Source organism: Macaca mulatta, chromosome 1, assembly GCF_049350105.2.
Source record: "Macaca mulatta isolate MMU2019108-1 chromosome 1, T2T-MMU8v2.0, whole genome shotgun sequence".
Lineage (NCBI taxonomy): Eukaryota > Metazoa > Chordata > Mammalia > Primates > Cercopithecidae > Macaca > Macaca mulatta.
Window position 1 is genome coordinate 1,460,613 of NC_133406.1, and position 72,089 is coordinate 1,532,701.

At 40.0% G+C, this 72,089-nt stretch overlaps 2 protein-coding genes across 2 annotated transcripts; one reads left to right on the plus strand and one right to left on the minus strand.

Annotated features, from left to right (window-relative positions):
- Positions 1-6,203: 6,203 nt before the first annotated feature.
- On the minus strand, positions 6,204-34,101 carry GCSAML (germinal center associated signaling and motility like). The gene is made up of 5 exons (XM_015128103.3): positions 33,718-34,101; positions 26,459-26,518; positions 19,264-19,313; positions 16,935-16,963; positions 6,204-7,532 (listed from the first exon to the last, which is right to left on the minus strand). Exons 1-5 carry the CDS (start codon positions 33,744-33,746, stop codon positions 7,293-7,295), a joined length of 408 nt encoding a protein of 135 aa, XP_014983589.2. The 5' UTR covers positions 33,747-34,101; the 3' UTR covers positions 6,204-7,292.
- Positions 34,102-43,032: 8,931 nt separating this feature from the next.
- OR2C3 (olfactory receptor family 2 subfamily C member 3) lies at positions 43,033-46,856 on the plus strand. The gene has a single exon (XM_015128097.3). It carries the CDS (start codon positions 44,559-44,561, stop codon positions 45,579-45,581), a length of 1,023 nt encoding a protein of 340 aa, XP_014983583.3. The 5' UTR covers positions 43,033-44,558; the 3' UTR covers positions 45,582-46,856.
- Positions 46,857-72,089: the final 25,233 nt, after the last annotated feature.

The following is a 72,089-nucleotide window of genomic DNA, read 5'->3' on the forward strand; positions in this document are numbered from 1 at the left end:
GTGGCTGCTGTGGAGGGTGGGGGTGTGGTTCCCAGTCCAATAGTGTTATATTCCCAGGGGCATTATGGCTGCCTCTGTCGAGTGGTACATGTCACCAGGGAAGATGGGGAAAGCCAGCAGTCACAGGCCTCACCATTCTCCTACACAGCCCACAGTCCTAAAAAGGGTGGTCTCATTTTCACCATGCTCTCCCCCAATAGTACCAAGTCTACTTCTGGCAGCTGGTGACCAAGGCTGAGAACTTGCCCCAGACCACAAACCTCCCTGTTGAGAAAGCAAGCAAACTCACACTTTTGTAGCATCTCAGGAAGCCTGCAGTAGTGTTCCAGTCCTGTCAAAGGGTCTGTGTATTCTCTCAGCTTTCCTGTTGTGTTTCTGTAGTTGTTCTTGGAGCAAAGGTTCACAATACAAATCTTCATATACTGCCTTGCCCATCTGAGTGGAAGCTAAAAGCCAGTCCTGCCTCCTATTCATCATCTTAATCCAGAAGTGATGGGTCTTCTCAATAATTTCAGGGTAGGATTTGTTATCAGAGAAACCAAGCACATGATGAGAGGGTTTGAATTTTAGCTTGACACCTAACCTCTGACCTTTGGGGAGAAGAGAGTTGCTGGAGATTGAGTTCAATCACCAATGGTCAATAATTTAATCAACCATACCTACATAATGAGGGTTCCATAAAAACTCTTGAACAACCATGTTCAGATATTCAGAAAGCTTCCAGGTTAGGACACATGTGGGCTCTGGGAAGGTGATGTTCCCTGAGACAGCATGCAAACCTTGAATTTTAATAATCCTAGAACATATAAAACAATCTTTTTAAAAAATGTGTTCAAAGACTTACACTACCTGACTTATTAAGGTTTACCATAAAACTACTGTAATTAAGACAGTGTGGTATTGATATGAACATTGTGCAATCAATTTTTAATGTAAGAATCAAGGAAAAATTTTCCTTTTACTCTCTGAAGGTTCACGGAAAAATCAACTCAAAAAGACAGATTAATTGGAGAATATCCTTAATTTATTAACTCTTGCATGGGGCAGAATCACGCAGTGATTACCCCACCACACAATGGACTACAGAAAGTACCCTTCTTCTTAGGGGAAAGGGAGATGGAGAAGTATGAATGAATTTAGTGGGGGTAGTAAAGGGGGTAGTAAAGAGGAATTCCATGGGCTCGAAGAACATAAAATAGCCTGGGACAAAGTCTGTGGGGCCGACAGAGAAGACAAAAATCTGTCCAAGTGCACCAACAGACTTTTGTCTCTCTTCCTGCAATACGAGTTCAGTGAATGAAACCTCAGCAAAGGGGCCAGAGGTCATTGTTTTCTTCTCTAGTGGGTCCAGACTTTAGGCACATAAGGTAACTTCAGAGAACAATTGCACCCAGTGCTTTGGGAAAGACAGAGGACTGAAGGATGGTGGGAGGAGGAGTCACAGAGACCTTGAGACTTCTTCTTCATTCAGCATGTCAGCGTGGCTTATTTTGGGTGCTGGTTTCTGAGTCCCAACACCAACAAAGTTATAAAAGCAGTCTAATCTGGAGAGGAAAGTCTCCTCAGCAAATTGCTACTTTTCAAAATGAAAAGTCAAGCATGACACTACTTTCACTATGAACAAAATTAACTGGAGATCTACCATAATTCTAATTGAAAAAGCTAAACCATGAAATTTTTAATAAAACACCTTAGATCAATATGTTCACAACAGGAGAGTATATGATGTTTAGTCAAATAGGACACAGAAAGCAAAACACTAATAAAAATGCTTACAATTATAACTTCATCAACATTATAAATATCTGCTCATCAAAAGATTCATTAACAATATGAGTAGGTAAATCACAGACTGAGAGAAAATACTAGCAAAATTTACATGTGACAAGGATGTACCAGAGATATATAAAGAAACCCTGCGATACAATAGCAAAATAGGCAACTAATAAAAAAGATAGATATACATGTACATGAAAAGTAGCCAGTATGACTAGACATCAGGAAAATACAAATGAAAAATACAACATGATACCACCACACGCCCCCCACAAAGAAAAAACTTAAACAAAGCTACCACAAATATTGGCAAGGGTGTTGAGCAATCAAATGTCTCATAATTGTATGCGGGAGGGAAAAAAATGATATAATCACTCTTGCAAAAGGTCTGGGAGTTTCTTATAAAACTAAATATATACCTACTCTCTGACCTAGATAATTCACTACTAGAAATTTACTGAAAAGGAATGACAAATGTGTACATAACAGCACATGTAAGAAAATATTCATAGTAGGTAGCTTAAGTATCTATAAATAATTGACTAGAAAACTGGCATATTTGTGGAATAAAATAATGTTTTTAAAGAATTAATTCTGATATAGGCAACAAAATGAATATGCATCTCAATAAAAGAAGTTCATGCAAAATAGACTGATTTCATTTATATGTAGTTCTGAAATAAGTCAAATTAATTTATGGTGGATAAATCCAAAGTGTGATTGCCTCTGGGAAGAATCATGAAAAGGAGAATCTATTGGAATTGGTATAATAGAACATTTGGGGTGATTTCAGGTTACAAAGATACATGCATTTGTTAAAACTCAATGAATGTGCTGTAAGATATTTTTAAATTTTATTGAATTTAAATTTCACATCAAAAACACAATTATGAGAACTATAGTTATGGTATGCATAGTGAAGTAGTTAAGACAGGAGCATCCTGATGTCTGTAATTTAATCTGAAACACTTCAAATAACTAAGATGGATTAATGGATGGTTAGTTGACGTATTAGTCAGGGTTCTCCAAAGAACCATTATCTGTTGTCTGTTATCTATCTATCAACTGTCTATTGAGAAATTAAGAAATTGACTCACACAGTTGTAGGGGCTGGTAAGTCTGAATTCCCCAAGGTGGGTCTTCGGTCTAGAAATTCAGACTCCTTGAGTAAAGCAGATTTAAATGTTAATTGCATCTAAAATATACAGATTTAAATGTTAATCACATCTAAAATATACTTGCACAGCAACATCTAGGCTGGTGTTTGACCTAGCTGGGTACTATAGCCTAGAAAAGTTGACACATAAAACTAACTCTTATAGTTCAACCTTGACACTCATACACAACTCCTCAAACCATACTGAATCTTCAAATAAGGAAACTAACAAGCGTTATTTTCTCTTTGATATCCCATAACTTACATACTGTGATGTAAAAGTAATACATCTTATCTTACATCATAAGAGGATAAGAGAGGGAAGACATCAAAGATATTTGCTTAATATGTGTATACATATGCATATATGTATATGTAATACATAAAATACATATGTAATATACATATAAATGTTTATATGTCTGTACATATATGCATTCATACAAACATATTCACAACAAAATAAAGAAGAAATATAACAATACAGTCCTCATTTCTGTAACTAGTCACTTGATTGTAGCTGGTATTTATAACTGCCTTCTTTTAGATTCTATGTACTTTTTGCCTTTGCAAGCATCTTGGTTGTAGTTCTTCACCTGGTGAGGCAACCCAGACCTTTATTCCTGAAGGATCTGAGCCATTAATAGTCCTGTCCCAATCAGGTTGTTGTAGTTTTCCCCTGACTTTAATCACAGAGCATGATAGTACTGTGTAGAGTGTTGGAGTAGCAGTCCAATTTGTCCGTTTTAGTCAGTATCAATTACCCCAACCACTATAGTAATTCTCCTTTTTACCTTTTGATCCAGAGGAACAGAGAGCTCAAAGTGGCCAGGTGGCAGTCTTAATTTCCAGTTTAAAAGAAATGTTGTTTTGTCTCCTAGCCTAAGCATTATTCCCTCTGGAACCAAGACCTCTAGGCAAGCAGAGCTTAAAATCATGAGGACAAAAATTGTTTGTCAGTGGATCACTAAGAATAATAATGAATGATGCAAATTCCATTTCCATCCTTTGGTTCCTGGACCCATGAATCCTCACCATATATTGGACATTGATTCAAAGTCTATATAGCATCATAGAGAACCTGTCTCACAACCCTTCAAGGTTTTACCACCAAACTGATACTGATACTGAGTCTTCCAAAGGCTATTCCACTATTCTTACAAGCCAACTGCTTCAGGATCATGGGGAACATGGTAAGGCCAGTGAATTCATAATTCATGAGCATGAACTCATTGGCACACTCTGTTTGCTGTGAAGTGAATTCCTTAATCAGAAGCAAAGCTGTGTAAAGTAACATCATGGTGGATAAGGCACGCTGTAAGTCTGCAGATGTTACTTTTGGCAGAACCATAACGTGCGGAGAAGGCAAATCCACATCCAGAGTTAAGTGTGTATTTCAGTAAGAACTACCTTCCATGACAGAAGTGTTCCAGTGTAATCAACCTGCCCCCCGGTAGCTGTCTCATCACCCTGTGGAATGCTGCCATATCACGGGCCCAATGTTTGTCTCTGCTGCTGGCAGATTGGGCAATCAGCAGTGACCGCAGTCAGCCTTGAAGAATGGAAATTATGCAAAATCTTCATCCCTGCCACCATGGCCATCCGTTTGGGAGCCCACTGTGTGATGACCGGGTGACTGGGGAAAGAGGCTGACTGGTATCCACACACTGTTGACTATTAAAGTTTCTCTGCTGACGTCACTCTTTGGTGAGCACTCACATAACACAGTATCTTCAGGTTTTTAGCCTGTCAAGACAGGTCCATCCACATAATTCTTTCGCAGACCTCCTTGTCACCAATTGTCCAATCATATTCATTCCAAGTCTCTCACCATCCACCAAACCACTGGCCACAGCCCATGAATTGATAAAAAATCACCCATTTGGCCATTTCTGTTTGAGAAATTCTCTGAGTACAGGTGTGTGCCACCACGCCTGGCTACTTTTTTAATTATTTGTAGAAACAAGGTCTCCCTGTGTTGTGCAGGCTGGCCTCAAACTCCCAGACTCAAGAGATCCACCAGTCTCGGCTTCCCAAAGTACTCGGATTACCAGCATGAACTGCATCACCAGCCTAACATCTGAAACTTTTTGAGCACTGACTTGAAATAGTGACACTTTTGCTTTCTGATGGTCCAATGTACACAAACTCTGTTTCAGGCATAAAATTATTTAAAATATTATATAAAATTACCTTCAGGCTATTTAGATAAGGTGTATATCAAACATAAGTTGTTTATTATTATTATTATTATTATACTTTAAGTTCTAGGGTACATGTGCACAACGTGCAGGTTTGTTACATATGTATACATGTGCCATGTTGGTGTGCTGCACCCATTAATTCGTCATTTATATTAGGTATATCTCCTAATGCTATCCCTCCCCCTAACCCCTCCCCACAATAGGACCCAGTGTGTGATGTTCCCCTTCCTGTGTCCAAGTGATCTCATTGTTCAATTCCCACCTATGAGTGAGAACATGCAGTATTTGGTTTTCTGTTCTTGCAATAGTTTGCTGAGAATGATGGTTTCCAGCTGCATCCATGTCCCTACAAAGGACATGAACTCATCCTTTTTTATGGCTGCATAGTATTCCATGGTGTATATGTGCCACATTTTCTTAATCCAGTCTGTCAGTGAATTTTATGACTAGACTTGAATCCCATCTTCCAACTCCCACATTATGTGTATGGAAATATTCCAAAATCCAAAAATAAATCTTAAATCCAAAACACTTCTGCTCTCAAGCATCTATCTAAGGGATATTCAACTTGTATACTGTAACTATACAAAAAATATATATCATAAACGCATTGTCAATTAAGGCTTTTGTCTCCAAATTAGGAAGCTGGCATATCATTTAAAAATTTCTTGGGAAAGAAAGTATAATTAGATGGATTATTTTCCAGTTTGCTTGAATTTTAAAACCAGAAACTATACATCCACCTTCAGTAGAGATAACTAGTCACAGGTTAAATTAACTAGTGTGTTGCACACAAAGTATAAGCACAAGTTTATTTTCCATTTTTACTAATCTTTAAACAGAATCCTTCAATTCTCTATTGGCTAGAAAAATGAAAAAATGGACAATTATATATGATTCATTTCATCTTTTTTTTTATTTTGTGACACTTTCAATTTTCTTCTCAGAAAAGCCAATGTCAAAAACTATTAATTTTTGAACTATTACTGTAAGTTTATAAGCAAAAATCTCCAGTACATAGAAAAAGAAAAATTGAAGTAAATATCAGGTTAGCAAAGGGTCTGGTCACTGGTCTTATACAGTTTATTGAGTGGATTACACCTCAAAAATGAAATAGGTAATTGGATGGGGAGATGTTGGCATTTAAACTTTGGTGAGCAGGGTTGGAATTGAAGATTCTTGGACATTTATTTGTGGAGATTTATTGGTAACCAAAAGCCAAATTCTGTAAAATATTTAAAGAGGTTGATTCTGAGCCAATATGAGTCACCATGGCCTGGGGTACACTCTCAGGAGGTCCTGAGAAAGTGTGCCTGAGGTGGTCAGGTCACCGTTTAGTTTTATACATCTTAGGGAGACAGGAGTTACAAGCAAAGACATAAATCAATATATGGAAAGTGCACATTGGTTCAGCTTAAAGAGGCAAGATCTTGAAGCAGGAGAGAGCTTACAGGTCATAGGTAGATTCAAATATTTTCTGATTGGCAATTGGTTGAAAGAGTTAAGCTTTGTCTAAAGACTTAAGAAGTCAGTAGAAAAGAATGCTTTAGCTAAAATAAAGGGGTTGTGGAAACCAAGGTCTTTGTTATATAGACAAAGTCTCATAGATGGAATCACTCAGACAGCGAGTGATCCACACCAGAGTCAGGTTGGAATTGGGACTCTTATTGCCACAATCAGTCTGTTTCATCAGTCTTATGAGTCATCCTGGTCACTTGTGCCTAAACTCCAAAAGGGAAGGGGTATAACAAGATGTGTCTCACCTCCCTTCCTATCATGGCCAGAATTCAGTCTTTCAAGATCATCTGAGGTCTCCTTGGCCCAGAAGGGGGTCCATTCAGTTAGTCAGGGGGATTAGGAATTTATTTTCATTTTACATTATTGTCCTAAGAAAGTTTTTTTTATCACCTCCATGTCCTCAAACTTTACAAGCAAAAACACATAGAATATTTTAGATCGTTTCAATTTCTATGATTCCACCTAAACCACAGAGATGCCACATTTCAGAGTTGCCTAAGGATATATAATAAGATAATATTTGTAAACTTTAGCCAGAAAGGAATGTTTCATGCACTGCTCAGGGTGAAGAACTTCTCCAGAGTCTGCTGTTCTGCATCATCTTCATTGCTGCAAGGTGATAAAGCGGCTTGAGGGTTTTAGTGTGGAAGCACAACTTCGTAATCATGCTCATGAGTGCAAGAATAAGGCCTACTAACAGAAGTCCTAAGAAGGGCATATTCTGTCTCTGACCTTTCTCTAAATTCTCTCACTTTCCTTGTGAGGGAGTCAATGTTCTCATAGCCATCATCATTGGAGCTCAGGGAAGACCTCCGATGGGGGATGTGATTAATGACAGTGTAGCACACTTCTTCAGAACCACTGCCATTCTCGTTTTCCTGCCAAGCACAAAGAGAAAAGAAATCAAGGACCCAGGGTCATTCATAAAATGAACTCAGTGTACTACCTTCCCTTCTTCTTTATATACCCAGTGGTGCTCTTACACCTAAGGTATCCAAAACCCAAGCATTCCTATACACCAATAATAGACAAGCAGAGAGCCTAATCATGAGTGAACTCCCATTTACAATTGCTACAAAGAGAATAAAATAGCTAGGAATGCAACTTACAAGGGAAGTGAAAGACCTCTTCAAGGAGAACTAAAAACCACTGCTCAAGGAAATAACAGAGGAAACAAACAAGTGGAAAAATATTCCATGTTCAATATCATAAAAATGGAAATACTGCCCAAAGTAATTTACAGATTCAATGCTATTTCCATCAAGCTCCCATTGACTTTCTTCACAGAACTAGAAAAAAACTACTTTAAATTCCATATGGAACCAAAAAAGAGCCTGTTTAGCCAAGACAATCCTAAGCAAAAAGAACAAAGCTGTATAGGAATAGCTCCGGTCTGCAGCTCCCAGCAAGACCAATACAGAAGGTGGGTGATTTCTGCATTTCCAACTGAGGTACCCAGTTCATCTCAGTGGGACTGTTTAGACAGTGGGTATAGCCCACAGAGGGTGAGTAGAAGCAGGGTGGGGCGTCACCTCACACAGGAAGTGCAAGGGATCAGGGAACTCCCTCCTCTAGCCAAGAGAAGTCATGAGGAACCATACTTTGAGGGACAGTGCTATCCAGCCCAGATACTACGCTTTTCCCATGGTCTTCACAACCCACAGACCAGGAGATTCCTTTGGGTGCCTACACGACATGGGCCCTGAGTTTCAAGCATAAAACTGGGTTTCAAGCACAAAACTGACTGGCCATTCAAGCAGACACTGAGCTAGCTGCAGGAGATTTTTTCGTACCCCAGTGGTGCCTGGAACACCAGTGAGAAAGAACGGTTTACTCCCCTGGAAAAGGGGCTGAAGCCAGGGAGCCAAGTGGTCTTGCTCAGTGGGTCCCACCCCCATGGAGCCCAGCAAGCTAAGATCCACTGGCTTGAAATTCTTGCTGCCAGCACAGCAGTCCAAAGTCGACCTGGGACATTTGAGCTTGGTGCGGGGAGGGGCGTCCGCCATTACTGAGGCTTGAGTAGGCAGTTTTCCCCTCACAGTGTAAACAAAGCCACAGGGGAATTCGGGCTGGACAGAGCCCACCCCAACACTGCAAAGCCACTGTAGCCAGACTGCCTCTCTATATTTCTCCTCTCTGTGCAGGACATCTGTGAAAGAAAGGCAGCAGCCCCAGTCAGGGGCTTACAGAAGGGAAGGCTATGAGCGCAGCTTCAGCAGACTTAAATATTCCTTCCTGTCAGCTCTGAAGAGAGCAGCAGATCTCCCAGCACAGTGCTCAAGCACTGCTAAGGGACAGACTGCCTCCTCAAGGGGGTCCCTGACCCCCATGCCCCCTGACAAGGAAACACCTCCCAACAGGGATCGACAGGCACCTCATACAGGAGAGCTCCAGCTGGCATCTGGAAGGTGCCCCACTGGGACAAAGCTTCCAGAGGAAGGAGCAGGCAGCAATCTTTGCTGTTCTGCAGTCTCCACTGGTGATACACAGGCAAAAAGAATCTAGAGTGGACCCCCAGCAAACTCCAGCAGACCTGCAGAATAGGGACCTTTCTGTTAACAAACAGAAAGCAATAGCATCAACATCAACAAAAAGGACTACCATGCAAAAATTCCATACAAAGGTCACCAAGAGCAAAGACCAAAGGTAGATAAATCCACAAAGATGAAGAAAAAGCAACTCAAAAAGGCTGAAAATTCCAAATACCAGAGTGACTCTTCTCCTCCGAAGGATCACAACTCCTTGCCAACAAGGGAACAAAACTGGATGGAAAATGAGTTTGTCAGATTGACAGAGGTAGGCTTCAGAAGGTGGGTAATAAACTCCTCTGATCTAAAGGAGCATGTTCTAACCCAATGCAAGGAAGCAAAAACCTTGAAAAAAGGTTACAGGAATTGCTAACTAGAATAACCAGATTAGAGAAGAACATAAATGACCTGATGGAGCTGAAAAACACAGCACGAGAAGTTCGTGAAGCATACACAAGTATCAATAGCCAAGTTGATCAGGCAGAAAAAAAGATATCAGACATAGAAGATCAACTTAATAAAATAAAGCATGAAGACAAGGTTAGAGAAAAAAGAATGAAAAGGAACAAACAAAGCCTCCAAGAAATATGGGACTATGTGAACAAAGACCAAACCTACATTTGATTGGTGTACCTGAAAGTGACGGGGAGAATGGAACCAAGTTGGAAAACACACTTCAGGATATTATCCAGGAGAATTTCTCCAACCTAGCAAGACAGGCCAACATCCTAATTCAGGAAATACAGAGAACATCACAAAGATACTCCTTGAGAAGAGCAACCCCAAGACACATAATCGTCAGATTCACCAAGGTTGAAATGAAGGAAAAAATGTTAAGGACAACCAGAGAGAAAGGTTGGGTTACCCTCAAAGGGAAGCCCATCAGACTAATGGCAGATCTTTCTGCAGAAACCCTACAGCCAGAAGAGAGTGGGGGCCAATATTCAACATTCTTAAAGACAAGAATTTTCAACCGAGAATTTCATATCTAGCTAAACTAAGCTTCATAAGTGAAGGAGAAATAAAATTCTTTACAGAGAACGAAATACTGAGGGATTTTGTCACCACGAGGCCTGCCTTACAAGACGTCCTGAAGGAAGCACTACATATACAAAGGAAAAACCAATACCACCCACTGCAAAAACAAACCAAAATGTAAAGTCCATCAACACTATGAAGAAACCACTCAACCAATGAGCAAAATGACCAGTTAGCATCATAATGACAGGATCAAATTCACACATAACAATATTTGTTAAATTTACATTTAATTTGTAATAAATGTAAATGTATTAATGTAAATTAATATAAATAATATAAATTATAATTTATTAATGTAATTTAATATAAATAACATAAATTAAATATAAATTTAATTTTTAATAAAAGTAAATTTATTAAATTTACATTTAACAAATATTAACCTTAAATGTAAATGGGCTAAATGCCCCATTTAAAAGACACAGACTGGCAAATTAGATAAAGAGTCAAGATCCATTGGTGTGCTGTATTCAGGAGACCCATCTCACATGCAGAGACACACATACACTCAAAATAAAGGGATGGAGGAAGATGTACCAAGCAAATGGGAAGCAAAAAAGAGCAGGGGTTGCAATCTGATAAAACAGACTTTAAACCAACAAAGATCAAAAGAGACAAAGAAGGCCATTACATAATGGTAAACAAAATGAAGGCAGAAATAAAGATGTTCTTTGAAACCAATGAGAACAAAGACATAGCATACCAGAATCTCTGCGACACAGCTAAAGCAGTGTTTAGAGGGAAATTTATAGCACTAAATGCAAACAGGAGAAAGTGGGACAAATCTAAAATCAACACCCTAACATCACAATTAAAACAACTAGAGAAGCAACAGCAAACAAATTCAAAAGCTAGCAGAAGACAAGAAATAACTAAGATCAGAACAGAATTGAAGGAGATAGAGATGTGAAAAACCCTTCAAAACATCAATGAATCCAGGAGCTGATTTTTTGAAAAGATTAACAAAATAGATAGTCCACTAGCCAGAATAATAATGAAGAAAGACAGAATAATCAAATAGACACTCTAAAAAAATAATAGAGGGGAGGTTACCACTGATCCCACAGAAATACAAACCACCATTAGAGAATACTATAAACACTTTTACACAAACAAACTAGAAAATCTAGAAGAAATGGATAAATTTCTGGACACATACACCTTCCAAGACTAAACCAGGAAGAAGTTGAATCCCTGAATGGACCAATAACAAGTTCTGAAATTGAAGCAGTAATTAATTAGCCTTCCAACCAAAAAAGCCCAGAACTAGATAGATTCACAGCTGAATTCTACCAGAGGTACAAAGAGGAGCTGGTACTATTCCTTCCCAAACTATTCCAAACAATAGAAAAATAGGGACTCCTCCCTAACTCACTTTATGAGGCCAGCATCATCCTGATATGAAAACTTGCCAGAGACAAAACAAACATAGAAAATTTCAGGCCAATATCCCTGAAGAACATCAATGCAAACATCCTCAATAAAATACTGGAAAACCAAACCCAGCAGCACATTAAAAAGCTTATCCACCACGATCAAGTCGGCTCCATCCCTAGGATGCAAGCCTGGTTCAACATACACAAATCAACAAATGTAATCCACTACATAAAAAGAATCAATGACAAAAACCATATGAATATCTCAATAGATGCAGAAAAGACCTTCGATAAAATTTAACATCCCTTGATACTAAGAGCACTCAGTAAACTAGGTACTGATCAAACCTATCTCAAAATAATAAGAGCTATTTATGGCACACCCACAGTCAACATCATACTGAATGGGCAAAAGTTGGAAGCATTCCCTTGGAAAACCAGCACAAGAAAAGTATGCCCTCTCTCTCTACTCCTATTCAACATAGTATTGGGAGTTCTGACCAGGGCAAACAGGCAAGAGAAAGAAATAAAGCATATTCAAATAGGAAGAGAAAAAGTCAAATTGTCTCTGTTTGCAGATGACATGATTGTATATTTAGAAAATGCCATAGTCTCAGTCCAAAAACTCCTTAAGCTGATAAGCAACTTCAGCAAAGTCTCAGAATACAAAATCAATGTGCAAAATTCACAAGCATTCCTCTACACCAATAATAGACAAACAGAGAGCCAAATCAGGAGTGGACTCTCATTCCCAATTGCTACAAAAAGAATAAAATACCTAGGAATACAACTTACAAGGGACGTGAAGGATCTCTTCAAGGAGAACTAAAAACCACTGCTCAAGGAAATAAGAGAGGACACTAACAAATGGAAAAACACTCCATGCTCATGGATAGGAAGAATCAATATTGTGAAAATGGCCATACTGCCCAAAGTAATTTATAGATTCAATGCTATTCCCATCAAGCTACCATTGACTTTCTTCACATAATTAGAAAAAAGCTTCTTTAAATTTCATAAGGAACCAAAAAAGTGCACATATAACCAAGACAATCCTAAGCAAAAAGAACAAAGCTGGAAGCATCATGCTACCTCACTTCAAACTATACTACAAGGCTACAGTAACCAAAACAGCACGGTACTGCTACCAAAACAGATATATAGACCAATGGAACAGAACAGAGGCCTCAGAAATAACACCACACAGCTACAACCATCTGATCTTTGACAAACCTGACAAAAACAAGCAATGGGAAAATGATTCACTATTTAATAAATAGTGTTAGGAAAACTGGCTAGCCATAGGCAGAAAACTGAAACTGGACCCCTTCCTTACACCTTATACAAAAATTAACTCAAGTTTGATTAAAGATTTAAACATAAGACCTAAAACTATAAAAATCCTAGAAGAAAACGTGGGCAATACCATTCAGGACATAGGCATGGGCAAAGACTTCATGACTAAAACACCAAAAGCAATTGCAACAAAAGCCAAAATTGACAAATAGGATCAAATTAAACTAAAGGGCTTCTGCATGGCAAAATAAACTATCATCAGAGTGAACAGGCAATCTACAGAATGGCAGAAAATTTTTGCAATCTATCTGTCTAACAAAGTGCTAATATCCAGAATCTACAAAGAACTTAAACAAATTCACAAGAAAAAAACAACACTATCAAAAAGTAGGTGAAGGATATGAACAGACACTTCTCAAAAGAAGACATTTATGCAGCCAAAGAAACATATGAAAAAAAGCTAATTATCACTGGTCATTAGAGAAATGCAAATCAAAACCACAATGAGATACCATCTCATGCCAGTTAGAATGGTGATCATTAAAAATCAGGAAACAACAGATGCTGGAGAGGATGTGGAGAAATAGGAATGTTTTAACACTGTTGGTGGGAGTGTAAATTGTAGAAGACAGTGTGGCAATTCCTTAAGGATCTAGAACTACAAATACCACTTGACCTAGCAATCCCATTACTGGGTACATACCCAAAGGATTATAAATTGTTCTACTATAAAGACATATGCACATGTATTTTTATTGCAGCCCTATTCACAATAGCAAAGACTTGGAACCAACACAAATGCCCATCAATGTTAGACTGGATAAAGAAAATGTACCATAAACACACCATGGAATACTATGCAGCCATAAAAAGAATAAGTTTATGGTCTTTGGAGGGACATGGATGAAGCTGGAAACCATCATTCTCAGCAAATTAACACAGGAACAGAAAACCAAACACTGCATGTTCCCACTCATAAGTGGGAGTTGAACAATGAGAACATATGGGCACAGGGAGTGGAACATCACACATCAGGGCCTGTTGTGGGGTAGGGGTAAAGGGGAAGGATAGCATTAGGAGAAATACCTAATGGAGATGACGGGTTAATGGGTGCAGCAAACCACCACAGCATATGTATACCTATGTAACAAACCTGCATGTTCTGCACATGTATCCCTGAACTTAAAGTATAATAATAATAAAAAAGAAATATAACAAAACCCAGCAAAATAATAATAATAATAATAATAAAAGAACAAAGCTGGAGACTTCCTGCTACCTGACTTCAAACTATAATACAAAGCTACAGTAACCAAAACAGCATGGTATTAGTAGCAAAACAGATATATATGCCAATATAGACCAATGGAACAGAACAGAGGCCTCACAAAAAACACCACACATCTACACCCCTCTGATCTTTGACAAACCCGACAAAAACAAGCAATAGGGAGAGAATTCCATATTTGAAAAATGGTGCTGGAGAAACTGGCTAGGCATATGCAGAAAACAGAAACTGGACCCCTTTCTTACACCTTATACAAAAATTAACTCAAGATGGATTAAAGACTTAAATATAAAACTTAAAACCATAAAAACCCTAGAAGAAATCCTACACAATACCATTCAGGACATAGGCAGGGGCAAAGATTTTACGACTAAAATGCCAAAAGCAATTGCAACAAAAGTCAAAACTGACAAGTGGGATCTAATTAAACTAAAGAACTTCTGCTCAGAAAAAAAAAAAAGAAAAAAAAAAAACTATCATCAGAGTCAACAGGCAACCTACAGAATGGGAGAAAAATTTTGCAATCTATTCATCTGACAAAGGTCTAATATCTAGAATCTATAAGGACCATAAACAAATTTACAAGAAAAAGACAAACAAATCCATCAAAAAGTGGGTGAAGGATATGAACAGATACTTCTCAAAAGAAGACATTTATGCAGCCAACAAACATGAAAAAAAGCTCATCATCACTGGTCATTAGAGAAATGCAAATCAAAACCACAATGAGATACCATCTCATGCCAGTTAGAATGTCAATCATTAAAAAGTCTGGAAACAACAAATGCTGGCAAGGATGCAGAGAAATAGGAACTCTTTTACACTGTTGGTGAGAGTGTAAATTAGTTCAACCATTGTGGAAGACAACGTGGCAATTCCTCAAGGATCTAGAACCAGAAATACCATATGACCCAGCAATCCCATTACTGGGTATATACTCAAAGGATTATAAATCATTCTACACAAAGGACTATAAATCATCCTGCTATAAAGTCACATCCAAACGTATGTTTATTGCAGCACTATTTACAATAGCAAAGACTTGGAACCAACCCAAATACCCATCAATGATAGACTGGATAAAGGAAATGTGGCACATATACACCATGGAATACTATGCAGCCATAAAAAAGACTGAGTTCATGTGTTTTATAGGGACATGGGGTATAACTAAAGGGCTTCTGCACAGAGTTTATGTCCTTTGCAGGGACATGGTTGAAACTGGAAACCATCATTCTCAGCAAACTAACATAGGAACAGAAAAACCAAACATGGCATGTTCTTACTCATAAGTGGGAGCTGAACAATGAGAACGCATGGACACAGGGAGGGGAACATCACACACTGGGGCCTGTTGGGGTGTGGGGGGCAAGGGGAGGGAAAGCAGCAGAACAAATACCTAATGGGTGCGGAGTTTAAAACCTAGATGACAGGCTGATAGGTGCAGTAAAGCACCATGGCACATGTATTCCTATGTAACAGACCTGCACGTTCAGCACATATATCCCAAAACTTAAAGTAAAAATAAATAAATAAATAAAATATATATAATGTAAGAAATATTTCTAGAAAAAAAAAAAAGCCCTTGCTCCAAGCCCTGGTGTCTTAGAGACCTCATTATAGCAGCATAAACTGCACTCCAAGCTTCTACTAATTATGCTTTAATTTTACCTTGAATAATAAAAAAGGAAAGAAGGATGCTATTAGGCTTCTAAATATCTAGGGAAAAAGCAATTCTATACTTTAGGTCACACATACTGAGATGCAATGTATGCAACAATCAGATCTCAGTAAGTAATGAATAAGTCATTATTCACTATAATTTTTATAAGATAAAATACTAAGAAAAAATGAGTTTATGCACATTTTCAATTGCATAGACAGTGAAGGAAAGAAAAAATAAAAACATTAATATGTACTAATTAAATCAACAAAAATTTTATGGTGTAGTATCAAAAGGAATAAACTTTTTTCCATGTTATAGTTTCCACCATACTTGTCAATGTAAATGCTAATTCCTGGATATAAGGTTTGAAAGGGAATGTGGAAAGCTAAAAATAATTAATCTTTTATGGTGGTCAGTTTATAAGTATAAATTTACTTAATTTCATTTGTTTTTGTCATAATAGCTTTGAAAATTAAAATAATAGGCTGGACACAGTGACTCATGCCTGTTACCCCTGCACTTTGTGGGGCAGAGGCTAGTGGATTCACTTGAGGCCAGGAGTTCGAGATTAGCCTGGCCAACACAGCAAAACCCTGTCTTTACTAAAAATAAAAAATTAGCCAGGTGTGGTGGTGCACACCTGTAAAGCCAGCTACCTGGGAGACTGAGGCACCAGAATCACTTGAACCCAGGAGGCGGAGGTTGAAGTGGGCCAAGATTGTGCCATTGCACTCCAGCCTGGATGACAAAGTGTGACTCTGTCTCAATAAATAAATAAAATAAATAAATAAATAAAATTAGACTTCAGCAGAATTGAGGCCAAAACAATAAGAACTTGCTACTCATCTAGATCAGTTAAAATACTTTTTGATTTTTTATTTCCTTTCATTTCTGCATTACAATGGCCATATAAATTATTTAAAATATGAACGATCTCTAAAAGTACATTTAGAAATTACAAATGAAGGAAGACAGATGCTACTCTTGAATAAATCATCTGTATTTTGACATTTATCAGACAAACATAATAAAAGTTTGTAAAAGTTTGTGTTTTTCTTTTGTCTTGCTTTTTGTTTTCTACTTACCTGATTAGAAATGGATGAAACTTCTTTGCCTGGAGTATTAACAAAAGAAAGAAAGAAAGGAAAGCATTGTGAGACTTTTGCACCATCACAGATTGAAGGAAAAGGTGAAAAAAACAGAGTGTAGAAATAATAAAACTGCAGAGGCCTATTATCGAAACATCTGACATTACCCCATCTTATAATTGAAGTTCTCAAGACTGAGTGACAAAATCAAGAAAGAACATGTGTTCTGAGATACCATCAATAGTATGTTCTTTCTGCAAATAAAGCACATTAATGTACTGAATAAAATGGATTTCAAAATTTGGTAATAAAACGTTCATAAACGTGCTGTCAATGCAATATAATAAGCATAAAGAAAGAATGATTATAGCTGCAAATTTAAGATACAAATTTTATGTAAATATTACAGGAAAATTATACAATTCTTTAAAATGAACACTCACTATAGAGGTAGGTACAGAAATAACACGAGTAACTATTTCAAGTTACATACAAATATGCAGATTCATGTTGATTCCATCTGTGAATGGTGAAGCAATTTACATATGTGTGAATCTGAAATCCACTACTAATTTTTTTTTTTTTTTTTTGAGACAGAGTCTAACTGTGTCACCCAGACTGGAGTGCAATGATGCTATCTCGGCTCACCGCAACCTCCGCCTCCTGGGTTCAAGCGATTTTCCTGCCTCAGCCTCCCAAGTAGCTAGGACTACAGGCACAAGCCACCACGCTCAGCTAATTTTTGCATTTTCAGTACAGAGGGGGTTTCACCATGTTAGCCAGGATGGTCTCAATCTCCTGACCTCATGATCTGCCCACCTCAGCCTCCCAAAGTGCTGGGATTACAGGCATGAGTGACTGTGACCAGTTGTCTGTTCACTCTTGTTAGTTATTTTTGCTGTGCAGAAATATTTTAGTTTAATTAGATCCCATTTGTCCATTTCTGCTTTTCTTACAATTGTTTTTGATGTTTTCATCATGAAATATTTGCTCATTCCTATGTTCTGAATGGTATTGCCTAGGTTGTTTTACAGGGTTTTTATAGTTTTGGGTTTTACATTTGGGTCTTTAATCCATCTTGAGTTAATTTTTGTATATGGTGTAAGGAAGGGGTCCAGTTTGTATCCTCTCCATATGGCTAGCCAGTTAACCCAGCACCATGGATTGAATAGGAAATCCTTTCCCCATTGTTTGTTAGTTAGCAACATAGTATTCTTTATTTGAAATTTGGTTAAGGGAATAGATCTCAAGTGCCCTTATGTCCCCACATTCATACAGGATGGTAGCTATGTATAGTGATGGATATATTAATTTGGTGTCGTAATCATTACACAGTGTATACATATATCAAATCATCACATTGCACACCTTGAATATAGGCAATTTTTATTTGTCAGTTATACCTCAATAAAGTTGGGGGTAAAAATAAACAGAGTTTCCTTTAGATATACTTGTCCACAGGGGCTGAGCCCTGTTATTCATAACTGTCAATTTTGAGTAATTACATGATTACTATACCTAGATACTATGGCAAACAGAGCAAATTCTTTTTTCTTTTTTTTTTTTTTAAAGACAGGCTCTTGCTACATTGCTCAGGCTGAACTCTAATTTCTGGCCTCAAGGAATCCTTCTACTTTAGCCTTCCAAGTAGCTGGGACTACAGGAGTGCACCACCAACTTCTTTCAACTTCTTGAGAACAAAATAATACACTTTTTAGGGGCCAGGAGTGGTGACTCATGCCTGTAATCCCAGCACTTTGGGAGGCCAAGGTAAGTGGATCATGAGGTCAGGAGTTTGAGACCAGCCTGGCCAACATGCTGAAACCCCATCTCTACTAAAATATAAAGATTAGCCGGGTGTGGTGGTGTCTGCCTGTAATTCCAGCTACTTGGGAGGCTGAGGCTGGAGAATCGCTTGAACCCGGAAGGCGGGGGCTTACAGTGAGCCAAGATCACGACACTGCACTCCAGCCTGGGTGACAGGGTGTGACTCCATCTAAAAAAAAAAAAAAAAAAAAAAAAAAAACACACTTTTTATCACCTGCTAATATTCAGAGGCCCTATTTTAGAACACCAATATACAAATTAAAATCAGTAGAATTTTGGTTAACTTCTTTCCACAGGCGTTTCTTAAATGTCTCTCAAAAAATAATATACAAATATTACTTTAATACCAAGAATGATGTGATCAATTTTATGAAAGAGTAAGAACTCCAAGCAGCCTCTTCTGCAATCTGTTATTACAATAGGCTCAAGAGTGTCTGCTAATTGGATGCTTAAATTTGCACTTCCCTACTATGAAAAATATTATACAACCATGACTTACTTTTCTTATCTTGATCTTGAAGTTTTCTTTCAAATGTAGTCATTTCCTGCCTACAAGGAAAGAGATCATTAACATGAGATACTCCAGGTTCTCCCAAGCTGAAATGCCTTTCAAAGCATTTGGTTGCCCTTAACCTAAGGCCATTGTTAGATTTTCCATGCAAATATTAAATACAATTAAAAGGCTGCTTACTCCAGCCTTTTTTGAAAAACCACAAAAATCTAGATAAACAATGAAAAGTGGAAAACAAAGCTCCAAACAAAGCTAAGTGAATTATTAGCTTATCAGATATACTATCGCATGCATGGAAAACATACGTATAATATAATGAAATTTAGGACAATTCAAGAGAGAAAATTGAAAGTTTTGAAATTTACTTTTCTGCTATTCTTGATGAGGGTGTATAAATCCTTAAAGGTAAATGAGAGGGTCTTACAAATTCTAACTAAAACTTTACGGTAATAGACATTAATAAGTGTGGTGGCCAGGTGCAATGGCTCATGCCTATGATCCCAGCACTTCGGGAGGCCGAGGCAGGCAGATTATGAGGTCAGGAAATCGAGACCATCCTGGCCAACACGGTGAGACCCCGTCTCTACTAAAATACGAAAAAAAAAAAAAAAATTAGCCGGGCACAGTGGCATGTGCCTGTAGTCCCAACTACTCGGGAGGCTGAGGCAGGGGAATTGCTTGAACCAGGGAGATGGAGGTTGCAGTGAGCCAAGATCGTGCCACTGCACTCCAGCCTGGTGACAGAGCAAGACTCCATCTCCAAATAAAATAAAATAAAATAAAAATAATAAGTGCGGGCCAGTGATGAAAGAAATAGAGATTATTTTTAAAGGGACACAATTTACACAATAAAGAGGATTCAAAGGCGGTAGTGAGGAGATGGGGTTGCCAGCATATCACCTTTTATTTGTCTCTCGATCAGACTCCTAAATTTAAGGGGAAATATGAAAAAAGGATATAACTCGTAATGAGCTGCCCACCTCAAGGACAGCCAGTTACACAGTATAGAGATGTGCCTGGGCTGAGGGAAGAATATTTTGTGAGGAAGTATTCTAAAACGACATGCCACAATCACCGCCTGGATTTTGCAACAGAGCAGAGACCCCTCTTGGAAGTCTGTTGGGCACCCACAAGCAAGGAAATAAAGAAAACTCGTGAGTTTCTTCAAGGGAAATTCCAGCGCCTGGCCAGCCCTGAGAAGTAAATGAGCAGCCTGATCAGCAGGAGGAAACCTGGACCTCCACCACATGCATCCTCTGGCACACAGACCTCAGGCGCGGGGGCGCTGAGGACTGAACTCTCACTGCCAGGCTTTGTCTACATTTCTTCCTGAGGAGCCGGAGAAAGTCATGACCAGGAGCCAGACCTTAGCATTCCTTTCTCTTGACTCCACATTTTTAGACAAAGTTTGCTTCCTTAAACAATAGCAAATCAAAGAATCTTTCATTCCACCTATGACCCATAAGGCACCCTTCCCCCTCAGCTTCAAGGTATCTCAACTTTTTAGGCCAAACCAACTATAATCTCCATGTATTGATTTACAATTTTGCCTGTAAATTCCATTTTCTGGAAATTTACCCCCGCCTTTTAAAACCCTTGATTGTCAGCCATTGAAGAGGACAGGTCTTAAGCCTGAGGGACCGATTCTCCTTGCTTGGTGACCTGCAAATAGATGTATCCTTGGTCCTGCTGCAACCCTCAGTGTGGATGTTTTTGGCTTTTCAGCACCGGGTGAGCTGCCCTCAGTTTGGTTCAGTCACAGCCATAGCTTGTTTCTCTTCTGCACCCTCCTTAAACACACACGCATACACACAATTTTATCTCACAAATTATCTACTTTCATTCAGAATACTAAGCACAAAGTTACAAAGATGAACTGCATAACAAAAGCAAAACAAAAAAAGCAGAAACAATATTTAGAAGCAGAAAAATAATATCTGTTTATTACTGTTAATAGTTATTAACAATAATAAATGGAGAAGGAACAATTATTGGAATAATTACTAATAATTATTGTGAATAATAATTAACAATAATAAATGGAGAACGAAAATGGACTGGCCTAAACCAGGAAAACAATTGTAGAGAATAACATTTTTATGTTAAATTAAAACAACATTAATGGGAGAGGAGAGAATCAAGAGAAGTTAGCTAATGGGTACAAAAATATAGTTAGCTAGAACAAATAAGTCCTAGTATCTGATAGCATGGTGAGGAAAATTATAGTTAACAATAATTTATTGTACATTTCAAAATAGCTAGTAGAATTGTAATGTTCCCAAGACAAAGAAAAGATTGGTGTTTGAGTAGATGGATATCACAAGTACTCTGATTTAATCATTACACATTGTATACATTTATCAAAATATCACATGTACCACCCAAATATGTACAAGTATGCTAGCTATATCACTTTTAAAAATAGGCCAGGTATGGTGGCTCATGCCTGTATTCCCAGCACTTTGGGAGGCCAAGGCAGGTGGATCACTTGAGCCCAGAAGTTTGAGACCAGACTGGGCAACATGGCAAAACCCTGTCTGTACAAAAAAGGTGTATACTATCCAGGCATGATGGTGTGCACCTGTAGTCTCAGGTACTTGGGAGGCTGAGGCGGGAGAAGTGCTGGAACCCAGGAGGCAGAGGTTGCAGTGAGCCGAGATTGCGCCATTGCACTCCAGCCCCGGGGAAAACAGCGAGACTCGGTCTCAAAAAAAAAAAAAAGATCTAAACAAATGAAACAAAAGTATAACAAGAGAAAAGTCATAAAATAAATACTTAAATCTGAAAACTGACTTCACAGGGGGAAAAACAAATGGCACGGAACACTGAGATATGGTGACTATAGCCAGTGACAACATGTGCTTGAAATTCGCTAAGAGAGTGGATCTCAAGCATTCTCATCACACACAAAAACAATAGTAACTGTGTGAGATAATAAATATATTAAGTAGTTAATGTACTTTATAGTAGTAATCACTTCACCATATATACACATCAAAACATCATATTGTATACCTTCAATATGTACAATTTTTGTTTTTCAATCAGCTCAAGAAAGATGAGAAAAAAATTTAAAATAAAGACATGTATAAACGAAAATAATACATTATTAGGGGGTGGGAGTAGGGAACAAATAATGAGTTTTTGAATTTTCATGGGGAAAACGTATGTAAAACCAAGTCATCAGGAAAGCCGCTTAAGGTGGCCCAGCTCCACAGCCACAGAGTGGAATTACACTCACTAAGTTGTGAGGAGAAAGATACGATCCAAGAACTGTATTACTCTCCAAGGAAAGAAAACGTATTGTCAAATGTCTTAGTACTGAGATAATCTAAAACCTATGAGGTCTTTAGGAAAGAAATAAAGCAAACATTACTGCACAACCACATTTGAACTTTGTAAAATGCGAAGTTATGTAACAAAGCAGTTGGTGAATGAAGAATTCGGCCACTCGGTTATCTGTCATTCTGAGGCTCTAGCCACAAAATCCAAACCTGTCTAAGTCCAGGCTGTGGATTATCAGCACCTACTGGTTGTCCACTCTGTCTTAAATACAGTGGAACAATTCTGCATGCTGTGGCCACTGGGAACTTCCAGACAGTGGCAGGAATTCCTGGATTTCTAGGAATCCTCTTAGATTTTCTTGACATCTCTCATGAACTAAATTGTGTCCCCTTAAAATCCACATGTTGAAGTCCTAATCCCCAGAACCTCAAAATGTGATTGTATTTGGAGATAGGATCTTAACAGAGGTAATTACATTAAAACGAGGTCATAAGATTGGGCCCTGTTTCAGTATGACTGGTGTCTTTGTCAGAACAGAAAATTTAAACACAGTCATAACACAGAGGGAAGACCATTCGAAGACTCGGGGAAAAGACAGTCATTGACAAGCCAAAGACAGACTTCACAAAACAGCCCACCTCTGCCAACACGTTGATCTCAGACTTCCAGTCTCTGTAATTGTGAGAAAGAAAATTTTGGTTCTTTAAGCCACCCAGTCTATGGTACTTTGCTTGAGAGCCTTAGTAAATGAATACAGACTGATATGTGGGAACTGGACTAGGCCATACTAATGAAACAGGACGTCCCTCTATCCTCCCTATCCGAGAGGAAGCTGCCTGCAATGTCCCCTGGTGTCTCTGATCTCTTGTCACAAGGATCTTCTCACACTCCGGAAGATGAAGACTTTAGCAAGACTGTCATTTCAGAAAACGAGCTGGACAGGAGATGGCATGATAGAGATTAAAACCAACAAACACCTAATACCGTCATGAATTGCTACACACGAAACTATTTAGAATCCATACGAAAGAAAGAAAAAGAAAACATGAAAGGTAACTTAAACCAGTAGATTAATTTCTCTCAGCTGATAACAAGTAGGAAAAATAATGACAATGAATATCTGAAATACACAATAATGTTTCTCTAGCAGACAAATTTCAAAATTATGATCTTTGAACAAAAGATTACATAATAGATTTTCAAAGTTTAGGCACATCATGATGTGCAGAGATACCAGCTAGTATGTATTGAGTGTTGGTGTCAGACAGCCATCATGCTGATGAAATAGGCCGTGATTTCTTTTTCCATAAACACAAGCTAAAATTGTAGTATTTTAAGGCTATTTTGCATATGAAGAACCCAAAATTTACAGAATGTAAGTAATTTGTCTCAAAGTTAACATATAGGACAAAGAAAACCTTAATAAAATCCATAAAGCAGAAATAACACAGGCCACACAGATACTGGTAACAATGAAATAAAATTTAAATTATATTTAAGACTATAAAACAATATTTGAAATTGAAAAACTACTCAGGTCCAAGAATAAATTAAAAGTTACAAAATATTAGATAATAATAGTATTTCCTTTAATTACACATAGGATACAGGTAAAATATTATTTAGAGGGAAAGTTTATATTCATATATGCTTCCATCCCTAAACAAGAAAAATTGAGAACAAAATTTTTAAGTTTTGAATTCAAAACAATTAGAATAGCAATAATTTAAAAAACTAAGGAAAGCAAAAATAAGAATGCAATAAAGATAAAAGCAATGATACTATGACATCCTGGAAAAAAATGCAAAACAGAAATCAGATCAGTGGTTGCCAGGGGTTGAAGGGAAAGGGAGGGGTGGTAGGAATATTCTGTATCTTGATTGTGGTGATTACATGACTGTGTATGTTTTTCCTAAACTTATCAAACTGTATATATATATAAGGGTGAATTTTACTGTGCTATACCACTATAAGCCTACATTTTAAAAGTTAAGTGACTTGAAAGAGCTCATACTGTCCTTTCTGTAAATATGTTTTAATGAATAATATTCTGGTAAGAATCTAATAATCAAAATTGACTCAGGAAGATATAGAAGATCCAACTTTATTCAATAGACATCATCCTGTGAAATTAGCCAAAAAGGAAACTGACTTCTCAGCCCGCATGAAACACATATTTGACTGCAATTGACTAGAATGGTAAAATGGTTCAGATCTTCCTCACCATGCTGACTAGTGAAAATTCCATGAGTCGTGCTCCTAAAATTTTCTTGCATGAGAAAACCCTAACGACATTTAATTTATCTACATTTAGTTCTTGTCTGCTTGTAATAAAGACTTGCTGGTATTTGAAAATGTTAACACTTCAGTTCCTTTAACAGAAAAATATTAGAGAATGACATCTAGTGCAGATCTCACCTTAGACATGATGAAACAAAAGCCTAGTTTAAATGACTAGTTTATGCCTAAATTAAACATCTAATGTAAATGCCTAAATTGAAAGTCTACTTTAAAAGACGCTATACAGAACTGATTCACAGCAGCTGATAAAAGAACCTTGGTTCAATAACATCACCAAATCATTGCTATCTGCTCTCCAGCTACAAACCATAAGGGGAGTGGGGGGAGTGGGGAGAGCATGAGACAGGGTCACAAGATAGGCATAGCCAACTCCACTGTCCCTGAGGGCTGACTCATGAAGCCAACTCTCCCCTTTGGCAGGAAAGTGTTATTCAAACATTTAGGAGGGGGCTGATGCCTGCAAACATCATTTCACATCACCAACAGATACCTGGCTCATCTCCTCAATCCTCTGCCCCTTCATACCATGGAAGAGAAGAAGAAGCCATCTCAGAGACAGAAACCAAGACATTGAGATGAAATGATTAAAAAAGAGCTTAGTGCAAAAATATGAAAAACCTATGGTTAACCAACAAGGCAGGGTGTTTCTGTTCATCTAAGCTGAGGCAAGATATCAACATCTAGATATCTACCATTTTTCCACTCCCTTTTTTATCTTTTTTCCATTGAGTGTCTTGTGAGGGTTGAGCAACAGATATACACTAGCAAGTGAAACAGATGTGACTTTAAAGTGCGTATGGTCTATGAAGGAAGTGGACTATAAACAGCTCAAACAACATATAGAGCTACAAGTTGAGATAAAGGCCACAACAAATATAGGCAGTTTCTACTGCCATAAAATCATGGGGTGCCGAAGCAAAGTTCCTCCATAATCTTTCAGAGAAGGGCATGAGGGCCAGCATCTCCAGGAGGAGATATTATCAATCAGTCCAAGTGCTAATATGGAAATTTGTTTTAATTGTGAGGTAAAAGACCAGCTTGTAGAAACGCCCTAAAGTGAGGCTGAGTTTGGTGGCTTGAAGAACATCAAATAAAAGGAGAAAGCATATAAGATAGTGAGTGAAGGTAGAGGGTGAGGAACCACATGGGAGAGATGCAGAATCCAATCCTGATAGAATTGTAGGCCCTGGTGAAGAGTTTGCATTTTATTCTGAATGCAGTGAAGAACCACTGAATGGTCTCAGGCAAGGAAAAGGCATAATGAGACATGTTTTCCAAAGATTATTCTGGCTACTTGTGAGGAAAAGGTGGGAAATACGGCCACTGCATATAACCAACCAAAACCAGACATCCTTTATTCTATCTTTATGTTTCTACACTCACATTATATAATCAATAGAAACAAAACACGTGGCTAACACCCTGTCTTTCTTATTTAGACAGAGTCAGTGTCTAAACTGCTGCCAGGTCATACGGGTAATCACCAAAGAACTCTGTTACAGTGGCCCTGAGAGGTGTTAGTTCAAGTGGGGCACAGACTCTGGAAGTAATCTCAGAGAAAACAAAAAAAAAAGACTCTGATATGCTCTGTTCTTACCGTTTTCTTTCCTCATCTGGGTTTCCTTTCCTGGGCTTCTTTTGATTCTCTCCCAGGCAACTATATGGAAACACATAAGAAAAAAGAGAGATTGTTTACTGCCCTCCACATTTTTCACCTTCTTCTCTGTCTGTACCATTAAAACCAAACCTGCCTTTTCTTTTTGACAAACTTCCCTTTCCTTCAAAATCAATAAGCAGTCCCAGATAGAATGCATTTCAGAACTTAACCACAGAAACCAGGCCTCTGATGGGACAAAATGCCCATAGTCTGACTTTTGATTCTCTCAGTCTTTGGATTTATTGTGACCCGACATGCAAACTTCCTGAATCTCCAGAAGAGGTGAGAGCTCCCAAGAAGCTAGAAAGACCTTAACAACAGGGAGGCGCCACTTCTGCAACAACCTGAGGCAAGCTGAGCTGCTTGTACACACCTTTGTAGACTATGAGGACTGGCAGTCTTGCCCGCTGAACCACAACAGGCTTCTTGGGGTCCTGCTGCATGTGGCCATTCATGTGCAGATAAGACATTGGGATCTTTACATACATTCAGGAAAGCTGATTTTTTCATATTACTCTTGGTGTTTTGCCATCAGTTATCATCATCTTTATGATAATCAGGCAAACACTAAATGATGAAGTTAGAGAAATCAGGTGATTTGCATGGTTAACACAATAGTTAGCTGCTTGTGTTTGTGACTTGTTTAATCAAACTTTCTACTCCACCAGTTGTCCAAACATAGCATTTCTTTCACGGTTTTCTTTTCCTCTGTTATCACCTCTGGAGCGCTGGTCTATCCTTCTGCTTCTAGGTAGCTTTGCATGTAAGAGCCTCACCTCTGCTTACCAGCAGGATTCAGGGAAGGGATTTCGAACCAACGCTGAGAAAGTGCCTTCCCTGAATAGAGCTCATATGTATACGTTCAAGAAACATTGCTAGATATCAACACACAAGGCCACTAAGCAAAGAATATATTTGTTAAACATAAAGGAATATCAATTTACAGAGGAGGGGGCTTTTTATAGAATCAGTTGCTGATGTAGAGATTTTGTATAATAGTCTCAATCACAGTCAAATCTGGATGTAATGTTTATTTAATAGTGCAGATTGTAAATCAGGTAAAAAGTAATTTAAGTGTCTCCTTTCTATCCCTTTTCCTGGAGTTCAGTTTTCTCATGATTCCATCTTCCTAAACTGGTCAATAAAGAAAGAATTTGGTAAAATAGTTGTCCTTGGGGTTATTAGTGATTCATTGACTTATACATCTAAAGGATGTTTGTATTTTAAAGTTGAAAACAAGACAGGAAAGTACTTAGCATCAGTACGGACCTAATTGGAATTCCACATCATTAATATTATTGAACATAACTGGATACTAAATTCTACTGTGAATAAAGTAAAAAGTGTTTTTCTTAATCCAGAGGAATTCAGATAATATCAGGCCATAGGTGATGTACAAAAATTTGTTGACCGAATTAATAAATCAACTGATACTCCATTGTTTTTAAAAATAGGTATTTTACTAAGCTTCAAAAGTATCTTGGCCAAATAATTAAGATTATGAGTAATTTTTTATACCTTCTGGGTTTTTTCTTCTTATTTTTAAACTTTCTAAATGTTGGATGTTGACTTATGACTTCATAACTCCACAAAGAAAGTCTTAATAAACATCCCCCAAAATCAGCAATTTGCACACGATTTCTCCAACTATCAAGCAGTAAAATTAAAACCCAAGAAGCTATAACCAAAAGTGTACATGTCTAGGTATAAGTAATATTCTAAATAATCCTTATGTTAAACAGGGAATCATAAAGGAACTTTCTAAAAACACAGAAGAAAATAATAATGTAAGCTACACAAGACTATTTGAAGGATAAAGTGAAGTGTGAAGAAAATAGCTTGCTAAAATACATTCATAAGAAAACATAAATGACTAATAATGACCAAGTAAGCATTTATCTTAAGAAATTGGGAGAAGAAAAAGGAAACAAGAAAGTTGTGGGTAAAAATAAATATGATAGGGAACTATATCTTAGAATAATATCAGTAAGATAGCAAAAGTCTGGAAAGACCAACTAAAGAAATAAGGAATGGAGACAAAAATATAATGAAAACAGAAAGTTCAGAATAAGTATTACAGACATATAACAAACATGATGAAGAATTATTTATAATAAACATGATGGCTTAAAATGAATAATATCTTGGAAAAAATGAAATAAAAAACTGACACATGAATACCATCAATAATAAAAAATTCCAGCTTACACAGCTGCATACACAATTTACCAAACTTCAAGTGACAAATATACTCTCTCATATATAAGATGTTTCAGAAAGTAGAAAAATGTAAAATGATGCCAACCCATTTAATGAGATTGGTAAACTTTCATTTCAAATTAAATAAATCAAATTTTAAAAAATCACAGGTCCAATTCAATCATGAAAATAGATGCAATAATCCTCAATAAAATATAAGTTAACTAAATCTCAAACTATGGTAAAATTGCACACATCACAATCAAATGGGTTTTATCACAGAAATTAAAAGATAGGTAATTAGCAAAAATATTTATTAACACAATTAACCACTGTAGAAGTCTAAGAAGACTCATGAGGTTATCTCAATAGTTTAAAAATGCATTTGATAATGTTTGGTCCTTATTAACAATAAAAACCCTCAGGAGAGCTGGGTGCAGTAGTGCATGCCTGTAATCCCAGCTCCTTGGGAGACTGAGGCAGGAAGATCACTTGAGGCCAGGAGTTCAAAGCTGAGGTGCACTCTGATTGCATCTGGGAATAGCCACTGCACTCCAGACTGGGCAACATAGTGAAACCTCATCTCTACATATTTTTTTAAAAAGTAGAATCTCCTTATTTTGATAGAGGCAATATGCCAAAAACATAAATGCCAAATATAAATGTCAAAAATACACAACAACCTTAATGAAAACAAATTTAGAAAAAAATTATTATGATCAGTTACAAGACAATGACGCCTAAGAATTCTGACATTGTTAAACATAATTATGCTATAAAACATGATAAAGATACCTATAAGATTTGTAAGAAACAAAAAAGAATAGAAAAATCTTTAACTTTATAGATGACATATTAACTATGTAAACCCAGTAGGATTAAAAAGCCATGAAAAAAAAATGAGAAATTCAACAAGGCTAGTGGATACAAAGTCATCTTGCAAAATTCAGTAACATTCCAACAATAACAGGCTAGGAAAAAATGTCATTCATAGATTTATTACTATTGCATATGGTATCTAGAAATCTATCTAACAAGGAATAAAAGAAAAACAAAAAGTTAAAGTTCTATTAGAATACATTAAAGAAGATTTGAATAAATGTGGTTATAAATAATTGTTTTGACTGGTGTATTAATAGTATATCTTCATAGGCCAGGCGTGGTGGCTCACGCCTGTAATCCCAGCACTTTGGGAGGCCGAGGCAGGTGGATCATGAGGTCAGGAGTTCAAGACCAGCCTAGCCAATATGGTGAAACCCCGTCTCTACTAAAAATACAAAACTTAGACGGGCATGGTGGTGCGTGCCTGTAGTCCCAACTATTCCATAGCCTGAGGCAGAAGAATCTTGAACCGGGGAGGCAGAGGTTGCAGTGAGCTGAGATCGCACCACTGCCCTCCAGCCTGGGTGACAAAGCGAGACTCCGTCTCAAAAAACAAACAAACAAACAAACAAAAAATATATATATATATATAGTTTATCAGCATAAACATAGAAGAATTTGTAAATAGATCTCTATATTCACAATGTTATTCCAATCAAAATTCAAATTGGCACTTTTTATACAATACACAAATTCAGAATTTGTGTATAAATTTATATGGGAGGATAAAATCTTCAAAGAACTAAATGAATTTTGAAATAAAGACTAAAGAGGGTATGTGATGGACACTGCCCATGGGCGACGTCAACATTTATTTCACCCTCTTGCTAGTCAGAGGCTAGAAAGCAGCAGCTACCTTCCCCAGACTCATCTGCAGCCAATTATCAGGCTGCAAATTAGGTATTGCCCAAGGTAACAGGCCTCTGACAAGCAGGGTCAGGGCAACAGGAGCCTCTCTGCATCCGTGTTCTAAAGGCCATTCTCCAGCCTTCTCTAACACCACATCTGTGATCCAAATGACTGACACACACCAAGGTGACTCCTTGGGAATGCATTTACCTTCACTGAATTTCCTGTTCGTGTTGGTTGTTCCTAATGAATTTCAGCTCTTTACCATCTCTTTGTTGGGGCTCAGAAAATGATACTCCAAAATAAAAGCCTCAGAAGCAGCTCTCTTTCTCCTGCCCTCCTCTCTGTGGCAACTCTTTCCTACCCAGGGCTAGCCATAGAAATTAGAATCCCTCTTCCCCAAGGTGATTGATAGAAACCAGAACCTCTTTTCCCCAAAGCCAGCCATAAAATTAGTCAGATGACTCTAACTTTCCCTCTATCTTTCTGGTAAGAACCGGCCATAAAGACATTATCTGACCTACTTTGTTTGACCGAAGGTCATAAGCCGCCATTCCGGAGGGTGTTCTGCCCCATACGCATAAGTAAGGAACCCGCACAGAGAGGTCAAGAAGAATCTAAACAGACAGAACAAGACTTGCTGGGATTTTCCACTCTGTCTATTAGCATTAGGTCATATCCTTTTTGTCCAATCATATTTCTACATGGCTAGCCAAAATTTGTTGAACCTAAGCATAGAAATGGACAGTTTCCTTTGCATCTTTGCGTCTTCATTCTGAGGTTCCTGTGTCACATAAAATGATGATCAATAAATTTGTATGACTTTTGTCCTATTAATCTGCCTTTTCTCAACTGATTTCAGAGAACCTTCAGGGAACAAAAGGGAAGTTTTCCTTTTGCCCCTGCATCTTCTTTGGTATATTTTAAGAGCTTGTTGTCTATTTCTCTCTGTGTCATTCCTCCATACTCACTGAGCATAGACATTTCTTCCTGAAATACATGCCACACTGCATTTTTCTCCAGCTTATAAATGTTCACTGCTTTACCACTTGGTACGTGCCTTTGAAGGCGCTTCATTATCAGACCCCCAACTTCATTCTCAACTTCTTCTGCTACTGGAGTCATCTCTGAACAATATGCTCCAATTATTGACAGTAATACCGTGTACTTGAAACTCATACATTTTCACAGGTTGTCCCTTCAGCTTGGACCATCTTTTCCTGCTTTGTAAGTCTGCCTAACATTTACAGCACAATCCAAATGGCAATTCCTCAAACATGTCCTTCCTTCCTGCTATCCCAAATCAGAATTCCATTCCTTCCTTCCTTTTATTTCTACAGTGCACTGTTTGTGCTTCTACCTAGAACATATTAGCACCTGCCTTATCTTAAAAAGAAGACATTGTGGTGTAATGGAAATGACGGATGACTTGACATCATAAATTACATGTTACATTCATAATTTTATAGCAAAGGCAACCTTGGCAAGTTTTAATTCTCTCTCGGTTTTAATTATCTGAGCCACGTAATGCCTATTTTTTTAAAGCTGAGTCAGAGTGATTAAGTATGATGTTCTTTGAAGGGGCCTATCCATTTTTAAAATTTGCCTCCATATCCATTTTCCTTCCATGTTTAATTTTTTCTTGCCACCAAGACCATTGTCTTACCTAGGCTTTCCATAAATATTGGTTAACTTTAAAAGAAGGGAAGCATTTTTTCTTCAGGGTAAATAATTGAATTTACCTCTCAGCACAATTGTGTCATTTTTCCTCCATCTACTGCCCAGACTCATGCTCATCCTGAAGCTTGATGGGCCCTCTCCATCCATGAACCATTAAGCTTTTTTTTTTCTTTTTTTTTGAGACAGAGTCTCGCTCTGTCGCCCAGGTTGGAGTGCAGTGGCGCCATCTCATCTCACTGCAAGCTCTGCCTTCCAGGTTCACATCATTCTCCTGCCTCAGCCACCCGAGTAGCTGGGACTACAGGCGCCGCCACCATGCCCAGCTAATTTTTCGTATTTTTAGCAGAGACGGGGTTTCACCGTGTTAGCCAGGATGGTCTCGATCTCCTGACTTCGTGATCCACCCGCCTCAGCCTCCAAAAGTGCTGGGATTACAGGCGTGAGCCACTGTGCCCGGCCACCCTTAAACTCTTTAAGAAATAGGGATTTACTGAAAGACTAAATGAAGAAGTCAAGGGACAGTTGAGCTATTTAACCTGGTGAAAGGAGACAGCATGAACCATCAGGTGTGGGGAAGACAATCTGCTACCTCATAAAGACAGCTTCTCTGACCTATTTTGTTTGACCGAAGGTCATAAGCCACCATTCCAGAGAATGTTCTGCCCCATACCCATAAGTAAGGAAACTGCACAGAGAGGTCAAGAAGAATCTAAACAGACAGAACAAGACTTGCTGGGATTTTCCACTCAGTCTCTTAGCGTTAGGTCATATCCTTTTTGTCCAGTCATGTTTCTACATGGTGCCCACTGGAGCACAGGAGTGATATGATGAGAGTTTTGCCTTGGGTCTATCAATGTAGTCACATCATATGCAAGATTGTCTGGAAGGGGACTGGGAGAGTGGACAGAGGAGTGGGATGCTGTAGAACCCATCATTTAAGATTAAGCAAGATGTAAGAACAATAATGCCTGTCATCTGTATACATTCTATAAATTATGAAGTATTAGAAGAGTGTAAGGCTAAACATTACCAAAAAAGGTGTGACTAAAGTCAGAAGCATTCAAATGCATATCCTGCATCCATAATTTGCAAGGACCTGACTGTTCATTCTCATACCAACCCACAAAGCTGATGGATGGAAAGTTAAGCTCTACACTCTCATGAAGAAAAAGAGGAGCACAAAAATTCACGTGACAATTGTATACGGTTGCCAGATGAATTACAGGATGCACTGCTAAATTTGAATTTCAGATAAACAATGAATAACTTTTTAGTAAAGTACAACCCATGTTATAATGCCCAAAATATTATATGAGGCACATTCATACTAAAAAAAATGTTTTTCTGGAATTTGAATATGACTTAGCATCCAGTATTTTTGTTTTCTACATCTGGCAACCTATCATGGTCCCAGAGTAAGGCAAGAGAAGGAGTCAATGGGGCGTCACTGTGTGCTCCTAGAGGATGCTGTCTTCAGGCTCAACCTTCTAGAAGCACAATGTACCTCACCATTACAAATGCGTATGTTCAGCCTCCTTATCTCTGTTCTCTTTCTCCCAAGAAAGGCAGCACCAAGAGTTAAGACTCACCTGAGTTTTCGCAGGAGATAATTTCCCATCTTTTCACAGTGACTCGGTTTCTCAGCTCCTGAGTTTCACTCCACTTGGGGAAGTTCTGACCAAAGCACCAAGAGGAAAATGCATGAGGCAGGACGTTGCATCTGACCACGGGTTCGTGCTCCTGCCAACCACGAGCTACCAGGGGCCTGCGCATGATAGAGAAGGCAGGAAGAGCTCGAAAGGGGAGGCGGAAAGGAAAGTGTGAGTGTGCGTGTGTGTGTGTGCCTGCATGTGCACACACACGCACACACTCACACACACACATGTGGACATACAGTGGGAAAAAATCAGGCTGAAACATGAGAGTGAATCTATCCAGGTTCACTTTGCTTTCAAGGAAATTCTGGTATCGCAAGACAAAACAAGGTAAAGACTTCCCTATTCCTCCGAAATGAGCATAATAATAAGATTACACAAGAATGGCAATAAGAGAGTTGCATTTTTGCTGGAATAGAAATGATTAATCTGGATTCATGATTTCTTAGGCAAACTGTTCATTATGGAGATCTGAGATCTCAAGATTCCAAATATGTTTTCCTCTTCCAAACATACAAACAGAAAGCCTCTTCTTGGGGAAAACAAAAAAAAACAACATTAGAAATAAAATTTCTCTTTGTGGCTCTGGCAATGATAATCAGATCAAATGTCAATAGCCTTTCCTCAGAGGTCTGATACTTCCAAAGACAAGATGGGAAAGAAAAAGGGAAAAAAAAGGATGAGAATAGAAGGTTATCAAAATTATTTGGGGTAGGTTAAGAAGCCATTGTTCTGGTTGTCAACTCAAAGACTAACATGACAATGGGGAAAATGCAGGGCCTGGAAGACCTGTTGCCAGCATCTGGTCCCCCACTTCCTCCCCTACGCTGCCCACCAGAGCCACAAAGCACAAGCTGGTTCTAGTGATAATTTCAAGGCCACAATATCAGCGGCAGGAGATTAGCTAACAGCTGACTCTGAGCCGTGGCTGTCAGGAGACTGAAATAGCTTATTCATGATGTCTCCCGCCGAAGGATTTACACCACAGGTGGCTGATTTTCTTCAGCTTCCAACCAACACAAAATCTATTTGCTGAAATCAGAAACTATATGCTCACCTATTCCAACTCTTTTTTTATCCCAATGAGGAAATCAGTACTGAGGAAGTTTAATTGACTGTTAACCAGCAGCAGAACTCAGGAGTCTGGAGTGCTTTATAATTATTTATAAGTTTTGTATTATTTATTTATCAATCATAAACATAAGAAAAATATATTACAAGCAGGAATGTCACACACCCCATTTCAGATTTATGATTTATCTAATTCGTATTTGAGAACCTATGTACCAAAGTGCTGCTTCCAAAACTTTCTCATGTAAGCAAATCACCTGAGGATCCTGTTAAAATGCAGATTCTGACTCTTTCAAACTGGGATCAATATTCTGCCTTTCTAACAAGTTCCCAGGTGATGCCACCCCAGCCAATCCATGGACCAGTAAAGGCACTAAGCAGCATGTTCCACCATTGCTGGTCCTTGACCAGAAACATGGGCATCACTGAGAACTTATTAGAAATGCAAATTCTCAAGATCCAAATCTGCTGAATCAGAAACTCTCGGGGGTGGAGTCCTCCTGTTTCCTACTAAAATTTGAGAGCTACTGAAATAAACCTTTGTTTCTCTTATCTGATTACTCACAAATAAGCACATTAATCCTCAAATGCTCAAGTAGGTCCATGTTAGTTTTTAGGCACTGAATGACAGAAATATGGTAACACAAAAGGTTTCCATTTTTACAGCACTAACTCCCATTCTGTACCATCCTAGGATAAATTGGTCTGGTAAACAAATTTCCTGGAACTCACGTTCTCCATCTGTAGAATGGATAGGAGCTACATGAAAGGGAGTCTTAGTAAGCTGTAGGTATTCTGCTTATTCTTATGGCCATGGCTGCTGTTTGAGAACAAAGACATGCACAATATTCAACTTGATTTAGATTCTCAGTGCCATGTAGAAAATTAAGTATAAATAAGAAAAAATAAAATATTTAAATAACCCAGAATCCTACTACCCTCAACTACTTACTTGTGCTTTTTTGTTTGTTTTTGTTTTTGAGACAGGGTCTTGTTCTGTTGCCCAGGCTGGAGTACAGTGGCATGATCAGGGCTCAGCTGCAGCCTGTACCTCGCAGACTCAAGCGATCCTCCCTCCTCAACCACCAAGTAGCTGGGAGTACAGGCATGTGCATCACACTAGGCTAATCTTTTTATTTATTTATTTATTTTATTTTAGTAGAGGCAAGGCCTTGTTATGTTGTCCAGGCTGGTCTCAAACCCCTGAGCTGAAGCGATCCTCCTGCCTTGGTCTCCCAAAGTGCTGGGATTACAGGCTTGAGCCACCACATCCAGCCCCCTTGTGAATTCTGATGCACACATTTATCATCTTTGCTTTGTGAAAACAAACATGCATCCGCTGATTTAAAAATTTCCAAAAATAGGATCATCCTTTGCACGTGTTTTCATGCCATTAAATACAGTTTTAAAGACCATTTTTGGCCGGGCGCGGTGGCTCACGCCTGTAATCCCAGCACTTTGGGAGGCCAAGGCAGGCAGATCACGAGGTCAGGAGATCGAGACCATCCTTGCTAACATGGTGAAACCCCGTCTCTACTAAAAACACAAAAAATTAGCCAGGCGTGGTGGCAGGTGCCTGTAGTCCCAGCTACTCGGGAGGCTGAGGCAGGAGAATCGTTTGAACCCGAGAGGCGGAGCTTGCAGTGAGCAGAGATCACGCTACTGTACTCCAGCCTGGGCGACAGAGCAAGACTCAGTCTCAAAAAAAAAAAAAAAAAAAAAAAATACTAATCCATAGCATCATGTTCCAGAAAATGGATTCAGGACAGTAAAGGATCTGGTTTGGGTGATTCGTATTGAGCTTGTGGTGACGGTCATAAGACTGTGATTTCTCAGGATGAATGTGATTGAAAAGGTTCTCAGTGGGAAAGATGCAACATTTACTACAGGATACAAAATCCCTGTATATCTTCCTGAACTACAGATCAGCATTTTTACTTTAAGTCTCAGTTAAGTCAGTGAGAACCTCATCTTTTTGGTAAAGCAATTTCGGAATTTGTTGCATTATAAGAATGTTTTTGGCTGGGTGTGGTGGCTCAAGCCTGTAATCCCAGCACTTTGGGAGGCTGAGGTGGTGGATGACGAGTTCAGGAGTTCAAGACTAGCCTGACAAACATGGTGAAACCCCACCTCAACTGCAAATACAAAAAATTACCCAGGCATGGTGGCGCATGTCTGTAATCCCGGGAGGCAGAGGTTGCAGTGAGCTGAGATCAGACCACTGCACTCCAGCCCCAGGCAACAGTGTGAGACACTGTATTAAAAAAAAAAAAGAGAGAGAGAGAGAGAAAGAGAGAGAGAGAGATGGAAACTATTCGAGGCAGAGGAACCAGCAAAGCTAAAAGCAGCATGGCAAATGAGAAACAAGGAGGCATGTTTGAGGAACAAGGAGGCCCGTGAGGCTGCAGTCGAGGGAGGAATGGGAGAAGTGGTGGGAAGTGGGACCAGAGAGGTAATGTGTGTGGAGGGGGAAGGCACAGACAGTAGATACCTCAGGGACTATGAAACAACTTGCTATATTTAGAGTCAGGTAGGAAGTCAGCGAAGTGTTTTCAAGTAAAATGGTTGTGATTTTAATACAAGTAATCTAGCTGAGACAGGGTGATTTGTTGTAAAAATGATTGTAATCTGGATATCTTTAAAAGTAGAGTCAATAGGATTTGCTGACAGATTTGATGTGAGGAACAGAGGTTGTGGAAATGAGAGGGGTCAATGTTTGAGGCCGAGGGCTCCCTTGATTAGGTCCAGACTTAACTTGCCTCACTGGCTTTAGTCGCTTGCTTTTAGCCGGTCACTTGCTTCTAGTTTATTTTAAGATTTACATAGCTAAAGGTCACATAGCTAAGCAATATATAATAAAACTTCCACCAGTTTCCTTATAGATAACATCTCTCACGTCTGGATCACTGTGGTAATGACTGCTTAAGTTCTTTTTCAGGAACTAGTGTCAACTCTTGTCCAGTTCAAGCTAGCTGGAACCACTGGCCCCCAACTGGACCTACATGAATGTCCAATGGGTGATCTTTGGATGTCACAGTGCCCAAAACTCCACCCTCAGATCATGTTAAAGACACCATTTTGTGAACATGTATGCTATGAAGAGCCATGAAGTTTGATGATATGTGAGCAGATTACTGATTACTGATTATCTCAGTATCTTTTTTCCTACCCCAATCACATTTTCCTACACCTGGGACCACCTCACTCCTCTATCCCATAAATATCCCTAAAATTTTATTTTCAGGGAGATTGATTTGAGACCTGTTCTCCTGCTTTCTCACTTGACTGCCTCATAAATAAACTCATTCTCTGCCACAAAACTCATCGTTTCAGTGATTGGCATACTGTGCCATGGGCAGAACAGACCTGGTTTGGAACCACATGGACTCCAAGCTTCTGGACTAAGCAAATGGAAGAACACAGTTGTCATCAACTGACAAGAGGAGCCTGCAGCTGGAGGAGGTCAGGTGTACAACAGGGTTCATTTTCTAAAGTGTTGCATTGGAGCTTCACATTAGCCATCTGTATTAGGCAGGTCGGGATATCAAAACAAAATACTACAAACTGGGTGGTGGCAAACAACAGAAATGTATTTTCTCACAGTTCTAGAGGTTGGAAGTCCAATATCAAGATGCCCTCAGGGTTGGTTTCTGATGAGGCTTCTCTTCCAGATCGTAGCCATCTGCCTGCTTGCTGTGTCCTCATCTGGCCTCTCCTCTGTGCATGTGTGGAAAGGGAGAGAGTGGGGTAGGGAGGGAGGGAAGACAGCTAGTATTTCTCCCTCTTTTAATAAGGATTCCAATCTTATGACATTAGGCCACCACTCTTATAAACACATTTACTCATAATTATCTCCTTAAGGGCCCTATCTCCAAATATAGTCACCTTTGGGGTTATGGTTTCAGCATATGAATGGGTGTAGGGCACAATTCGGTTCATAACACCATCAAATGAAGCTGTAGTATAGGTAGATATATGAATCTGAAGTTTGGCATAGAGGTACTGGCCAGGAATGTAATTCAGAGAGTCTTCAGAATATGGTTCGTATTTAGACCCATTAAACTAGATACTAACTAACATCTATGGGTCTATGTCACTTGATTTTTGACAAGGGTGTCAATAGAGAAAGTTCAGTCCTTTCGAAACGTATATCCAGTTCAACACAACTGGATCGACACCTGCTAAAGAATGAAGTTGGACCCTACATTACAGCATATACAAAAAAGTAATTCAAAATATATCAAAAGCCTAAATGAAAGAGCAAAAAATTATAAAACCCTTAGAAGTCATTATAGAAGTACATTTTCATGACCTTGGAAGTCTCACTGTTTTGTTAAATATGATATGAAAACCAAAAACAACAACAAAAAAATAGATAAATTAGACTTCATCATTAGAAACTTTCGTTCATCAAAAACACATTATCAAAAGAGTTAAAAGACAATATACAGAATGAGACAAAATATTTGCAAATCATGTATTTCATAAGGGTGTAGTATTCAGAGTATATAAAGAACACTTACAAAAAGACAAATAACCCAATCAAAAAATGGGCAAAAGACTTGAATAGAGATTTTTCCAAAGAAGACAAGTAAGTGGCCAAAAAGCACATTAAAAAATGCACAACATTATTAGCTGCTAGGGAAACACAAACCAAAACCACAGTGAGATGCCACTTTGCATTCCACTACGATGGCCATAAAGGAAAAAAAAAGATTGTAAAAAGTGGAAAATAACAAGTGCTGGTGATTATGTGGAGAAACTGAAACACAAATTGCTTGCAGAAATGTAAAGATGGTTTAGCTGCAGCAGAAAAGTTTGCTGGTTCCATAGTAAGTTGCTCATAGAATTTCCATAAGACCTAGCAATTCCACTCCCAGGTATACCCAATAGAATTAGAAATGGAGTTCAAACAAAAACTTGTAAGTGAATGTTCATAGCAGCTCTATTCACAATAGCCAAAAGGTAGAAACAACTCAAATGTTCATCAACAAACAAATCCAAATGTCTGTCAACAGATGAATAAACAAAAGGTGGTAGAGTCATAGAATGGAATATTATTCCTCTTTAAAAGAGAATGAAGTACTGAACATGTTACAACATAGATGAACCTTGAAAATATCATGTTAAATGAAAGAAACAAGACACAGTAACATGTATAAGTCCATTTATATGTAATATCCAAAATAGGCAAATCCATACAGACAGAAAGCAGATTAGTGGTTGGCAGGGCTGGGGAGAGCTGGCAAATGAAGACTGACTGCTTGATGGCTACAGGTTTTCCATTTGAGGTGATGAAAAAGTTCTGACGCTTGATAGAGGTGATGAAAAAGTTTGTGAAAGAACTTAATTCCACTGACTTGCACACTTAAAATAGTTACAATGATAAATTTATATGTTATCTGTATTTTACCAAAATAAAAATAAATTGGTAAATCTAACTTATTAAGAAAAACATTATCTCATCACTGAGGTATACACCAATAATAAAATCAATGGGTTTTTTTTTTTAGCAAAAGAGTCTGTAGTAGCATGTATCAAAATTAACAGAATGAGCAAATATCTCAGACTATCCCCCCCACTACATGATAGACTTGATTCTTACGCTCCGTAAGCAGTTTGGCAGTATACAAACCTAAAATAATATTCTAGTCATAAAAAAGAAACAATTCCGTGTGTGTAATACAATGAAATTATAATTATCCAATAGGGAAAGAAATCCCAAAAGCTTTTTTCCCCTCCACTTTTACTCCCCTGATATATACCATCACCCTCAGACTCCCTCCTGAAGGCTCCAGGGGTTATAATTCTAATGTCTCAGAATTATAAGGACTTTACGTAACACTTCACCCTTTGGGGTCTGCATATAATTTCTCATTCTGGAAACACCATGAGCCATTCTCACTCCTTTGATTATCAATTTTCTCACAAAATATTTTAAGTGCTTTCTTCTAGCTCAATCCCATTGTGATTTAAATACTTAATAATGTGTCCTTTAGACATGAATTTGAACAGAATCTAACACGTCTGCTACCACCGACTTAGAGATTTCCACTATTTGCGGGGCTTTAAAATCCCTTGGCTAATCTATTTTTTCAGTGCCACATGCACTGAATTCATGACTGTTATCAGTCTTTTTAATAAAATATTGCGCATTTTACAACATTTCCACCCTGCATAAATGGAGATGATGTTGCTAGCTCACCATTAGTAAGTGACATTTTGGATTTTGTCATTTGTTTGTTGTTGGTTTTATGGTATTTAAGATAAACTGGGATCTCAGACTTTCTGGTAATTCCAGTTAAAACTGATGAGCACTGATCCATTTAAGTGATCTGATTTTCTCATGTGGCCTTTGATATTTTAGCAGGTTGCCTATGCTCTGGGATACAGTTTGTGACTGCCTAGTTAACTCAGACAAAATTTGAACGCAAGATGTTTCCTTAACTTTCAGTATGCTATCTTTGTCTTAATGGCACAGTGTTTGGGTTAGGGTTGCATTTTGAAAGGTAAGTTTTTAATTGTGACAATTTTGGTGAATCTCTGTGGGTAAGCAAACCTCTTCCTTTACTGAAAATACTATTTTTGTACTAAGAATCTGAATATCTTCGGCATAGCTCCAGTATGACTAAGCAGCCCTGGGGTTTTGGATAAGTTGCTAAACATTTCTAGAAGTAGATCAGATCACCACAAAGATCTCTTTTTCCTAAAAATTCTACTAAACTATTACCTCATGAGTGATCTTGTAGCTCCTCTCTCAGCATCATTTATACATTTTCTGCATGTTATCAACTGTGAGTCAACAAAATTTTTATCTTTCCACAGATGGGACATAATACTTACACCCACGGGTCATAATGCAGTCGTCAGTTGAACCTGTTGTTTTTCAGCTCATCAGCGGTGACTCTGTATACAGTACACCCACTTTGACTGTGTCATGACTCAGTTGTACCTAACTCTCCCAATCCCAGTTCATCTTTTCTTTCTCACATTCATATGATGAAAACACTCACGTTCTGACAGGTCTCAACTACCTCCCTGATTTGTTTGTTGTTTTGAGACAGGGTCTTGCTCTGTTGCCCAGGCTGGAGTGCAGTGGCACAATCATGCCTCATTACTGCCTTGATCTCCTGGGCTTAAGCCATCCTCTGGCCTCAACCTCCCAAGTAGCTGAGACCACAGACACACACAGCCACACTTGGTCATTTTATTTTTTTGTAAAGACATTCTCTCACTATGTTGCCCAAGCTGGCCTCAAACTCCTGAGCTCAAGTGATTCCCCCCACTTCAACCTCCCAAAAGTACTAGGAATACTAGGAGGCCCCCGGCTTGCCTCCCTGATTTGGAGGAGGTTGGAATTCTCCAGGATGCCTTCTCCCACAGTATTAATGCTTCCCTGGCCTACTATATACAGGCCAGATGATTGTCTCAGTATTCTGATACAGTAAGTCCGCACTGGAGCAGCTTCCACATGTGAATTTTAACAAATGCCTGGAGTTTTCTGAGCCTTATTTCTATACATGCACAATGGAAAACCTACCTGTATTTTTAAAACTGAATGCACATGTCTGTTCATGTCTATTTTGTTTAATTGACTTCCAGTTACAGGGATAGATAAATTCTACTCTCTGGGATTTTAAGAAGGCTGACAGTTAAGTTCACAGCTGCTCTGTTCCCCAAATTTGGGTGAATCCTAACTATAATAAATTGATTCTTCTTTTTAAAATACGGGCTAGAATTAATGTTTTTGCAAAGAAGGACCCCAGAGGTCTTCAGGGACATCTGAAGCACACTGAAATTATCCAATTTCTGACTTTATGCACTGCCCCTGATAAATCGTGTTTGTTTTATTCCAACTGTACAAAAGCAGAGGATATCCAGACCCTTCTGCACGCCTCTGGCAGTTCCAAGAGCTCTTTCCTGACAACACTACTGAAAGTTTATGCTGAGTCCTTCCACCTGCCTTCATATTACTCTAGTCCTGCCTCTTCCACCCCACAGAACCTTTCTAGCAACCTGTTTCACGATGCACGTCCATGAATATTAAGGGACTACTGTGTATCAGACACTGGGTTAGACACTGGGGACCCAGAGGTAAACAATACAAAACTGTGGCTCCATGGAATTTATGATCTAGTGGAGTGAGACAGGTAGCAGACAAAAGAAATGAGTAGTTTATTTGTTATAAGATTATTGCCTTATATAAAAATAATTCAGGAAAGAGAAAGAAGGGAATTGTAAGGGTTTTCAATATTATATAATACAGTGAGGGAGGGCCTCAGTTAGAAGGTGACTTTTCAAAAATGGCCTGAAGAAGGTGAGAAAGGGGGTGTGTGGGTGTCTTGGGGAGAAAGCACTGTAAGTATAGCAAACTGCAGCTACAAGCCTTGTACCAAGACAATGAGGGTGTTGAGCAGCAGACTGACATGATCATATGTTTTAATGTAATCCTCTGATTCCTTTTGTAGGAGTGAGGGAAAATTTCACCTTTGTCCTCTGAAGTTTCACGGAAATCAACTGACAAAAGGCAGATTCATAGGAGAAAAGACATACACATTTATTTAATCATAGTTTTACATGACAGAGGAGCCTTTAGATGAGGATCCAAAGATACAGGAAAAACTTCCCATTTTTATGCTTAGGTTCAAAGAAATTTGGACAGCCATGTAGAAATATGATTGAACACGAAGGGCATGATCTAATGCTGATGGACTGAGTGAAGAAACCCAGCAAGACCCATCTGTGAGGTTCTTTGTGGCCTCTCTGAGCAGTGTTCCTTTTTTCTTGGTAAGGAGTAAGGCCTGTCTGGAATGGAGGTCTTATGATCTACAATCCAGTAAGGTAGGTCAGATAATTTATTTATGGCTGGTTTTAACATAGAAAGGTGGAGGGAAAGTTAGAGTAACATTTTTAGGTTTTATGACTGGCTTTGAATTTCTATGGCTAACCTCAGGGAAGAAAGAGCCAGGGACAAAAAGGCAGGAGAAAGAGAAACTTTTGCTTCTGAGACCTTCATGTTGGGGTATCATTTTCTGAGCCCCAACACTTTTTTGAGAGTACCTGGAAAGGGAGCAAAGGAGAAGCAGAGAGATGAGTTAGAATATTAGATGAAAATTCAGATGATAAATGATGGCAAGATGGGCCAGTAGTAGCAGAGGTGGTGAGGAGGGATAAAAAACTGGACATAGACAGAAAAAAATTGCAGATGATTGTGGAATTTGAGAGGGCACAATTTTAATGCCTGTACAGTGGTTCATCACATGAAAGACCACTCTCTACCTGACTAACCCTTTATTGTTAAACATTTAGGTTGCATGTAGATGTTGTTACTACAATATTTCAATTTAAAAAAAACAGTGCTAAGGATTTTGCATAAATGTCCATTTTCTCCAGACAGTGAACACCCCCTAGTCTTTTATTATACAGTCCAAGTTGGCTGTGAGGAAGATAATGCAGTGCCATCCACAGAGCTGTTGAATGGCTGCTTTTGAAAACAATGGCTATAAAATTTATTTTTAACCAGTCATGGTAGTGCATGCCTGTATTCTCACCTACTGAGGAAGTTGAGGTGGGAGGATTGCTTGATCCCAAGAGTTTGAGGTTAGCCTGGGCAACACAGTGAGACTGTGTCTCTAAAAAAGAATAAGATAAAATGAAATAAAATTTACTTTTAATGTTTGCTAACTAATGTAATTGCTTGTCTCATGCCCGGTATGCCCTGTGCTCTTCCCACAGGTGGCCTTTTGCCCCACCCCCAGCATACAATGATGGAAATAGCCAATGTGAGTTCTCCAGAAGTCTTTGTCCTCCTGGGCTTCTCTGCACGACCCTCACTAGAAGCTGTCCTCTTCATAGTTGTCTTGGGTTTTTACGTGGTATCGATCTTGGGCAATGGCATCATCATTCTGGTCTCCCGTATGGATGTGCACCTCCACACGCCTATGTACTTCTTTCTTGCCAACCTCTCCTTCCTGGACATCAGTTTCACCACGAGCATTGTCCCACAGCTTCTGGCCAACCTCTGGGGACCACAAAAAACCATAAGCTATGGAGGGTGTGTGGTCCAGTTCTGTATCTCCCATTGGCTGGGGGCAACCGAGTGTGTCCTGCTGGCCACCATGTCCTATGACCGCTACGCTGCCATCTGCAGGCCACTCCATTACATTGTCATTATGCATCCACAGTTTTGCCTTGGGCTAGCTTTGGCCTCCTGGCTGGGAGGTCTGACCACCAGCATGGTGGGCTCCACTCTCACCATGCTCCTACCGCTGTGTGGGAACAATCACATCGACCACTTCTTTTGTGAGATGCCCCTCATTATGCAACTGGCTTGTGTGGATATCAGCCTCAATGAGATGGAGATGTACCTGGCCAGCTTTGTCTTTGTTGTCCTCCCTCTGGGGCTCATCCTGGTCTCTTACGGCCATATTGCCCGGGCTGTGTTGAAGATCAGGTCAGCAGAAGGGCGGAGAAAGGCACTCAACACCTGTTCTTCCCACGTGGCCGTGGTGTCTCTGTTTTATGGGAGCATCATCTTAATGTATCTCCAGCCAGCCAAGAGCACCTCCCATGAGCAGGGCAAGTTCATAGCTCTCTTCTACACCGTAGTCACTCCTGCGCTGAACCCATTTATTTACACCCTGAGGAACACAGAGGTGAAGAGCGCCCTCCGACACACTGTGTTAGAGAACTGCTGTGGCTCTGCAGGCAAGCGGGCCCAAATTTAGAGACTCCAGTTCCTTCTGAGAAGGAAGATCAAGTTTACATAGAGCAAACACCTTGGAGGACGGGACACTTGGGATGTCGTTGGGATGTCGTTTTTCTTCCAATATTGTTTGAGCTCAAGGTAGATGGAAATCTGAAAGGAGTGTGCTCACACTATTTCCAGACCAAGAAAATACATTTATTGTTTGTTAATTATCGTAGTTTTGTTAAATTGCCATTGTTGGTTTTTGCTATATATACACATGTTGACTGTCATCTTGTTTTGTAAATTCCTTGCGTTGTTATACAGCTGTTTCTCAGTATCCGAATCGGGTGGATTCCAGGACGCTCCGTGGATAATAAAACTTTGACGATGCTGAGAGCGCACGGGGAGACCGGAGCCGGCCTGTTTCCCGCTGCCCCTGGAGCCCTCCCAGCCCTCGGCTCTGCGCCTGGGGTGAGATGGTCCCAGAACAGGCTGCGGCCTCCGCCTTGCAGGCTCCGGAGCCCTCGCTGTGGCTCCCCCGCCCAGCCCAGGCCTTCAGGCTGCGGCGAACCTCTTCCTACCCCACCTCGGGGACCTGACGACAGCGGCGGCCTCCCCCAGCCTTGATCTCCCGGTCCAACCCTACCGGCCCAGACCAAGATCACGCCGAGCTGCCGGGATTCAGCGCCTTTGAGTGACGGCGGTAAGCAGGGAAGAAGCCGTTAGGCTGTGGAGGGCGAAGAAGGTGATCCAGGGGCGCGGGGTCGGCTGCCCGTTTAGGCCACGGAGCCGGCAGGTCCACATTCTGGGCGACCTCTTTGTCGCAGTTGGGCGAGACCTACCTAGTCCTGAAGGGTCGTATTTCCAAGACATTTTCATATTCTATCCATTATGTGTGTGCATTTTATTACTTCTCTATAGAGTTGACAACGCTAAGCTTTTCTGAAATGTCTGTTCCTTCTAGATGTTCTGAAGTACCTGATATATGTTAAAATTAGAGATAGTAAAATGACATATTTTGTAAATAACTTTTTGTTAAAATTCATATGAAATGTTATTTTGTGGGGGGATGGCATGGTGTTTGTGGACTAGTTCAAGGAAGGAGGGGATAAGAGAGGTGCAGAGAGCTCTAAGCCAGTGTGCTAACAGTGAGGCGAGATTCACCATTGTTTATTATGATTGTGCATTTTCTTTTACTTATCTGTGTATACAGTGTATCTAAAGGACAAACGAGTTCTAATTTACAACACCTAGTCTTTCGAGATGTTAAAGAACTTCTGTCAATAGAGTAACCTATCAATAGAGTTCACCTCTCTCTCTATATATATATATTTAGTTTTTAATATAAGGAACTATGACTCTCTATATTCTCTCATGAAACTAGTCTACTTTGGTACTAGGATCTTCCAATTCACTGAATTAGTCAGGGTTTTCCAGAGAAACAGAACCAAAAATATATGTAAAAGAGAATATATACACAAATACACACACACACACACACACACACACACACACACACACACACACACGGGACAGAGAGGAAAAAAAACAGTAAAGGAGATCGAGAGTTAAGAAATGGGCTCACATAATTTAGGGAACTGGCAAGTCTGAACTTTTCAGGGCAAGCCAGCAGGCTGTAAATTTTGACAGCTGTTGATGTTGCAGCTTGAGTTCAAAGTCTGGAGGCAAAATTCCCTCTTTTTGGAAGCAGGTCAGTCTTTTCTCTAAAGGCTTTCAACTGATTGGATGAGGCCCACTCACATTATAAAGGGTAATCTGCTTTACTAAAAGTCTGATTTAAATGTTAATCGCATCAAAACAGACAAACAAAAACAAACAAACAAAAATAAACCCTTCACAGTAACACCTAGCCTGGTGTTTGAACAAAAAATGGGCACCACAGCCCCACCAAGTTGATACATCACATTAACCATCACACCAAATCCAAACTTTCAGTGAAATGAAGCAAAATTCTTCAATTGGATTATTATGCATCATGTACAAGACACTCTCGTGTCTTGGTTTCTGGACTCATGTATCAGGTTACGGTGGCTGCAGGTTTAGGGCATACACTGCAGCCTGTAGGAAAGTAGTCCTTATTTACACAGTATTGTTTCTCAGCTTCAATAACTAAACCTTCAGCAGGCCATTCCATCATTCAATAAAGCCCATTCCATCATTCAGTCAAGCCCACTGCTTCTGAATATTGAGGTATGAAGTAAGAATCATGAATTCCAAGGGCGATTCTATTGCCACACCCCTTTGGCTGTGAAATATGTTTCCTAGTTACAGGTGACATTGCAGGGGATGCCATGGTGATGGTTAAGGCTTTGTTCATTATGTAAATGGTTGGGGCATGGAAGACAAAACGGTCCCCAGAATATTATTCTGTCCCTATAAAGACTAACATTGCTTACTCTATGCTCAAAAGAGTCCAAAGTAATCACTATGCTACTAGTCCAGCCAGACACCTGGAAATAGTGCCAAATTACATGCTAACCTTGGTGAGAGAAATGTCATAATGCTGTGCCCATTCATAGTTTCCATCCCTGCTTCCATGTTCAATTTCTCATAGGCCCAGTGAGCAAGCCTGCTGGCAAAAGAGATTGACTGATTATCTACTAGATGAGTCATCTTATCTACCATACTATCAAGACCCATCTCTGCAGTGGATGCCCTCTCCATGGGCATCTATGTAAGACAAATATCTTCATGATCTGTGCACTTTACAAGAAATTCTTCAATGTCCTCTTCTCCAGATTTGCCTGCCATTAATTTTCCAGCCTTGTTCTTCACAAATCTCTCACCAAAATAACCTGTTATCCAATGCTCCTAAATCAGTGCATATCCAAACTTCTGTGCCCATCTCCTTCTATAAAAAATTAACAACCAGCTAAACTGCCTGTAGTTTGACCACTGGGAAGTTTCCCTTCCTCACCATCTTTTGGCACCACCTGGAGGGGTACTGTGGTATAATGCCATTTGCTTCTTTCTGTTGCTGGTGTATAACGCAGATTCATTTGTAAAGTGGCCCATACTTTTTCCTTAATAGTTGGCTAAACATGAAATATGAGTGAGATCATGCAGGATTTGTCCCTTTGTGTTTGGCTTATTTCACTTAACACAGTGTCTTCTAGGTTCATCCATGTTGTGAAGAGAGGATTTTGAATGCTCTCACTACAAAGAAATGACAAGTGTTTTAGGTAATGGATACGTTAATTATCTTGATTTGATCATTACACAAGTATACATGTATCAAAACATCATACTGTACCCCATAAGTATGAACAATTGTTATTTGCGAATTAAAAACAAAGTAAAATGAAATTTAAAAATAATTATACAATTTTAGGGGCTTCGGGGTAGGGGAAGGGGAAGTAAAAAGCAGACAGCAGGTACTCTAGGAGTCAGAGACACATAACATTAGTATGAGTCGGGAAGGGAGAAATCAAGTTATTGACATTTTTTACTCAGTTTAGAACCCAAAGACTGAAGAAACAGAAACAAATAGGGGAAATAATAACTTAAAGTATCAGATAAAATTTTTAAGAAAGTTAAATACTGCATTTCTCACTCATATACGAAAGCTTAAAAAAAAAGTTGATCCCATAGAAATAAGTAGAACAGAGGATACTTGAGGCTGGGAATGGATAGCAGTGGTGGGGGAATGAGAAGAGATTTGTTAAAGGATACAAAATTATAGCTCCACTGGAGGAGTAAGTTCTAGTGTTCTATACCACTGTGGGATGACCATAACAATAATACATTCTGTATTTTCAAACAGCTAGAAGGAGGATATTGAATGTTCCCAGCACGAAGAAACGATAAATGTTTGAGATGATGGATATTCTAATTACACTTATCTGATCGCTATACATTATGTATATCCAAACATCACTGTTTACCCCAGAAATAGGTACAATTATTATATGTCCACTAAAAGCTAAAATAAAAAATGTTCAAACATTCAAGATCTGAAGAAAAACTTCAATCTGAATACTAAAAACTTTCCCTAACCTCTTGAAAAGATTAATTAAAAATCTCTGGAGTTTGGATGCACTGTAATTTTCCTCTGCCAGTTCATGGCTTTGTTTAAGCTCAGTAGTCAAGTTTTTAGAACCTCCAGAGAAAGCAATGAGGAAGTGACAGAAGGATCCTCTGGGACCCATTACCCCCAAATATCTGTCATCTTCTTGACCTCAAGGCTGGGTGTCAACTCAGGACAGGAGTGCAGGTCCTCATCAGTTTATTTGGGGGTAACGTAGACAACATGGACCCTCCCAGAACCATGAGGACAGCACTGGCCTGACCATCCATCAGCCCCTGTTTGGCACAGAGGAGAACGATGACCATAGCTCACACTTTCCTCCAACTGCCTTAAATGCTCAGGCTGATTGGTCATGTGCTCACCCAACTGCTCCCTAAATGCTTAACAGAAAATGAAGACATCCTCTCCAAAACCCAAGGAAACACACTTGAAATGTGATTTGTGCCTCAGATTGGTATCCAAGAAGAAGTGAAAGAAACACCAGGCATTCCCACACAATTTCTGGCTCTACATCCAGTAGAACTATTGGATCTTCCAACACAGCCATCTTGAGGCAGTAAATCCTGAAAGAAAGTGAAAGACCTTTCTAAATAGAGGGAAGTCCCATCTTACTTGGATTTAAATCATAGTAAATAAAGAGGAAAATGCTTACATGCCATATTGGATACGACTTGTCTTTCAATGCCAGGTCCCTTTTCAGCCTAATATGTCAGAATTTTCTAGGCTCCATCTTTTCCTTTATTCCTCTTGCAGCAACCATAGGCTTTGATGGCTTCTCACAGAAGGATACAAAACCTGGATCATCCCAAACCTGCTCTGTGAACCCTCTACTTCCCGTTTGGGTTTCCTCCCATGCTGCCCACTGTGAGGGTCATGCATCACCAGAGCATGCACAGCTGAGAAATGTGGAGAGTGAAGGACCCAAGCCACACTGACTATGGGGATGTAAGCCAGTGGAGACACACTTCCTGAAGTAAGATGCATTTCACAAAGCCCCCAGGTTCCAGAAGGATGGAGCACCAGTCACCCTTGGTCATGGTCAAACCCTCTTTGTCCTTGCCCTTTCCTGCTCTTTGGGATCACAGAACATGTGCACTGGACACAGCTTCTGCCTTGGAAACACCCAGACTAAGGTAATTTCTCACACACCAGTTTATCTTCCAGGTTCTGTCAGAACTTTAGGTCAAGTGTTGCAAGTCAAATACAGTAAAAAATATAAACTTTAAAAATTATACTCACCCTCAACATGGCAAGCTTCTCGTGGTAAGAAAGGAGTGCAAGAATTGAGAAACCAACCCAGAGAATAGCACCCTCAAGATTTCTTGGCGAATAAATTCACTTAACAGATCATAGATATTTTCTCATCTCAACACATGCTGTGCACATGTATATTTCAAACCTAACGACCATGGAATTTTCTCATTTTCATTATTACAAACAAAGCTACAATAAGTTCATGTGTATTGAAATCTTTGCAAACTTGACTAGTAGCTCAAGATAAATTTTAGAATAAAAAATCAAATGGTATTCACATGTGTAATACTCTGAAGTGTATATTTGGTCTTCAATAGGTTTCCTGGCATACAACTACTAAAATCCTTAGATTCTTTAAAGTGGTACTTGTATGTTAATGAGTGGACAAATGGCTGGTAGTCCCTAGGTAGCTTCAGGATGGGAGCTGGACACCTGAAAGACCAAGGCAGAATTAGAGGGTTAAGATAGTCAGACCCAGCCCCCAACCTCCGTGGAGGGGAGAAGGGATGAATGTTAAGCAGATCACCAATTGCCAGTGATTTAATCAGTCATGCCTACAGAATGAAACCTCCATAAAAACCCTCAAGGACTGGGTTCAGAGGGCTTCCAGACAGCTGAACACGTGGAGATTCCTGGAAGGTGGTGAACCTGGAGAGAACATGGAAGTTCCACACCCTTTCCCTATACCTCGCCCTATGCATCTCATCATCTGTATCTCTTGCAATATCCTTTACAATAAACTGCTAAATGTAGATGCCTCCGTGAGTTCTGTGGGCTGCTCTAGCAAATTAATCAAACCCAAGAAAGGGGCTGTGGTAACCCAGACTTATTGCTGATTCACTGGTCAGATGCACAGGTAAAAAGAACTTGAGGCTTATAATTGGTTTTGGAAATGGGGAGATGTCTTCTGAGACTTAGCCATCACCCTGCATACTGGCGTTATTTCCAGGTAGACAGTGTCAAAACTGAATTGAAGGACACCCAGCTGGTGTCTGCCACAGGATTGATTGATTGCTTGGTATATGGGCTTAACCTCATCACCTTTAGTCATAGAAGTATTCTGTGTTGATTGTTGAGTGAGAGAATAGAAAAAGCACTTTAGTTTGTTTTTTCCTCATAGAACATGTTGACATTATGTGGACATATTTAAATTTCCCTTCAGAGACCAAATTCATACTTTTGCCAATAATGTGTACAAAGGCATATATTCTCACAATTTCACTGACATTTGATTTTGTCAGTAACTTTAGTTTTACTTGTAAATCTTACCTCAGTATCATTTTATTTGGCATTGATTTAATCATTAGTGAGGTTTAACATCTTCTGGTATGTTTGGGGGCTATTTGCATTTCTTCAATAAATTGCTTTTTCTTAAATTTTCATTGTTTTACACTTTGCTTACTGATTTGTAGTGGTAGTTGACATATGATTCTACACATCTTTGTCATCATATAAGTGTTGAATCATTTTTCTAGTGGGACGTTTATCCTTTTGCTATGTTTTGTTTGTTTCATTTGTGGTACAAAAGTTTTAAATGTTGTATGTATTAAACTCTATCAATCATGCCTTTATGCCTTCTAGTTGTGGAACTGTTCACTATTTCATTCAAAGAAATGAATTATTATTTAAACATCATTTATGTATGTGGCCTGTACTGAAGGCTGAAGATGCAGGAATAAATAACTGATATTCCTGCTTTCATGGGATGCAAAAGTTCCGGGAAGAGAGAATACTCATCAACAAAGGAAGCAAATGAGAATGTCGGTTAAGAAGAGATATGATCAACCGCCATGCAGGGTGAGCTTGGAGAAGGTGACATGAGGTCTAGGGCTGCCACTTGACTTCTCCCCTGAAATGAAGGAAGAAGTCACACAGCATGAGTATGGAGGGCATCCCAAAGGGAGGGAGTAGCCAGTATCAAGGCTTTGGAAGACGAAGGGCTTCATGTGTTGAAAGGCTGTTGTGGCTGAAATAGAGTAAGGGAAAGAATGGCAGGAAGTGAGGTCTGAGAGATCCCTCAGGCCCAGGTAATAAATGTCTTAGAGGTCCTAGATGCATGGAATTTCATATTTTCAGACTATTTGGAAGAAGTAAAAGGCATGATAAGCCTTCATGCCTGGAGTTATGCTTAGAAATGGCCTCCGATCTTCCAGATTGTATTTATCTTCTCGTTTTATGGGTTTCTATTTTATGTTTAGGTTTTCAATTCGCTGCATCTGCAGAGAGAGAGAGTGTGTGTGTGTGTGTAAGACAGATGTTATTATTTTCCAAATCTTCAGTCAATAGTCCCAAAACAATTTATTTCACTAGTTGTATTTTTGTTATTAGCTTTAAATTATATCTTTACCATATTCAAAATTTCATATATGTGCAAATTTGTTTCAGGAATATCAATTCTATTAATATTTATTCATTTATTTTATTTCATTTATTCACATTTGTAACACACTTTTAATAGCTGTTGATGTATAGTATATTTTGTCATCTAGTAGAACAAGGCATCAATCGTTATCTATTTTTCTAATTTAGACTTTTCATGGTTGTCACTATATTCTGCTCTACCAGGTTAAAGTCACAACTAGCTTCCTCCTAACCCAAAACAATATCTTATTGGGACTGTGGTTGGTATTGAACCACATTTTTAAGTTAACGTCTGGAAAATTTACCATGTTTGCAGGACCAAGACTTCCGTGTGGATAATGAAGCACGGGGGTGGGATCATGTCATTGAGTAAGCACTTGCTATGGGTCCTGATGCCTCACTTGAGTATGAGTCCTTGGTCAATAAACCTATCTCTCTGAACTCTGCTGTCTTTATCTGTAAAGGGTGGCAAAAACACCAGTCTTGAAGGGTTTCTGTAGAGAATTAAGTAACGAGAAATTGGTACTCAATACAGTGACTAGCACAGTAAAACCTCAATGAATGTTAGGAATTATGCCTGTCTATATATGTATGTAGATCTTTTATTCCTTCAGGAAAGATTTCCAGTTTTCTTCATATAGGTCTTGATTATTACTTGATTATTACACTGCTGTAACAGAGATCAAAACTACAGTGGTTCAAAGGAGATAAAATGTATACAGGTTAACAGGACATCTGTTCTGTAGGAGGCTGCCAACCCCAAACTGCACAGCAAGAGCTACTGACAAACAGTAGATGGATGGAGCTTCTTCAATTGCCAACTCCTTCTCTATCTGAAATAAAATGAACTGAGATGTGACAACCATCAGCTTCCTCTTAGTCCCTGGGAAAGGTCACTTGGTCCTTGCTTAGATCACAAGATAATACTACCCCACCTTGGGGTTTTTATTCCAATTGCCCATGAGTTTCCTTAATCTAAGGTCCATCAAATGAAGAGATTTGGGCTATCAAAGGAGAAAGATAAAGAAAACGAGAAAGTATATAATCTCCACATATAGAAAGATTGTTACTTCATCCTCAGCATCATCAACATTGGCATTTTTGCCAAAATCATCGTTATCAAATTAATCATTATTTAGACCAAGTTTCTGATATTCAGAAAAGAAAACAAAGCCAAAGGGTGGTGAAGTTATATGGAATAAAATGATTCTGTTTGGAACCATATCCACAGTTTAATCGTATTTAACAGCAAACCTTGAGAAGACTGTCCACACAAAAGCCTTTGAGTAGGAAGATGTGTTTAATGATTTCCTTTTGTTTAGAGAGCAAAGAAGTGTGCTTAGAGAATGGCTACATAGAACTATTGAAATATTCAGCTACTCATTCTTATTCCATATCTTGTAGTAATCTCTACATTTATTTACTAAAAATGATAAACATTTTTTGATACAATACAGAGGATTTCATATATTTCCTAAAACTAGACTGTTAGCTATGTGAAGCTGTATTTGTTAGAGCACTCAGAAAAAATTCTCATTAAAAGTTATACATTATGTTTTTCTTAGTGTTGAAAATGCTTACAACCTTGTAACAGTCTCATCAATCCTGTTATAATTAATACTACAGGTATATAAAAATTGAGTGAATTCTTAATTTTTTTGGATTCCCAATTCCTAGTTGGGTGGATGGTTAGAAAGGTGCCTATAGGATTTTCTCCTTGCAAAAAAAAAACAAAGCAAGAATATAAATTCAAAATCTAAAACATTGGCCGGGCGCGGTGGCTCAAGCCTGTAATCCCAGCACTTTGGGAGGCCAAGACGGGCGGATCACAAGGTCAGGAGATCAAGACCATCCTGGCTAACACTGTGAAACCCCGTCTCTACTAAAAATACCAAAAAAAAAAAATTAGCCGGGCGTGGTAGCGGGCGCCTGTAGTCCCAGCTACTCGGGAGGCTGAGGCAGGAGAATGGCATAAACCCAGGAGGCGGAGCTTGTAGTGAGCCGAGATCGCGCCACTGCACTCCAGCCTGGGTGACAGAGCAAGACTCCGTCTCAAAAAAAAATAATAAAAATAAAATAATAATAATAATAAACAAAATCTAAAACATTTATTTCACCACAGAATAAAATTTTTTTTCTAACACAGTTGCTTGACTAAGTTTATATAGGCCCACACTAAATGCATGTGGTGTAGTGCCAGAGGCAATGTCTAGTACACACCAGGCTAAACATACTAAAACTATAAGACAAAGTAGTGAAAAATTCAGAGGCTTAATAAGAAACACAGAAAAAGAAAGATTGCAACAAACTTCTTTTCCCTTTCAAAAATCAGAAGATAAAGTAGTATAGACGTAAGTTGGTTTCCCCTTTTCCTTTTGCAATGTCCATAATTTTTTTAACCTCTAATAATCCAATGAGGAAATCTGAACTGAAAATATAAAGAAAGATTGTCCTGCTTGAACAAACATATTTGAACATGAGAAACGAAATTTGAAAACTATGCATTAACCTAAAGAGTTTAGGGGCTTTAAAAAAAGGCAAAAACATCCAAATTTGATCAAGATGTGCTTTGTTTTCTGTAACTTCTGGGAAGTTTGTAGTACAACTGCGTTAGGGCTCTCCAGAGAAAGAGAATCAACAGAAGGGGTGTGTGTGTGTGTGGGTGGGTGGGTGGGTGGCTGTATGTGGGTGGGTGGGTGGGTGGGTGTGTGTGTGTGTGTGTGTGTGTGTGTGAAGAGGTGAGGGTACTTATTTGAAGAAACCGGCTAACTCAACTGTGGGAGTTGGCAAATCAGAACTCTTCAGGACAAGCTGGAGACTCCAAGAAAAGTTGGTGTTACAGCTGTAGCTTGAAAGCAGATGTAAGAACTCCTCCTTCCTTGTAGGACCTCAGTCTGTTTTCTCTTAAGGCCTTCAACTGAATTGGATCAGGCCCATCCACATCATGGAGGGTAATCTACTTTACTCAAAGTCTACTGATCTAAATGTTAATGTCATCTGAAAAAAATACTTTCACAGCCACACTCAGACCGGTATTTGACCAAATATCTGGGTACTACAATCTAGTCACGTTGACACAAAACTAGCCATTACAGGAACTAAGCATAAGTAGTTCATGGAAATAGTTGCAATTTCATTTATTTTTAGAGTAATCAGAGAAGCTCACCTTTGTTTTTTAGTGTAAACTTTAAAGGGAAATATGAAGTAAAAACTATGACTTGCCACTAAATCTTAAAATGTTCCTACTTCATGACTGTCAAAAGGTGAAAATGCATGAGTTGAAAAAAGTTTCATTTTTATCATAATTAGCATGATTAACATTATCACTGTCAACATATCATCATCATTTATCCTGGCAAACCCTCCCATACTAAGCAGCTGTGATTTCCTTGCTCTACACACTCTTCGAATCCGTATCTTGCTACACACGACCCTATGTTTCCTTAAAGTGATATTCCTCGAATTTCCTCTTGTACAGACGTATGGGTTGCTTGGAACTTTGTTCCAACAGAAACTCTCTAAAGCTCTAAAGTAGTGACTTTCAAACTTTTCTGTCGGTGTAAGAAACAAATTTCACACACACACATACACACAACTGACTCACTACCATGCATAGTCCTCTGTGAAATTTTCTAATCCATTTTATGCTAACCTAGAATAACAAATGTTTGCCACATTCTTTAAATTGATGTTGTAAGTGGCATATAACCTGAAATGTCAAGGAAACACTGCTCTTAGGCAGGTATATGTTACCTACTTAGGGCCTGAGGGAACAGGCAACAGCCTGAGGAAGTAACAGTGTCATCTGCACAGCGGTCTGGAAAATTCAGAAAAGGGCCCGTAGGAAGTAAAAAGTGTACCCCAGAAAACACTCCCCACAGACACACACGTGCGTTTCTGCCATGCTGTCTCCTTACTCTTGTATCTGATCTAATACTGACATTACCGCTCAGTGGAATCAGTCACAAGTGAGCTGCAAAGCAGTCATTATCTGCCTGTAAAACCCCACTAAGGAAAGAGGAAGCAGCATCTCTCTTTCCACCAGCACATCATCTCTTGCAATGAACTCTTTTGCAATTAACTTTGAAGGACATGGGAGAGTCAGTCCACCTGCAAGCAAAGATACAAAGTCTGAGACCCCTGAAAGAGAGAACGCCTTGCTCCATTTACATTCACATCCCTGCCACTTTTTTCTTTTTTCAGAGATAGCGTTTTGCTCAGTTGCCCAGGCTGGAGTGCAGTGGTGTGATTAGAGCTCACTGAAGCCTCAAACTCCTGGGCTCAAGCGATCCTCCCGCTTCAGCCTCCCAAGTAACTAGTACTAAAGGCACGCGCCACTACGCCTGGCTAATTTTTAAAATTTCTGGTAGCATGGGGTCTCGCCGTGTTGCCCAGGCTGCTATGGAACTGTCGAGCTCAAGCAACCCGCCCGCTTTGGCCTCCCAAAGCGCTGGGATTGCAGGCGAGCACCGCGGCGCCCGTTCCCCACCGTTTTAGTAATGGATGCCATTGTCCAGTGTTTTCCTGAAGAGAAAACGCTTCGCGGACGACACGGAATCACCGGTGAGTGCTCCCGCCTACCTCCATGTCCTCCCGCGTCCAGCGGCTGCGGGCTTTCCCGCGAGCCTTCCCCAGGGCGCCTTTCTAGTCTTCTCGGCGTGTGGGTGAGGGAATTGAGCGGCGGTGACAAGCAGCTGAAGCGGGTGCGGTGCTCGTGCAGACTGCGGCGCTGTGGAAAGAGCAGCAGCCGCGCGGAAAGGCCGGGCGCTGAGACCGCATGCGCAGCAGTGTGCCGACCCCGAGGGGCCCAGGCCAAGTCGCGCGAGAGGCGCGATAGGACCGCGAGGGTGGCCGGGGAAAGCCAGGCCTTCCACTTGGCCGGTCTACGCGGAAATGCAGTGTTGGCCGGCGTCACACACACGAAGTGGCTGAAGCGGCGGTGACCGCACCGCCCCAGGTACGTGTACGCGGCGACCTCAGGGCGAAACAGCAGCCCTCGGAGCCGGCGCGGCCAGGCCAGACCCGGAGCCAGAGGCCTCAGAGGGCCGCACCTCTGACCCCCGCGGGCCATGGATTTGCTTGAGCCCCCCGAGGTTAACCAGCACTTGGGGGAAGCTGCGAGTGCAGTGGCAGGAGCGGGAGGAGGGCCCGGGCGCGGAGGAAGTGGGAGTGTTTAGTGGAGGCGCCACCAGCGAGAGGAGGAGGTTGGTGCAGTTGCCAGTAATGGCCAGAAAGTAAAAGGCCCTGCCGACCGCAAACAGGACCGTCTTCAGCTTTGGCCTCTCCAGAACCCCAGCAGAATGGCGTCTCCCCGCGAGCTCTCACTGACCCTCCATCACCCGTGGTCTCATTTGCCTGTTTAGAGAGGTTCACGGGCGCAGTTGAGAGGTGACAATGTGCTAGCAGCCCTCACTCTCAGCGCCTCCGCGGCCTCCACGCTGGCGGCGCTTGAGGAGCCCTTCAGCCCGCCGCGGCACCGTGGGAGCCTCTCTGTGGGCCGGCTGAGGCCGGAGCCGCCTCCCTCTGCTTGCGGGGAAGTGTGGAGGGAGAGGCGCGGGCGGGAACCGGGGCTGCGCGCGGCGCTTGCGGGCCAGTGTGAGTTCTGGCGGGCTCTGCGGGCCGCACACGGAGCGGCCGGCCGGCGCCACAGGCCCAGGGCAGTGAGGGGCTTAGCACCCGGGCCAGCAGCTGCAGGGGGTACGCGGGGTACCCCAGCAGTGCCTGCCCGCCGGCGCTGTGGTCGAATTCTCACGGAGCCTCAGCCGCTTCCCTGCGGAGCAGGGGTCGGGACCCGCAGCCCGCCATGTCTGACCTCCCCGCCTGAGGTGGGCTCCCATCCCGCCGGAGCCTCCCCGACGGGCGCCGCCCCCTGCTCCCTGGCGCCCAGTCCCATCGACCGCCCAAGGGCTGAGGGGTGCAGGCCCGCCTCGGGAGTGGCGGGCGGCTCTGCCTGCAGCCCCCTGCAGGATCCACTAGGTGAAGCCAGCTGGGCTCCTGAGCCTGATGGGGACTTGGAGAAGTTTTGTATCCAGCAAGAGGATTGTATGTGCACCAATCAGCACTCTGTATCTAGCTAATCTGATGGGGACTTGGAGAACTTTTATGTCTAGCTAGAGGATCCTAAATACACCAATCAGCACTCTGTGTCTAGCTCAGGGTTTGTAAATACACCTATCAGTACTCTTGTGTCTAGCTCAAGGTTTATAAATACACCAATTGGTACTCTGTATCTAGCTAACTCTGTGTCTAGCTAACCTAGTGGGGACTAAGAATTTTTCTGTCTAGCAGTATTTGAGTTTACAAGCTCAAGGATTGTAAACGCACCAATCAGCACTCTGTAAAATGGACCAATCAGCAGGATGTGGATGGGGTCAGATAAGGGAATAAAAGCAGGCTGCCCCAGGCAGGAGTGGCAACCCGCTGGGGTCCCCTTCCACACTTTGGAAGCTTTGTTTTTTTGCTCTTTGCAATAAATCTTGCTGCTGCTCACTTTTTGGGTCCACACTGCCTTTATGAGCTGTAACACTCACCGGGAAGGCCTGTAGCATCACTCCTGAAGCCATGACACCATGAACCCACTGGGAAGAATGAACAACTCCAGACTCGCTGCCTTTAAGAGCTGTAACATCAGGAAGGTCTGCAGCTTCACTCCTGACAGGGAGACCATGAACCCACCAGAAGGAAAAAGCTCCAGACACATCTGAACGTCTGAAGGAACAAACTCTGGACACACCATCTTTAAGAACTGCAACACACCGCGAGTGTCCGCGGCTTCATTCTTGAAGTCAGTGAGACCAAGAACCCACCAATTCCGCACAATGATTAGAAAATGGCACGTGTTGTTCTGTACTCAGTGCTGAGGATCCATTCCACCACCCACAGTTTTTAGCAAGTCTCTCTTGCCTGCTGATTATCTAGCACTGAAGGGCAAGACGTTAAGTAAAGATATTTGTGAAGAGAAGGAAGCTAAAACTTTTTTCTCAGCACTCTGATCTAGTCAAGCAAGTTAACTGGATAGACTTTTAAAAATAAAAATGTTTTAAACTTTTTGTTCTTTTCAGAAAAAAGTAAATAATATAAAAACCAACGTTTTGTCAGAATCTACTAACCATGAACCAATTTCTCTGCTACTGGATACAATCTCCTAAAATTTGTGGAACAATAGCTTCAATTAATATGATCAGCTCTCACGTTTCCACATTTTACACTTCTGTGTTCCAATGATTTAAAATCCACTGCATAAAGAGTATTGTCTCACACTCTGTGCCAGCCTTGCACTGTGAACTGCAGGTTTGGACAGGAAAGAGACAAGACACCTAGTAATAAGTTACCCACAATACCTGTACATTTTGGGGAAAATAGCCTGGGGGCCCTTGAGAATAAGGTAGCCCTAAATTCATTTTCCTCTTAATTGTTAAAGATTTGGTCCAGTCTTCTTACTCAGTGATTAGTCTAACATTATCCAAAAGAACAGCTTTGTGCAAAGGTGAAAGGATTTTCTTCCTTGCCATGTCCACTCGCAAAAGAGCAGAAAAGCAAGGAATGTTCTTTTGTGCCTTTCCAGTCAATATTATACAGTGCCCAGAGATCAGTTAAACAGAATAATCAGGATCATTGTAGAGGTTTATTTTGGTAGTGTGTCTTATGACCTGCACTCCTTCAGTGAAAGCAAACTAAATGTTCACATTATTAAATAGACGCCCATCGAGTATTTGGGCTGGGAACATAGATCTCACCTATAATTAAGAAATTAACTGAAAAAAGGTATTTTCTATATGTCAACAATTAAATGTTGGCTGTACGAATATGATTTTCTACTATCGCTGGTTTTGGCTTGACTCAGCTGCTGAAGTAAGGATGCAGTGTAAACAGAGGGTTACAATTACATCCCTCTGGTTTTCCAGAGCTCTGCTGTACAGGTACAGGATGTGTCCATTTGAGGTCTAATCTGAAAGGACTGTAGACCTTAAACTCAGAAAAGGGTTACTGTCTGATCTCTAGCCGTATATAAAGTGCAATCAGATCGGGAGTTTTTTAAAAAAACAGTCAACATGAAAGTTATAGAGAAACCAGTTTAAGGGACAGTTTAGAAACTGAATCTATTATGAGCATGTTGTATCTGCAGATATCATCATGAGAATACACATCTAGAACTAAACTAAGTCAGCATGAATTGGAACTTGAAAGTTGTAACATGGACACAAGGAATCATTTACTCAAGTTGTTTGATACTCATCACCTGTGTTCACTAACTGCACTGTCACAGACCTAGGGTCCAGTATCTTTTAAATGTCTAAACTCTAAACCAAAATCCATAATGTCAACACAGGACTACAAATTGTCTTATGTCATTTAGAAAAGAAGGAATGAGAGATTAGGAATTCCTGTATGTGTTTTCAGAAATACACAAGAAGGAGTGGTCCTGCCTTATTGACATGAGTGTTCTTACTGTAGGTGGCAAAACACACCTGTTCTTGTAGTTTTCAGGCCTTCAATTCACATCGGATCATCTATCACTCATTGTACCACCCTACCCTCCTCTGCCATTTTTGCTGTCCACCTAATAGCCTAAACATCGTACCCTAAATGACAATATTCTGGTCCTTCTTTGGGTCTCCTCCCCCCTCAACCAACAGATAGCAGTCTTATCAGCTAACTATGTGTAGATGTGGTCAGTGTAATAAATGTGCTTCCTGAGTCTGATCATTGCTATGTGATACAGCTTGGATTTGTGTCGCCACCTAAATCTCATGTTGAATTGGACAAGGGGCCTAGTGAGAGGTGACTGGATCATGGGGGCAGATTGCTTCCTTGCTGTTCTCATGATAGTGAATGAGTTCTCACAAGATCTGGTTCTTTAAAAGTGTGTGGCACCTCCCTCTGCTCCTGCTCCATCATGTTAAGAGTGCTTGCTTCCCCTTCGCCTTCCACCATGATTGTAAGTTTCCTAAGGCCTCTTAGTCATGATTCCTGTTCAGCCTGCAGAACTGGGAGTCAATTAAACCTCTTTTCTTCATAAATTGGCCTATCTCAGGTAGTTCTTTCTAGCAGTGTGAGAATGGAATAATACACTACGTCTATTAACACAGGAAGCTGTTGGACCTACAAGGACCTCATCAAGGTACAGAGTTATTATATATTAATCAGTTACCATTCATTTTTCTTAAACATTTTAAACTGTATTTCTAAATATATTCTTGCATATTAAAAATTAAAATTACTGTTGCAGTGCCACAATGTGTCAACCACAAACTTCACACAGGGGAAAAGTCCTTGTCTTCAGTTACTTTGTCAGAGATTTGAAAGGCTTTTATTCATTTTCCATGCTCTCATTACTTACCTCATTATCTGGCTGCCTTGTCTGGTGGCTCCTTAGCTTTCATGTGGTTCATAGTCCACATATTCTGGTTCTGAGATAGTCAAATGGCAGCATTTTAAAAATAATGACATTGACACAAAGGAAACACATCCCATACTCATGGATGGGTAGAATCAATATCGTGAAAATGACCATATTGCCAAAAGCAATCTACAAGTTCAATGCAATTCCCATCAAAATACCACCTTCTCTCTTCACAGAACTAGAAAAAACAGTCCTAAAATTTATATGGAACCAAAAAAAAGCCCACATAGCCAAAGCAAGACAAAGCAAAAAGAACAAATCTGGAGGCATTATGTTACCTGACTTCAAACTATACTATAAGGCAGTAGTCACCAAAATAGCATGATACTGGTATAAAAAATAGGGACATAGACCAATGGAACAAAATAGAGAACCCATAAATAAAGCCAAATACTTACAGCCAATTGATATTTGACAACGCAAACAAAACATAAAGTGGGAAAGGACACCCTATTTAACAAATAGTGCTGGGATAATTGGCAAGTCACGTGTAGAATGAAACTGGATCCTCATCTCTCACTTTATAAAAAAAACTCAAGATGGATCAAAGACTTAAATCTAAGACCTGAAACCATAAAGATTCTACAAGGTAACATTGGAAAACCCATCGGCTTAGGCAAAGACTTCATGACCAAGAACCTAAAAGCAAATGGAACAAAAACAAAGATAACTAGATGGCACTTAACTAAAAAGCTTCTGCACAGCAAAAGAAATAGAGTTAACAAACAACTGACAGAGTAGGAGAGAGTCTTCACAATATATAACACATCTGACAAAGGACTAATATCTAAAATCTACGAAGCACTCAAACCAGTGAGAGAGAAAAAAAGTGGGCTAAAGACATGAATAGACAATTCTTAAAAGGAGATATCCAGGCTGGGAGTGGTGGCTCATGCCTGTAATCCCAGCACTTTGGGAGGCCAAGGTGGGCGGATCAAGAGGTCAAGAGATCAAGACCATCCTGGCCAACATGGTGAAACCCTGTCCCTACTAAAACTACAAAAATTAGCTGGGCATGGTGGCATGCACCTGTAATCCCAGCTACTTGGGAGGCTGAGACAGGAGAATGGCTTGAACCCGAGAGGTGGAGGTTGCAGTAAGCCAAGATCACACCACTGCACTCCAGCCTGGCCACAGAGTGAGACTCCATTTAAAAAAAAAAAAAAAAAAAAAAAACGTGGGTGGGTGTGGTCACTGGCAAGTTGGCCGAATAGGAACAGTTCTGGTCTGCAGCTCCCATCGACATCAATGCAGAAGGCGGGTGATTTCTGCATTTCCAACTGAGGTACCCAGCTAATCTCATTGGGACTGGTTAGAAAGTGGGTGCAGCCCACGGAATGTGATCAGAAAGAGGGTGGAGCTTTGCCTCACCCAGGAAGCGCAATGGGTCAGGGAAATCCCTCTCCTAGCCAAGGGAAGCTGCAAGAGACTGTGCCCTGAGGGATGGTGCACTGCAGCCCCAGGTACTACGCTTTTCCTACTGTCTCTGCAACCCGCAGACCAGGAGATTCCCTCGGGTGCCTGTGCCACCAGGGCCATGGGTTTCAAGCACAAAACTAGGTGGCCATTTGGGCAGACACCAAGCTAGCTGCAGGAGGTTATTTTTGTACTCCAGTGGCACCTGGGATGCCAGTGAGACAGAACTGTTCACTGCCCTGGAAAGGGGGCTGAAGCCAGGAAGCCAAGTGGTCTAGCTCAGTGGATCCCACCCCCATGGAACCCAGCAAGCTAACACTGGCTTGAAATTCTCACTGCCAGTACAGCAGTCTGAAGGTGACCTGGGATGCTTGAGCTTGGTAGGGGGAGGGGTGTCTGCCATTACGGAGGCTTGAGTAGGCGGCTTTCCTCTCACAGTGTTAAAACCACCAGGAAATTTGAACTGGGCAGAGTCCACCACAGCTCGGCAAAGACACTGTAGCCAGATTGCCTCTCTAGATTGCTCCTCTCTGGGCAGGGCATTTCTGAAAGAAAGGCAACAGCCCCAGTCAGGGGCTTATAGATAAAACTCCCATCTCCTTGGGACAGAGCACCTGGGGGAAGGGGTGACTGTGGGCACAGCTTCAGCAGACTTAAACCTTTCTGCCTGCCAGCTCCGAAGAGTGCAATGGATCTCCCAACACAGTGCTCAAGCTCTGCTAAGGAATAAACTGTCTCCTCAAGTGGGTCTCTGACCCCCATGCCTTCTGACTGGGAGACAACTCCCAGCAGGGGTTGACAAACACCTCATACAGGAGAGCCCGTTCTGGCATCTGGTGGGTGCTTCTCTTGGATGACACTTCCAGAGGAATGAACAGGCAGCAATCTTTGCTGTTTTGCAGCCTCTGCTGGCAATAATGAGGCAAACAGGGTCTGGAGCGGGCCTCCAGCAAACTCCAGCAGACCTGCAACAGAGGAGCCTGACTGTCAGAAGGAAAACTAACAAACAAAAAGGAATAGCATCAACATCAATGAAAAGGATGTCCACACAGAAACCCCATCCGAAGGTCACCGACGTCAAAGACTAAAGATAGATAAATCCACACAGATGAGGAAAAACCAGTACAAAAGGCTGAAAATTCCAAAAACCAGAATGCCTTTTCTCCTCCAAAGGATCACAACACCTCACCAGCAAGGGAACAAAACTGGACAGAGAATGAGTTTGATGAATTGACAGAAGTAAGCTTCAGAAGGTGGGTAATAACAAACTCCTCCGAGCTAAAGGAGCATGTTCTAACCCAATGCAAGGAAGCTAAGAACCTTGAAGAAAGGTTACAGGAATTGCTAACTAGAATAACCAGTTTAGATAAGAACATAAATGACCTGATGGAGCTGAAAAACACAGCACAAGTACTTCTTGAAGCATACACAAGTATCAATAGCCAAATCGATCAAGCAGAAAAAAGGATATCAGAGATTGAAGATCAACGTAATGAAATCATGAAGACAAAGAGAAAAAAGAATGAAAAGGAATGAACAAAGCCTCCAAGAAATATGGGATTACGTGAAAAGACTAAACCTACATTTGATTGGTGTACCTGAAAGTGACAGGGAGAATGGAACCAAGTTGAAAATCACTCTTCAGACTATTATCCAGGAGAATTTCCCCAACCTAGCAAGACAGGCCAACATTCAAATTCAGGAAATACAGAGAACACCATTAAGGTACTCCTCGAGAAGAGCAACCCCAAGACACATAATCATCAGATTCACCATGGTTGAAATGAGGAAAAAATGTTAAGGGCAGCCAGAGAGGAAGGTCGGGTTACCCACAAAGGGAAGCTCATCAGACTAACAGTGGACCTCTCTGCAGAAACCCTACAAGCCAGAAGAGAGTGGGGTGCAATATTCAACATTCTTAAAGGAAAGAATTTTCAACCTAGAATTTCATATCCAGCCAAACAAAGCTTCATAAGCAAAGGAGAAATGAAATCCTTTCCAGATAAGCAAAGGCTGAGAGGTTTTGTCACCACCAGGCCTGCCTTATAAGAGCTCCTGAAGCATGGAAAGGAAAAACCAGTACCAGCCTCTGCAAGAGCATATCAAATTGTAAAGTCCATCGACACTATAAAGAAACTGCTCAGCTAATAGCTGGCAGAATAACCAGCTAGCATCATAATGACAGGATCAAATTCACATATAACAATATTAACCTTAAATATGAATGAGCTAAATGCCCCAATTGAAAGACACAGACTGGCAAATTGGATAAAGAGTCAAGACCCATTGGTGTGCTGTATTCAGGAGACCCATCTACATGCATAGACACACATACACTCAAAATAAAGGGATGGAGGAATATTTACCAAGCAAATGGAAAGCAAAAAAAAAAAGCAGACGTTGCAATCCTAGTCTCTGATAAAGCATATCTTAAACCAACAAAGATCAAAAAAGACAAAGAAGGGCATTACATAATGGTAAAAGGGATCAATGCAACAAGAAGAGTTAGGTATCCTAAATATATATGCACCCAATATAGAAGCGCCAAGATTCATAAAGCAAGTTCTTAGAGACCTACAAAGAGACTTGGACTCCCACTCAATCATAATAGTAAGAGACTTAGATTCCCACACAATAAACTGGGGAGACTTTAACACCTCACTGTCAATATTACACAGATGAATGAGACAGAAAATTAACAAAGATATTCAGGACTTGAACTCAGCTCTGGACCAAGCGGACCTGATAGACATCTACAGAGCTCTCCACCCCAAATCAGCAGTATATACATTCTTCTCAGCGCCTCATCACACTTATTCTAAAATTGACCACATGCTTGGAAGTAAAACACTCCTCAGCAAATGCAATAGAACAGAAATCATAACAGTCTCTCAGACCACAGTGCAATCAAATTAGAGCTCAGGATTAAGAAACTCACTCAAAGCCACAAAACTACATGAAAACTGAACAACCTGCTCCTGAATGACTCCTGGGTAAATAATGAAATTAGGGCAGAAGTAATAAGTTCTTTGAAACCAATTAGAACAAAGACACAACATACCAGAATCTCTGGGACACAGCTAAAGCAGTGTTTAGAGGGAAATTTATAGCACTGAATGCCCACAGGAGAAAGGAGGAAAGATCTAAAATCGACACCCTAACATCATGATTAAAAAATAACTAGAGAAGCAACAGCAAACAAATTCAAAAACTAGCAGAAAACAAGAAATAACTAAGATCAGAGCAGAACTAAAGGAGACAGAGACACGAAAAACCCTTCAAAAAATCAATGAATCCAGGAGCTGGTTTTTTAAGAGATTAACAAAATAGATGGACCACAAGCCAGACTAATAAAGAAGGAAAGAGAGAAGAATCAAATAGACACAATAAAAATGATAAAGGAGATATCACCACTGATCCCACGGAAATCCCACAAACTACCATCAGAGAATACTATAAACACCTCTATGCAAATAAACTAGAAAATCTAGAAGAAATGGATAAATTCCTGAACACATACATCCTCCCAAGACTAAACCAGGAAGAAGTTGGATCCCTGAATAGACCAATAACAAGTTCTCAGATTGAGGCAGTAATTAATGAGACCCAGGTCCAGATAGATTCACAGCCAAATTCTACGAGAAGTACAAAGAGGAGCTGATACCATTCCTTCTGAAACTATTCCAAACGGTAGAAAAAGAGGGACTCCTCCCTAACTCATTTTGTGAGTCTAGCGTCATCCTGATACCATAATCTGGCAGAGACACAACAGAAAAAGAAAATTTCAGGCCAGTATCCCTCATGAACATCAATGCAAAAATCCTCAATAAAATACTGGAAAACAAAATCCAACAGCACATCAAAAAGCTTATCCACCGTGATCAAGTCAGCTTCATCCTTGGGTTGCAAGGCTGGTTCAACATACACAAATCAATAAACATAATCAATTATGTAAACAAAACCAATGACAAAAACCGCATGATTATCTCAATAGATGCAGAAAAGCCCTTCAATAAAATTCAACACCCCTTTATGCAAAAGACTCTCAATGAACTAGGTACTGATGGAACACACCTCGAAATAGTAAGAGCTGTTTATGACAAACCCACAGCCAATGTCATACTGAATGGGCAAAATCTGGAAGCATATTTGAAAACTGGCAACAGACAAGAATGCCCTCTCTCACCACTCCTATTCAACGTAGTATTGGAAGTTCTGGCCAGGGCAATCAGGCAAGAGAAAGAAATAAAGGGTATTCATATAGGAAGAGAGGAAGTCAAATTGTCTCTGTTTGCAGATGACATGATTCTGTATTTAGAAAACCCCATTGTCTCAGCCCAGAATCTCCTTAAGCTGATAAGTAACTTAGCAAAGTCTCAGGATACAAAATCAATTGACAAAACTCACACACATTTCTGTGCACCAATAATAGACAGCAAACCATGAGTGAACTCCCATTCACAATTGCTACAAAGAGAATAAAATATCTAGGAATACAATTTACAAGAGATGTGAAGGACTTCTTCAAAGAGAACTACAAACCACTGCTCAGAGAAATCAGAAAGGACACAAACAAATGAAGAAACATTCCATGCTCATGAATGGGAAGAATTAGTTCATGAAGATAGCCATACTGCCCAAAGTAATTTATAAAAGAATTCAATGCTATTGCCATTAAACTACAATTGGCATTCTTCATCGAATTAGAAGAAACTATTTTAAAATTCATATGGAACCAAAAAAGAGCCCAAATAGCCAAGACATTGCTAAACAAAAAGAACAAAGCTGGAGGTACCACACTACCCAACTTCAAACTATACTATAAGGCTACAGTAACCAAAATAGCATGATACTGGTACCAAAACAGACACATAGACCAATGGAACAGAATAGAGAACTCAGAAATAAGACCATACACATACAACCATCTGATCGTTGACAAACCTGACAAAAACAAGCAATGGGGAAAGGATTCCTTCTTTAATAAATGGTGTTGGGAAAAATGGCTAGCCATATGCAGAAAACTGAAACTGGACATCTTCTTTACACCTTAAACAAAAATTAAGATGGATTAAAGACTTAAACATAAGACCTAAAACCATAAAAACCTCAGAAGAGGATCCAGGCAGTACCATTCAGGACATAGGCATGGGCAAAGACTTCATGACTAAAACACCAAAAGCAATGGCAGCAAAAGCCAAAATTGACAAGTGGGATCTAATTAAACAAGAGTTTCGGCACAGCAAAAGAAACTATCATCAGAGTGAACTGGCAACCTACAGAATGGGAGAAAGTTTTTGCAATCTATCCGTCTGACAAAGGTCTAATATCCAGAATCTACAAAGAACTTAAACAAATTTACAAGAAAAAAAAAACATCAAAAAGTAGGCGAAGGATATAAACAGACACTTCTCAAAAGAAGACATTTATTTGGCCATCAAACGTGAAAAAAGTTCATCATCACTGGTGATTAGAGAAATGCAAATCAAAACCACAATGACATACCATCTCACACCAGTTAGAATGGCGATCATTAAAAAGTCAGGAAACAACAGATGCTGGAGAGGTTGTGGAGAAATAGGAATGCTTTTACACTGTTGGAGTGTAAATTAGTTCAACCATTGTGGAAGACAGTGTGGCAATTCCTCAAGGATCTAGAACCAGAAATACCATTTGACCCAGCATCCCATTACTAGGTATATACCCAAAGGATTATAAATTATGCTACTATAAAGACACATGCACACATACATTTATTGCAGCAGTGTTCACTGCTGCAATGACTTGGAACTAACCCAAATGCCCATCAACAATAGACTGGATAAAGAAAATGTGGCACATATACACCATGGAATACTATTAAGCAATAAAAAAGGATGAGTTCATGTCCTTTGCAGGAACATGGATGAAGCTGGAAACCATCATTATCAGCAAACTAACACAAGAACAGAAAACCAAACACCACATATTCTCACTCATAAGTGGGAGTTGAACAATGAGAACACATGGACACAAGGAGGGGAACATCACACACTGGGGACCTTCGGGGAGTGGGAGGCTAGGAGAGGGATAGCATTAGGAGAAATACCTAATGTAGGTGATGGGTTAATGGGTGTAGCAAACCACCATGGCACATGTATACGTGTGTAACAGACCTGCACGTTCTGCACATGTGTCCCAGAACTTACAGTATAATAAAAGTAAATAAAATTTTACATAAATGCATAAAGTCTAGTATAGCTAATATAATGAAATGTCAACTATAATTCCAGCTCAAAGAGCACGCCACAAAATTATGAAGGCCTTTCCACCAATCTCTAAATATATGTCCTCATAATATTACATTTCTATTTCTTCGTGAATAATTTCCTGATTTTAGCTATTACTCAGTGATAGTAAGATGGCAATCATGAGGAGAAAATCCTGCCTCATTTCACCACACACCTAAGTCTTAAGTAGTCACTTCTAATGCAGCTGAATAATAGATACTCACCCAGCTAAGTCTACGAATTGAATCCATGTATGTAAGATAAGGCCCCCAAGGAGTCATAATAAGCTGGGAATGCCATCAGCTCATCTTCCTTCAGGCTCATATTTGTCACTGTCACTTGTGGAAGCAGGACAGCACTGGCACTGGGATTGTTAGAAACAGGATATCAAAGAGAAAACTAAACTTCTCTAATTTTTGGAAAACAGCAGATTAGAAACAGATGGACTCCAATGTTTTCCACGTGTGAGGTAATTGTCCCAGGTAGCCTTGTTCAGATGGGTGGTCTGGCCTCACTTCTTGTCAACAAAACAGAAGTCAAACAATATTTCTACCTTCCAAGAGAATAGAACATAATGTCAGATTTTCTCATGGATTTCCACTAGTTCAAGGAAGTTTCATGGCCTTCATTTATTTCTTCTGCAGAGGTCTCAGGATCACCTAGAAATGTAAGATACTTCGTTGGAATTTGGAAGATACCTCCTGCTCCAAAACTACTTCAAAGATGTGCTCTTTTTCCCTGGGAACAGAGCCCCAGATCAAGGCATCTGTCGTGGGAAGCATAATGTAGGCTGCTTTTCACCTCTCACATATTATGGTGTATTTATCATGGGTAGAAATACTCCATTGCAGGCAGCACTAATGACTGAGATGCACACTGTCCTCCTTTGTAAACCTTATTTTAATATAAATTTCCAGGAACCTGTGTTTGCCATCCCATCCCTTTTTCTCCTCTACTGTTTCTAGTCATTGGGATGTTTTATTTCACAAACTAGAACACCCACTTCTTGGCAACAGACATACTTTTTCTTTGTGACACCCACCAACCAAACCTGAAATACAACTTGAACTTTAACCTTAACCCTGATTATAACTGCCACATTTGTGATTCTTTTAATTTAAAAAAAAAAAAAAACCTTGATGTTATAATGGTAGCTTTTCTTCCCATAAACCTATATACCCTTGCACAGAGCACCACCTCAACCTGTTTGGGTTTGGCATGGTGTGTTCCCATGCATTGTCTTTGATTCTGTAATAAACAAGTCTTCCAGTTGGCCTCATTTAGGACACCTTCACCCTCAGACTTCTACTCTCTGCAAGTACGATTCTGCCTAAACTCTCTGACTGGATCCATTCTATCATTAGCTGCCGTAATTACAACCTCAGTACTCAGTCTTTGTTGTTTCTTAGCTCTTAATTTGTTCATTTAATTGCCTTACTTGAAGTTTCTCTATTTCTTCTTTTTAAACTTTCTTTAGCCAGTGCTCACAGAAAAAAAGAAAAAACTGTCAACTAAGAATCCCACACCTAGCAAAGCTATGTATCAAAAATTGAGGATTGCTTGAGTTCAGGAGTTCAAGACAAGCCTGGGCAACATAATGAGACTTCACCTCTGCTAAAGATAAAAAATACATATATTAGCCAAGTGTGATGGTGTGCACCTGTAGTCCCTCAGCTACTTCGGAGGCTGAGGTGAGACAATTGCTTGATCTCAGAAGATCTAGGCTGCAGTGAGCTGTGATTGTGCCACTGAACTCCAGCCTGGGTGACAGAGTGAGGTCCTGTCTAAAACAAA

Coding starts and splice junctions, on each gene's coding strand:
- GCSAML (XM_015128103.3), bottom strand. CDS start 33,746: ATGGGAAATTATCTCCTGCGAAAACTCAG. Junction 19,314..26,458: donor CCAGATGAGGAAAGAAAACG/GTAAGAACAGAG, acceptor CTTTCCTTGTAG/GCAGGAAATGACTACATTTG. Junction 16,964..19,263: donor TCAAGATCAAGATAAGAAAA/GTAAGTCATGGT, acceptor TTAATACTCCAG/GCAAAGAAGTTTCATCCATT.
- OR2C3 (XM_015128097.3), top strand. CDS start 44,559: ATGCCCGGTATGCCCTGTGCTCTTCCCACAGGTGGCCTTTTGCCCCAC.